Source organism: Silurus meridionalis, chromosome 16, assembly GCF_014805685.1.
Source record: "Silurus meridionalis isolate SWU-2019-XX chromosome 16, ASM1480568v1, whole genome shotgun sequence".
NCBI classification, from domain to species: domain Eukaryota; kingdom Metazoa; phylum Chordata; class Actinopteri; order Siluriformes; family Siluridae; genus Silurus; species Silurus meridionalis.
The window spans coordinates 7,236,150-7,308,238 of NC_060899.1; the positions used below are offsets into that span (position 1 = coordinate 7,236,150).

Sequence of the window (72,089 nt, forward strand, 5' to 3'; positions counted from 1 at the left end):
CGAGCTGCGTCGAAACGCTTTGGGAACGAGTGTCCAATCACGCTAGACTGACTAGTCCCTGCCCAGTGTGTATGTGACCACAGCTAGAGGAGGACCGAGGAGCCAGGAGTGGCACTGCGGTCCAGGTTATAGAACCGCACAAAGGTTTGTGGGGCGGACCAACCCGCAGCGTCACATATGTCCTGGGGGGGAACTCCAGAGGACCAAGACTTAGAGGCAGCCACGCTCCGGGTGGAGTGAGCTCTGACCCCGAAGGGAGCGGGGAGACCAGAGGACTCATAAGATGACGTGATAGCATCACCGATCCACCTGCTCAGAGTCTGCTTATTAGCAGGCAGGCCTCTCTTGGGAGGGCCATAGCAGACGAACAGCTGATGAGGCCTTCTCCAAGGACCCGTCCTGCGGACGTAAGTGTCCAGAGCACTTACCGGGCAGAGCCGGTTGAGCTTTTCCTGGTCTGGGGCCTGGAATGGTGGAGGATAGAACGCCTGTAGCCTAACGGGCCGTGAGACGACCGAGGGCACCTTGGGAATGTAACCCGTACGGGGGTAAAGGAGGGCACCAGCCATATCTGGGGTAAACTCCAGGAAGGAAGGGGCCACAGACAAGGTCTGCAGGTCCCCTAATCTTTTTATAGAGCAAATGGCCAACAAGAACGCAGTATTGATAGAAAGGTGCCTCCAAGATGCCTCGGCTAGAGGCTCGAAGGGGGGCTCAGAAAGGGCCCCCACAACGACGGCCAGGTCCCACCCAGGCACTCTTGGCCGTACTGGGGGCCTCAGCCCAGGCAGCACCCTGAGACGGCTCTAGGGGAGGCGAGACCTCCTGGACCACAGCGATGCCGGGTGGAAACCAAGGAGAAAGCTCGCTGGAGCTGGCCGTGCCCTGAAGCACCCGAGGGTGGCAGGGTTAACGGACCAGGTCCCTGAGGGGGCTGGGACAGGGCGGGCACCGGAAAAAGCGGTGTGACGCCCCTCCACAGCCAGATCCCCAGAAAGTTCCATGTCAGGATCTTTTCGCCGAAGCCTTCCTGTTAGAGATGACAGTCCTCAGATCTGTCACCTCACGAGGCTTCGACGCCGAGCGCCATGCAGGATTCCTCACAGGGGGAGAGCGAGTCGCGACACTGCGTTTCTGAACCCCCCCGATGGGACACGGAGGGCTGGGGCTGGGGCTGAGCCCGCCGAGCAGCCCCCTGTGAGCGGTGTGGGAGGTAACGCTGGAATGCCGCCACCTGTTTCTTATTTTCCTGAAACCTCGCAACCACCAAATGTACGGAATCGCCGAAAAGGCCAGACGGAGTTAGCGGAGCATCCAGCAATACCGCCCTGTCCCTATCAGACATGTCTGACAGTGTGAGCCACAGGTGCCTTTCTGTAGACACCAGGGCAGCCATAGACCGGCCAATGGCCCTAGCGGTCTCCTTAGTGGCTCTAAAAGCTAGATCCGCCGTACGGCGCAGCTCATCAAAATGGCCGTCTACGGCACCCCCCACATCCAATTCACGCAGCAGTTCAGCCTGATACACCTGCAACACCGCCATGGTGTGTAGGTAAGCAGCAGCTTGACCTGCTGAAGCATAGGCTTTACCCACGAGTGCAGAAGTGCTGCGTAGGGGCTTTGTGGGCAATGTCGCGGTCTTAAGAGAAGAGATGACTCCGGGAGAGAGATAGGTGGCAGGTGTCTCTTCAACCTGAGGCATAGCCTCATAACCATATTTTTTCCGCCCAAAAATGTGGGAATACACAGTAGAAGTGGGGTGAAGGGGCGGGCTGAGTAAGGTTTAACCCACGACCTAGACACCTCGGTGTGTAGCTCGGGAAAAAATGGAAGACCCCTACGCGGAGGTTGTGACCCGGGTGTCAGAAAGCGCTCATCTAATTTACTAGATGAAAGCACTTCCTGCTCATGAGTGAAAGGAAAAATTTATATGACTGTGGTGAGACCTACGATGTTGTACAGTTTAGAGACAGTGGCATTGAGTAAAACACAGGAGGTGGAGCTGGAGGTAGCAGAGTTGAAGATGTTGAGGTTTTCATTGGGAGTGATGAGGATAGACAGGATTAGAAATGAGTTTATTAGAGGGACAGCGCATGTAGGACGTTTCAGAAAAGTGTAGGACGTTTCGGAGGGAGGAGAGATTGAGATGGTTTGGACATGTGCAGAGGAGGGACATGGGTTATATCGGTAGGAGAATGCTGAGAATGGAGCTACCAGGAAGGAAGAAAAGAGGAAGGCCAAGGAGGAGGTTCATGCATGAGGTAAAGGAAGACATGCAGGTAGTTGGTGTCACAGAGGCAGTTGTGCTGTGGCGACCCCTAATGGGAGAAGCCGAAAGAAGAAGCAGAAGCAGAAGAACTTTGAAAAATAGACAGTAAAGCTCAAAGTGTTTTCTTTTAAAAGATTTTTAAATTGTGTATGTAGCCCACATTTATCAGGAACTGTGAACATTAAAAGTTAGGTAGGGCATTTTCAGCCGTGAGAAAACAAAAACTGTTGCGAAGGCTAATATGTTAAAGTACTCTCTCATGTGTCATGTTTTGTCAAAGCCAGGTCATTTTCTGCCGCAAAAATAGACAGTAAAGCTCAAAGTGTTTTCTTTTAAAAGATTTTTAAATTGTGTATGTAGCCCACATTTATCAGGAACTGTGAACATTAAAAGTTAGGTAGGGCATTTTCAGCCGTGAGAAAACAAAAACTGTTGCGAAGGCTAATATGTTAAAGTACTCTCTCATGTGTCATGTTTTGTCAAAGCCAGGTCATTTTCTGCCACAAAAATAGACAGTAAAGCTCAAAGTGTTTTCTTTTAAAAGATTTTTAAATTGTGTATGTAGCCCACATTTATCAGGAACTGTGAACATTAAAAGTTAGGTAGGGCATTTTCAGCCGTGAGAAAACAAAAACTGTTGCGAAGGCTAATATGTTAAAGTACTCTCTCATGTGTCATGTTTTGTCAAAGCCAGGTCATTTTCTGCCACAAAAAATAGACAGTAAATAGAAAGAGAAAAAGCTGTTCAAAGCTGTTAAAATGTACAATCTAATTCCAAAAAATGGTATTCTGGTTAAAATACCAACATAATGCAGTTCTTTGAAAAAACCCAATTTTATTCATGAAATCTTTTCATTTATTTGTTTGAACTGAGAAAATGTTCAAATTTATAAAAAAATAGAGGTATAAAATTTAGAGCTGTAGCTATCGATTATTTTAGTAATGAAGTATTCCTCCAATATATATATATATATAGAGAGAGAGAGAGAGAGTGTTGGGAAACGTTACTTTTAAAAGTAACGCATTACAATATTTATTTACTCCCCAAAAAAGTAATTACGTTACTTAGTTACTTTTTATGAAAAGTAACACGTTATATTACTTTTGCGTTACTTGTATCTCTTTCACGCCTTACAGGTGTAACAGGTGTAATATAGATAATTGCCATTAAGAAATAAGTTATATTAGGGCAAAAGACATGTGTGTGCTGCACACCGGTGATGTGGAGGGAGAACATACCTTTCGCTGTCATCTCATAAAATATCAAGCAATTCCATAAATATGTCCTCGTCCTTGTCTACATCATTCTCTGCTTCATCATCAGCTTGAAACATTCTGAATGCTTTTACAAAGTTCGCACTATTATCAGTGACCGTGGCAGTTTATCTTCCCACAAAGAGCAAATGAGCTGTGAATTTGCTCTCTAGCTCCGCTGCGATGGCATCATACATGTGTCTCCCACAGAAAACTTTTATTCTGAGCAGTCAATAGATCTGCAGTGGTGGAAAGTCGGCAAAAGTTTTCTATATTTCCATACATGCAACATTGCATAATGTTGCATATATTCAACATTATACACACACACACACACACACACACACACACACACACACACACACACACACACACACACACACACACACACACATCTGTAGTGCTGTGCTTTGCATGCAGATGGTTTTTTTTTTTAAGTGGTATTTTTTGCAGTTGACAAGAGCTTTTCACCAACACATAATCTACACTAAACCATTATTCCTTTCTCCTTTTCCTCGACTATTTCAAAATAATAAGAATACTTCCATCACAGTAATGTAATGCTCTGGTTTGCCATCTCCGCTTTTGACCAACTTCTGTTCCGGCGGCTCGCACGTGTGAGTGCGCGATTCTACGTGACTACGTTCATTTTAATTCAGTATTGATTTTTTCATGCAAAATAATTTAACTGAAATGTAACTCGCATTACAATGGAACCTCGGAGTTCGCGGCCTCAGCGCTCGCGACTTTGCATGCTCGCGACTTTCATTCCGACCGGCGACTCTCATTCAGATCAGCTCGTGAGCAACCGTGAGCTGCTCAAAACGCTAGTTTTAACATTTCTAATCAAGGTTTATCTCATTAAAATTGTCTAAAAATGCTTTCAAACTATTTTTATTATGTATTATTCATTTAAACTATAAAATATAACATATACAGTACTGTATGACAAATAAATTAGCATTGTCTTCAACAAAAAAGAACCATTTTACGTTCACATTCTTTCGACCAATCACGAACCGAATACGAATGCCTAAGCCAATAGCATCACGGCATCTTCGTTTCCCTCGGAACAAAGGCATTGAGATTCTATTCATTCGCTAGCACCCAGATGTACTGTACCTGTATCCGTTGTGATCGCATTATTCGCAAGTGAATAGTGATTGTTTTTATCAAAATCGTGTGGATTGAACAATAAATACAATGGCCCCTAAACGTCCATCATCATCACCAAGTGGTGGAGAGAAAAAAAAGCGTTCGATGTCTGTAATGAACCTTCATCAAAAAGTTGAAGTTTTGGACATGCTTCGTGGAGGAATGTCGAATAGTGCGGTTGGAAAGCGTTTTGGTGTTAATGAAAGCACAATAAGATCAATAAAAAAGAAAGAGAGTGAAATACGGCAGGCAGTTACTATGAGTTTTAAAGAAAGTGCGAAATATGCAACGAAAGTGAGAGATATAAATATTATCAAGATGGAAAGTGCTTTGTCTCTGTGGATCGACAACGCTCGGAAAAAAAATTTCATGCTCGATGGTAATATCATACGTGAGAAGGCTCTGTCTTTATTTAATAAAATCCAAAGTGAAGCAGAAGAGAGAGCAAGCACTTCAAGCCAACCCCAAGCAGGAACATCACAGCAACAGGACTTTCATGCAAGCAGAGGATGGCTACAGCGCTTCTTAGAAAGATTTCAGATGAAAAGCGTTCGATTGCACGGTGAAGCGGCATCTGCTGATATCGAAGCGGCAGAGAAATATCCAGCAACGCTTCAGAAAATTATAGAAGAAAATGGATACCACCCAGAACAAATTTTCAATATGGATGAGACAGGCTTGTTCTGGAAAAAAATGCCATCCAGAACTTATATCATGAAAGATGAGTTAAAGGTTCCAGGATTTAAAGCGCAAAAAGACAGAGTGACTTTAATCATGTGTGGCAATGCAGCTGGGCATATGATAAAACCCGGCTTCATATATAAGTCTGCTAATCCACGGGCCTTAAAAAATAAAAATAAAAATTTGTTGCCTGTCTTCTGGATGTCGCATCCAAAAGCATGGATAACGAAGACATTAATATCAAACTGGTTTCATCAGTGTTTCATTCCTGAAGCACGCACACACCTACATGATTTGGGAATGGAGTTCAAAGTCTTATTAATCATAGACAATGCTGGTGGTCACGCAGTGGACTTGAAGTACAAAGGCGTTCAAGTAGAGTTTCTGCCTCCCAACACCACCTCACTTCTGCAGCCCATAGAGAAAGGGGTTATCCGTGCCTTCAAGGCACTTTATACAAGAAATTCTCTTCAACACCTTGTTACTGCAATGGAGCAGGATGAAGATTTCTCCATCAAGGCATTTTGGAAATCTTTTTCCATTGCATCGTGCCTTAAGGTAGTTGAATCTTCGTTCAAAGATCTCAAGAAACAGACAGTAAATTCTTGCTGGAAGAATTTACTGCCTATGTTTGTGAATGATCACAAAAGCTTCTCTCCAGAAGATATTCAGTCTAATGCTGTACAAAATGCAGTGAAGCTTGGAAAATTGTTGGGAGGTGAAGGCTTCACTGACATGACAACGGAGGAACAATGCTTTGGGAACGAGAGGTCAAGGTGAACCAGCCCACAGTGTTGCAGATGTCATGGAGCAAAACTCCAGAGGACCAAGCCTTTGAGGATGCCACACTCCGGGTCCAGTGCGCTCCGACCATGAAGGGAGCAGGGTGACCAGAGGACTCATTAGAGGATGCAATTGCATAGACAACTCACCTGCTCAGCATCTGCTTGTTTGGGAGGCCTCTCCTCTGAAGCCATAGCAGTTGAACAATTGTTTAAGTCCAAGTCCCACACAGGCACTCTAGGTTGCACCGGAGGCCTCACCCTCTGGGTGCCATGAAGAAAACTTGTCACTAGCGGGTCTCTGCCCAGTGATTGCCCTGCCACAGGGCATGATGCGCCAAAATGGCGAACGCATAGACTTTGAGGGTGATGGAGCCAACCCTCTGGCTTTTGAGTTGCAATCAGGTCTACCTGAGCCCTGCCAAATTTCTCCCAGATCTGCTCCACTACATGAGGGTGGAGACGCTATTCCCCAGTTCTTAGCCCCTGTCTTGAAAGGGCATCTGCTGCTTTGTTTAGATTGTTCGGGATATACGATCCCCACAAAAAGAGCAGCTTGGGCCCACAGGACGATCTGGCATGCAAGCATGTAAAGACCTGCCTGGTGGTTGATGTGAGAGACCACAGAGGTGTTGTCCAAGTGGATCACCTCTGAGGTCCAACAGGAAATGCTTCAAAGCTGGAAACATGGCCAGCATCTCTAGGCAATTGATGTGACACAGCAGATGGGGCCCTCCCTATAGACTTTGGGCGGAGCACTCATGACTGCTTCCCAACCCTTGAGGGACGCAGCCGTCATTAGAATTATGCAACAACTGAAAACTCCCAACATGGGGCCCTGAGTTAGAAACCCAGGATCTCTCTAGACATCTAAGGCACGTAGGGCTTGCCGTGTGACCTTGATTGTAAGGAGCGGATTGCCTCTTTGAGAAAACCTTTGGGTCCCACTGAATTGGTCTCATGTGCAGGAGGCCAAGTGGAACAACATTAGACGCTGCTGCCATAAGCCTCAGCAGTCTCTGGAACTGCTTGACAGTGAGTGACTGCCCTTCTCTAATCCTCCTGATGGCCGTAAGGATGGACGCAATGCGGGCAGGAGATAGCTGCGCATGCATAAGAGTCAAATCCCATATGACGTCTAAATAAGCGGTTCTCTGTAACGAAGAAAACACACTCTTTTTGCCATTCAGCAAAAACTCATGCTCCTTTATGTGAGCGAGAACGACAGCTTAAAACCAGACCGCTAAATGCTCTGATTGAGCTAATATCAACCAATCATCGATATAATTTAAGGATATAGTTTAAGGCACAGCTCTGTCCCAATCGGAAAGATCTGATAGGGTGAGCCATAAGTGCCTTTTGGTGGAGGCTAGGGTGGCCATAGCGGTCTCTTTTGTGCTTCCTGGACCTCCTGGCCGCCCAAATGCCCCTCATGTCTAGCTCTTGCAGCAGGTCAGCCTGATACACCTGTAACATCGCCATGGTGTGTGGGCATGCAGCGGCTGGACCCGCCGAGGTGCAAGCCTTACCCGCCTCGGCAAGAGCTGGGCCAGAACCGCAAGGAGCAGGGGCCCACCGGGAGCAGAGCGTTCACATTGACATGCGAGCACAATGTGCACAGTCGGCTCACTCACCCCAGGCAAGCCACACACAGCCGAAAAGTGTGCTTTGTTTACTTGCTTGCCTTAATTTTTTCACATATATTAAACAAATATGGACAGACAATACACACAGCGCTTCATAAACAAACAGAAGCTAGCGTTGCCTTACGTCCATGCACTTTTAATAGCTTCCTGGTCGTGACGTCACCCCGTCTGTGATGCCTCACTTCGACTGATTACACACGTGATTCAGAGCGAGGACAACCGTTTCCAAACCGGAACCGTTTCCAAACCGTTGTTGACGCAGCTTGAGTTCCTGAAAGGAAACTATGTTGCTGGACTGAAGTTTGAAGCTGTTTGTATATGGCCACCTCTGCTTCATCTTGTTTCGTCTCCTCCAGAGCTGGTTGTTAGACAGAGTTTTCTCCAGGGATCAGAGACTTTTAAAGAAGACGTTTGATATTATGCAATTCTATTGAATGTAGACTATTTCATTGTCAATGTTTAAAGCTTTCTGGCACTACAGAGGGGGTAGCGCTGCCGGATTGACCGGATTAAATCAGAATTGCGTAAAAAAAAAAAAACTCTGTGAAAAACATGCCTGGAAATTGCAAAAAAATAAAATAAAATAAAAAATTGGAATTGTGAGAAACAAAGTAAAAAATGTGCTTGCATATGAATCTTTCAATAATAACTGTACGCGGGGAGTTAAATGGACTACACAAAGCACAGAGGCAAGTGATTTGCCTCAATAATTTTTTTTGTATTTGAATTACTCGAGTTACTCAATGAATTGTTTTAGCCCTTATAACATTATGACAATATAACTATGACCGGTGAGTGAATTCTAACTGATCTAATGAAAGAAGTGTTACATACAGCTGGTGAGCCTCTTTTGAATATTATTAATTCCTCACTATTATAAGTCACGTCTCTAAACCTCTCAAGTTAGCAGTTATTAAGCCCCTCATTAAGAAACACAATTTTAATCCAAACACACTATCAAATTACAGACCTATTTAAAATCTCCCACTTATGTCTAAGATTTTGGAAAAGATTGTGTCTGCCCAGTTATGTTCCCACTTACAAGAGAACAACATCTTTGAAGAGTTTCAGTTAGGATTTAGGCCCCATCATAGCACAGAAACTGCTCTAGTTAAAATCACTAATGACCTGTTTTTAGCTTCAGACCAAGACTACATCTCTCTGTTAGTTTTGCTAGATCTTAGTGCGGCATTCGACACTATAGATCATTATCTTTTCCTTGGCTTACAAAATTACATCTGCATTCAGGGACAGGAATTTAGTTGGTTTAAATCCTACCTGTCTGATCGTTACCATATTGTAGACTTAAATGGAGAGCTATCCAGGTTAATGAAAGTAAATTATGGGGAGCCACAAGGTTCAGTTCTAGGACCCCTGCTTTTCACAATATACATGCTTTCCTTGGGAAATATTATTAGGAGGCTTGGGATTACCTTCCACTGTTATATGCTGATGATACCCAACTATATATCTCATAAAAACCAGACGATACAGCTCAATTGGCTCAGGTTACGGAGTGTGTCAAAGAATTAAAAGATTTGATGACCCATAACTTTTTATTATTAAATTCTGATAATATTATCTGATAATAAGATTTTGCTTTTTCGTGCAAAACCAGTACACAGAAGCTCCAGCAATTCAATTTGCATTTAGAAGGATGTACTGTAACTACAAATTCAACAGTAAAAGACCTGGCAGTTATTTTAGACACCAACTCGTCTTTCAAAAATCATATCAACCATATTATAAAACAGCCTTCTTAGCCAACCTTAGAAATATTGTTAAGCTAAAAAACATATATCTGATATAGAGAAGATCGTCCATCCATTCATGACCTCCAGACTTTTGTTATGCATTACTAATCATTAATAAATTAATAAAGCTACAGTTAGTACAGAATGCAGCATCCAGAGATCTCACAAGGTCATGAAAATATGACCATATAACACCAATCTTATCATCCCTACACTGGCTACCTGTTAAGTTTCGAATCGACTACAAAGTACTGCTACCTACTTACAAAACACTAAATGGTTTGGCTCCCGTGTATTTATTTAGAAATGACATTTCTTATAATCTTATATTCCGGTGCTCATGTTAGTTCTCACTTTCCAGTGTTCTGTATTGTTTGAAGACTATTATTACACTCTTGATATCACCCAAATATGGATGGGTTCCCCCTTTGAGTCTGGTTCCTCTTAGGGTTTGTTCCTCATAACATCTAAGGGAGTTTTTCCTTGACACAGTCGCCATAGCTTGCTCATCAGGGATAAATACACATTGTTCACCTTAACTCTTAAATTTTGTAAAGCTGCTTTGAGACAATGTCCGTTGTAAAAAGTGCTATAAAAATAAACTTGACTTGACTTGACGACTTGAATAACACAAATTATCTCTTCATCATGGCACCTGTTAGCAGGTGGGATATATTAGACAGAAAGTGATCATTTTGTCCTCAAAGTTGATGTATAAGAAGCAGGAAAAATGGTCAAACTTAGGGATTTGAACAAGTTTGACAAGGGCCATATTGTAATGACTAGACGACTGGGTCAGAGCATCTCCAAAACTACAGATCTTGTGGGGTGTTTCTGGTCTGCATTGGTCAGTATCTATCAAAAGTTGTCTAAACGAAAGAACAGTGGTGTACCGGTGACAGGGTCATGGGTGGCCAAGTCTCATGGGTAGTGAAGATGGCCAGTGTGATCCAATCCAACAGACGAGCTACTATAGCTCAAATTGCTGAAGAAGTTAATATTGTTAATGATGGGTCAGAACTATTTTCGAAGCAAAAGAGATAAAGGAAACACAATATTAGGCTGGTGGTGTTATGGCTGATCAGTGGCCATAAAGTTATGCCTGGTCGATGTAAGATAGGTTTGAATTTGATGTCCACAACATGTCTGAAAACAGGGCCATGTTTACCACTGTGTAGCATCCCCCTTCCCACCAGTTTGTATACATTTGGAAACTCATGAGGAGACTCATTTGTAATCCATTTGTGTCTGATTCAGCATTCTAGCTGTTTGGTTGAAACATTGTATATGTTTTTATGTTCTACTGTAAATATATTTTGGGTTTAATTTTTTTGTTTTTGGAATTAGGGTTGTAAGTAATACCAGGAAATAACCTGTTTACAAATCAATAAACATAACTATCACCGATCCCCGGTCAGGGAACCTAACCCAGCCATTACTCTTGGTGCCGGTCCCAAGCCCAGATAAATGGGGAGGGTTGCGTTAGGAAGGGCATCCAGTGTAAAAACATGTGCCAAATCAAACATACAAATATGGATGATCCGCTGTGGCGTCCCCTAATGGGAGAAGCCGAAAGAAAGAAAGTTTTGCTGTGGTATACATAGAATAAAACACTACAGGTTTTGCTGTTAAAGGAAAATATTAAACATACATCAGATCAAGACTGGGGAAACATTGCTTCTGCTTGGTACTGAATGTAGGAGGTGGTGTTTTAAAGTAGTGTCTTTTATAGACAACAGTTACTGCATTTTAGGGAATAGAGTGAGCTTGAACAAAGCAATGGTCCTATGCTTAAAATAAGTCAGGTGTTCCTACCATTTTGGGGCAAATGACCCCAAATAGATATTAATAATTTTCTGTGGCCCCAAGCTTTGAGCACCCTGAAGTTTTTTAATTGTATTTGAAATATGCTACAATGGAAGTATAAGACATTAATGGGAAAAACAAAGGGCTCCCTACTATATATTGCTTTATTTATTAGGGCTTAAATAAAAATTGCATGGTCAAACATAATAATCAGGTGGAAAAAACAAGTACACACTTCCAATTCTCACATACATTAACACAGGGGTCACCAACCTTTTTGAAACTGAGAGCTACTTCTTGGGTACCGATTAATGTGAAGGGCTACCAGTTTGATACACACATTTTTCAGTTTGCTCTGAAATAACTAATTTGCCCAGTTTACTTTTTATCATGTTATTATCAATAATTAATGATATTCATCTATGTGAAGACACTGATCATGTTAATGATTTCTCATAATAATTATCAACAATGATTTAACAAAGTATCAAACAGCTATTTTTAGAAAAGTCCTGCGGGCTACTCATGTGGTCCTTGCAGGCTACCTGGTGCCCGCGGGCACCATGTTGGTGACCAATGCATTAACATAACCTAACCATAAACATGCATACAGAAAGGACAAATGCCTAACAAGATATAGGTGAGGGTTATTTCTGGTGGTAAGTTGACTAAAGACTAACCAATTATTATGGCTGCCAATAAGAAATAAAAAAATAAAAGGCTATGCATCCTTTATAACTTGTATGTCTAATATTACTAATGTATGCCCCATATAACTAAAATACACAATTACATATTCCATGCACTGGGAATAGAATAGTCTTTATTTGTCATGTACACATTACAGCACAGTGAATTTTTTTTTTTCACATATCTTGTTCAGAAGCTGGGGTCAAAGCACAGGGTCAGCCATGATCCATTTCCCCTGGAGCCTAGAGGGTTAAGGGCCTTGCCTAATGGCCCAAGAGTGGTAGCTTGGCAATAACAGGGCTTGAATTCCAAACCTTCTAATTAGTATCCCAGCACTGAGCTACCACTCCAATCTAGAGGGACATTTTTTTACATACCCTGTGCCATATATTGTAGGGTAATGCCCTTTAATAAAATGTATATTCTAGTCTCAAAGACAAACCAGCTATTATAGTTTCACAATCCAGTGCACTCTTAGTGCCTGGTCCAAGCACGGATAAACGCGAAGGGTTGCGTTAAGATGGGCATCCAGTATAAAACGTGTGTAGCATCTGGGTAGGATTATTTGTTGATTTGCTGAATCTCATGTCCCAGACACCACTTTTAACCTTTAACAACTGCATATCAATCACAGATTGGACCTCACAGCCTACACTTGTATTGGGGGTTTCATACCCCCCCACACCAAAAGGCTCAAAACAGGACAGTTTTTGTTCTCTCCACCTAGCCTTAAAGGAAATTCTAATGGGGGAGGCTTTTTATCAACCAAAGTAGCGAGTTGTTTCTTTCTTGGTCAAGGAGATAACCTTTCCTAGATTTGATAAAAGATTATACTGTCTGCTCGGTGGAAAAACAGATAAAATAATTGTACCATAATTCTATTATCTGAAACTTAATTTAAATATTTATAGTTAATTATAACCAGTAATAATTACTCATAAATTATTCGCTACATGTGCCAAATCAAATATGTGGATCACGAATCACAATTTCATATCGGATAGGTCGAGGCCCGAGTTACCAACGACCGCCACAGGTATTGTTAGCCAACAGGGTACCGAAATTGGAATTTACGCTACTGTTGGCCCAAGGAGGAGGAGGAGAAGGAGAGGAGGAAGACATTTACAGACAGCAGGGAAAGGAGATGTGTAAGAAAGTGGAGGTTAGGGTGGGTGCTTTAAACGTTGGAGGTTAGGGTGGGTGCTTTAAACGTTGGTACTATGACTGGTAAAGGGAGGTTGTTAGCTGATATGATGGTGCGGAGAAAGGTATACATGTTGTATGTTCAGTAGACCAACTCGAAAAGGAGTAAGGCCGGTAACCTTGGAGGTGGTTTTTAACATTTCTACCACTGTGTGGATGGAAAATTAAATGGTGTAGGTGTAATCCTGGGGGAGGATTTTAGTAAGAGTGTAGTGGAGGTGAAGAAGAAGAGGAGGAGAGTGAGAACTAAAAGAAGGACATGATGGTGGAAACTGAAGGTAAAATTCAGGTAAGAGGTCAGATAGGGGTTTGGTGGTGGTGAAGTGGTGCTGGATGATTGGGCAACTACTGCAGAAGTGATAAAGGGGGAACAGCTAGAAAGGTACTTGGTGTGACACCTGGAAAAGAGGAAGGAAGACAAAGAGACATGGTGGTGCAATAAAGAAGTGCAGGAAAGCATAAGGAGAAATAAAGGATGTGCTGCAAGTAAGAGCAATAAAAGATGCAGATGGAAGTGTAATAACTAGTGAAGAGAGTGTGAAGGTGAAGTGAAGAGAGTATTTTGAGCAGCTGATGAATGAGGAAAATAAAACAAAGTGAGGGTTGGATGATGTGGAGATGGTAAAGCAGGATGTGAATAGGATCAGTAAGTAGGAAGTGAGAGAGCCGATTAAAAGGGATGAAGAGTGGAAAGCCGGTTGGGCCAGATGACATACCGGTAGAAGCATGGATATGTTTAAAAGAGATGGCAGAGGGTTTTTTAACCTGATTGTTTAACAAGATTCTGGAAGGTGAGAGAATACCTAAGGAATAGAGAAGTGTGCTGGTACCTATTTTTAAGAACAATAAATATGTGCAGACCTGCAGTAGCTACAGGGGAATAAAATTGATCAGTTACACCATGAAGTTATGGGAAAAAGTAGTGGAAGCCAGGCTGAGAGAAGAGGTGACAATCTGTGAGCAACAGTATGGTCTCATGCCGAGGAAGAGCACTACTCCGCAAAATATGCTTTAAGAATGTTAAAACAGAAGTATAGAGGAGGTTAAAAAAGGAGTTGCATTTTGTGTTTGTGGATTTGGAGAATGCGTACGACTGGGTGCCAAGAGTTAAGTTGTGGTATTTTATGAGAAATTTAGGTGTGGCAGAGCAGTATGTGAGGGTGGTGCAGGACATGTATGAGGACAGTGTGACAGCAGTAAAGTGTGCAGCAGGAACAACTGCATCAAGGATCGGCTCTGAGCCCTTTCCTGTTTGCAGTGGTGACGAACAGGTTGACGGACGAGGTCAGACAGGAGTCTCCATGGACTATGATGTTTGCGAATAATATTGTGATTTGTGATGAGAATAGGTAGCAGGTTAAGAAGAGCCTAAAGAGCTTGAGGTTTGTGCTGGAGAAAAGGGGAATGAAAGTCAGTAGGAGTAAGACAAAGTACATGTGTGTGAATGAGAGAGAGAGAAGTGGAGTGGTGCGGTTGCAGGGAGAAGAGGTGGTGAAGTTGGATGAGTTTAGGTACCTGGGGTCAACAGTGCAAAGTAATGGAGAGTGTGTTAGAAAAGTAAAGAAAAGAGTGCAGGCAGGGTGGAGTGGGTGGAAAAGAGTGGCAGGAGTGATTTGTGATAGAAGAGTATCTGCAAGAGTGAAAAGGAAAGTTTATAGGACTGTGGTGAGACCTGCTTTGTTGTATGTTTAGATTTTAATTGGGAGTGCCTAGGATGGACAGGATTAGAAACTAGTTTATTAGAGGAACAGTGCATGTACGACATTTTAGGGACAAAGTGAGGAGAGGAGGGACATGGGGTATATCGGTAAAGGAATACTGAGGATGGAGCCAATAGAAAGGAGGAAATGAGGAAGGCCAAAGAGGAGGTTTATGCCTGTGGTGAAGGAAGACATGCATTTAGCTGGTTTAAATGAGGCAGATGTAGAGGACAGAGTAGTATGGAGACAGATGATCCGCTGTGGCAACCCCTAATGCGATCAGCCGAAAGAAGAAGAAGAAGAAGATTCTAGTCTCAAAGACATCACAGATTTCAGTAGTTTTAAAACTGTATTTTAATAAATTTTTATATTATATATATATATATATATATATATATATATATATATATATATATATATAAGTGAACCCTCCATATTCTCGCTTTGTCTTAGCATTTTTTAATGGTTATGTCGACTTTTTTATGTCGCCGAACCCTAATATCTCCAGCACAAGGGGGGAAAAATTTGCCATTTAACGTCAGTTATCTCGATCGGTGCTGTGCAGCCGCAGAAGAACTCGCGAAAGTGGCGGAAAAATCAAGCCTTACAGATGCTACAGGTGTTGTATTGTATACTGGTGAATCTCTGCTGTTAGTTAGTGCACATATGCCTTTTGTTGTTAAATGTTATGCGATGAACGGGAGGCGAAAGCCGCGCTTAAAAGGAGCGCAGCGCAGAACGTGGGATGAGCAGCAAAAGCATAGAATGAACAATGGCAGGATCGGGGGAAATTTTCATTTATCTCGATCATCGGTTATCTCGATGCTTTTTGGCAACCCCCTAGGACATCGACATAACCGGGTTCCACTGTATATATATATATATATATATATATATATATATATATATATATATATATATATATATTATTGAAACCTCTAGTTTTGTAACCTGAATATATAACTTTTGTGACTATAAAATGCAGTCTGTTACAGCACACCTCATCATGTTTATTACTTGTGCAATAAATAACCTTGAGTAAAAAAAGCCCATTCTATCACAAAGATTTTCCATTAAAATGTCAGTTAAATGTATGCATGTCAGTGTATTTTGAGAACCAAAAAATAACTATTTTTGTTTCACTTAAAATTTCAATTACATTTAAAAACAAGTTGTGTTGTAAATTACACAAAAAAATTGTACTCTGTTTTGCCATTATTGTTGCTAATGTTTGTCCATCCATAATCTATTATGAAGGGCTACTATTAACGATTAAAAATAAAACAAATTATATAATATAAAAAATATAAATTATATACATGTTTTGCTATTTTTATTTAATCAGATGTTTTATTAGATAGTGTCAAATTCAGGATCTGACACAAACATTGCATTTGGAAAGCACTGAGCTTGTTCAGTTTTGATTTATACATGGTCTACGTCAAAGCAGTCTCACGGTCTCAGATCAAAGCAGGATTGGCAGGATCAGAGTCTGCTTATCCAATCCTTCTGTGAGCCTCTGTGGTAAAAACCACTTTTTTTCTCATGGACCAGCAATTGATTTTTTAAACCTGTTTAATGCAGACACCACTGAAATAAATACTGGCTTGTGATACATCTGTTATTAATATCTTTGACTTCTCCAATTTGAATACTCAGGCCAACGAATGGGTGATGCGGGCAATATGACATCTGTGGCCTAAGCATTGTCATCTACAAAGACGGTAATTCAGTATTTGGCAGGTCGAGCCTTCTTTGAGACTGACCACTTTACAGGACAATGACCAATGTTGTCTTCCACGATTGCCTTCCTCACAGAGATGGCAAAAGTACACACATACTTCACTTAAGTAGAAGTACAAATATTCATGTTTTAAAATACTCAGGTAAAAGTTGAAGTACTGACTACCCTTTTGTACCCAAGTTACAGTAAAGAATTTTGGGCTCTGACACTTAATTAAGTAAAAAGTAGTATTAATACCACCTGTTTTGGTAGTGTCACGCTGGTAACTGGACGCCACATAATTTAATTATTAGGGTTGTTAATGAATTAAGATATTTGATTGCGCTGTTCTAAATGTACCTTAAATACTCTAATCAACATGGGCATGGACAAATATTGAAGCTTTATGCGAATTCCTGTTTATTATTTATGAAACCAAATGAAAATGTAAGAAGTAGAAAGTACAAATATTTGTGAAAAAATTTAATTAGTAGAAGTAAAAAGTTATAAAAAGTAAAAAAAAAAATAAATAGTGAAGTAAAATACTGATCTCAGAAAAATCTACTTGAGTACAGTGACGAAGTATTTGTACTTCATTACTTCCCAACTCTGCTTCCTCATGTGGCTAGCATTTGTTTTGTACACAAAATGTTCAGTTTGTAAAGTCAATGTAGCAGGAAATCTCTTTCAACCTTGACTGCTTTGGCTGTGATTCCATACCTGGCATGTTACCATTCTTTAAATTTCAGACTGCAGTTTGCAATACATACTGTAGATAGGTAGATCAACTTTCAAAATGTCAAACACCACCAGCTCAATGGGTGGTGAATCAACACATGGCATAAATGGTGGGTCATAGTTGTAAAGCTCCTCAAAAATGTCTTTACAGCACAGATGCTAAGTGGATAATTGCACTTAATTTTCAATCTTTCCTACCAGTTTAATAGCTACTGAATATTCATATTTTAAGGTACAGCTTCTTCCACATCAGCTGCCACTTTGCAAATGGGTGGGCATATTGGTTTGGCACAGTAATAGCAAATTTGCACATAATAGCATTTAAGGTTTGACTTAGTGTCAAATTAATATCTTATGATTAGGATAATGTGGAAAAGTGATTTAATATTGTAATCTGGAACTTCTCCTTTCTGTTTCAAAAGGTAGTCATTATCATTGATATCACTGTGACCAAAATAGCCCATTTATTTTTCACATCCTGATCAATCCAGAACCGGTATGTCATTAAAGTCACCAGCCAGCATGATCATGTTGGTTTGTGAAATGGTGTCCAGCATCTGTTGGAGCTAGCCATAGAAATTATCCTTGATCAAGACCTGGGTGGGACCTGAGCGAGACCTGGCATCAGCTGGAAGGCAGTCACACTTCTTGCTGTTCAATTGATGAACCATTTAACACCAGCTTTTTGTTTTTCTCCACAACTACTGCCAGTTAGATCGTTGTCCTTCCAGAACCAATGAGTTGTAGTTCTTATTAGAATTTAATGGAGATTTTGCAGTGTAACACTTCCATGGCAATGATTTTCTTTTGGTCAATGTAGTGACCAGTCTGCATGTTCCATGTAGCAATGCAAAGTTCCATTTTTGCTATAACTAATTTGTTATTTTGGCCAGTAGTACACTTCCTATACTAGTAGTATTGGTTTCTTGCCTAGTTTCTCTAGTAAACTGGTTCTGGAAGTCTCGGCATCCACCCTTCTATTTTTTCAGCCGGACTGGCCTTGGCAGAGTTATATAATGATTGTATAATGGTTTTAGCTCTAATCACTTTGAGATTCTTGCTGTGGATATTTTTTGTTCAAAATTAGTTAATGGTTTATCACAAATCAAGCAGACAATTTTTTAGGAAGTATAAACAATTATTTCTACTGACAAAAAAAGTTAAGGGAGTGAATGAATGATATGTTGTTGAACACTTGGCTCATAATTAGATCTTAGAAGATATTTTGAGCAAATCAGGTCAACAGAATGCAATTTCATTCTTCATCTTTTTTCTCTTGATCTTTCTCTCTCTTCCTCCCTCTCTTCCTCTCTCTCTCTCTCTCTCTCTCTCTCTCTCTCTCTCTCTCTGTATTTGTAGACTTTTGTCTAATGCTTCTATTAGATATAATTCCTGTGCAAGCATTATTATTAGTAGCAGTTAAAATTCTATTGATCTTTTTTTTACATTTTTAAACTCTGTAATGCAAGCTTCTGCAATACAATTGTAAGCCTGAGTAGAGTTTTTAGTACTAGATTTCTTGAGCTATTGGCCTGGGGTTTTTTTTGCACACACCTTGTAAGCCTGCTACAGAAATAGTAATTGAAATCCACAACAAATGTGTGTCCTAAAATACTTGATTAACAGTGAAGAAACTGAATTAGGTGCAGCAGGAAACAAACATCCAACTCTCTTTTTACATGATACTGTTATCTGGAGACATTTAGAAAACCCTGGTTATGCTGCTGACACTTGCTAATAGAAGCACTTGCTCCTCGGGGAGAGACAGATTACTGGACCCTGTTTCCCTGACTACCACTTACTGACAAATGCTTTGTGTCATCTCTCGTCTGATTTACGGTGTATTTCAGCCAGGAGCTATAAATCACATTTATCTGCTTATACCCTCAGACAACGCACTGCATGCCTGAGTGCATGCTTATCCACAGGTACACTTGTGAAGTTCAAGGCTGATGTACTTTTGTTAGTATGAAATACTGTATATTTTTTCATGTCCTTCCACCTGCTAACATGTGATTTGTGCAAGCAAAGAGTACATCTCTGTCTAGCTGGTTATATGTTGTCTCCATTCACATTCTATGCAATGTATTTTATTAGTTATGATAAAAATGCTGGACTTACTTTTTAAGATGCTTATAAGTGTTTATTGTCCATAAGGTTAATCTGATGTTTGCCAGAGGCAAGAAAATCTGATGTGATTATGACAAACCCTACAGTATTTCAGCAGTGTTGCAAAACTAAACACGTTTCTATTATTCAGTATGTTTCTTAAATAAATAAACCGAAAAGTATAATAATCAATTGAGTTATCTAAAAACAGTTGCAATTTTTCTATCAGCTTGTTTTCACCTGTTTTACCTAATGCCACAGCAAAGTCCAGAATACAATATAAAAACATTAAGAAGCCTGATGTGATTCAAATGCAGCATGCCTTAACTCAACCCAACTCAACCCAACTCAACTCAACTCAACTCAACTCAACTCAACTTAACTCAACTCAACTCAACTAATGTTCCTTATTGTGATTTTTTACAGTGAACTACTGCTACCGAATTTAAAGGCAGTACGTGATCCTGACACACTTACACTGCAATTTGTCATTACTCTCCATATCCATCCTGTAGCCAGATAATATTGATACTTGTATGCATTGGCTTGCATTCCAAATCGCATTCTTACATACTATATCGTATACAGAAGCCTATGACACTAGTTATCGGGTTCATCTAGTTGAATAGTATCTATAAAAAGAAAGAAGAAGAACAGTATGCAAATGAGATAATAAGTAAACATACAGTAAAATAACATTGGCTTACACATATTGTGGCCACCATGAAGAATACCCCTCCAGACCACCAGAGGGAATCAGTACTCAGTGGATTTAATTTCTTCTTTGTAGTCTGTCCCAATTCACCCTCCACTAGTCCACACCTGTTTCCTGCTCCCAATGAACCACCCTATTTCAATTCTGATGTCTCCTTGTTCGTGTTTGAAGTACTTATTAGTTTTCTAGGTTGTTTATTATTAATTTCATTAATGTAATTTACAAGTCAAATTGCAGATCTCAAGCCACTTCTAAATAGTTTCACAGTTATCCTGGAATAATGCAGGCTATGTTACTTTATTACTTTTTTTTACCTGCCTATTCTGGATAAGCTATGTACTGTATCTAGTGCTGTGGTAACTGTAAATGGTGGGGATGGGGTTGAGGTGATGAGTGATGATCATATTTCTGATTTTTCACAGTTCTTGATCAAGCCCAATAGGTGTTCAATAGCTCACATTTATCTGGATTCTTCCATTTTGCTGCTCAGTGGTAGGTCCAGCAGATGGACAGGTCATGACACATCTATAGGAAGAATGAGTGTAGTGCATGAGAGAGTGATTTTTGCATTCTGTAAATTAGGCAGATCGTGCTCATGTAGACAAGAGATGCATTTATAATGACCTTTTATCATGGTCTTCAATGTGTTAGTGACATCCATCTGCTGTTTTTCTTACCTGTCTGTCACTCTTTTATCATTCAGCAAGATGTCTGCAGTTTGCTACAATGTGATATGCATTTGTAATGATGCTAAACTTAATCATCATATTGCAATGTTCTAAAGTGGATTGCCAGTTGTCATTTCACAATGTCAGTTTACTGTTATAATTTATTGCATTGCACATATTTAATTTTAATTAGTTTAAGTCTGAACCACTGTTAAGCACATTAAACCCCTTTTGCTGCAGCATTAATTAAAATATGCTCTTATAAATTTGCTTATGTTTTCATCTTTACCTGCATTAACATAAAATGAATTATTTAAAAGAACTGCAGTTAGAGTACTCATTTATTACACTTGTTTTAGCATTAGAAGACCATTCTGTTTAAAATTCATGTCAAAACCATTTGCTTGTTTCATTGTAAAGCTTACTAGGTTATTACCTTCATAATATCTATGAATAATCAAATGGACTTGTAGGTTTATAAAGATATTTGTTTTTTAACGACTTGATGGTACAATACCATAAATATAAAGCGTCACATACTGGGATTAGATATTTATATATACAGTTTATTATTATTTTGAATAAATAATTATTTACATTTCTTAATTTGGCAGATGCTTTATGCTTTTCGTAAACATATGCTATATAATATGTGTATATTGTGTATACACAGCAAACCAAACTTTAATTTCATGTAGTTATGGACCAACAAATGTTACATGGCCCCACTTGTACATGTTACATGGCAGCTGTAAGGCCATTTATGTCAAGTATAAGGTAAAGCCAGCTATAAACATACAAATTATAAAGCTAAAAAAAAAAAAAAAGATGAAATTTAAAATATTGTGTGCTATTACACTTACATTGAAAAGCATTAACTCTTAGCATTACACCAATTGGTACTAAGAATTGTAAAATAATAATTAAGTACTTATATTTACTAAAATACAGAGCCTGGAGAGGTAGAGATATGCGCTGGAGAGAAGGGGAATGAAAGTCAGTAGGAGTAAGACAGAATACATATGTGTGAATGAGAGGGAGGGCAGTGGAGTGGTGCGGTTGCAGGGAGAAGAGGTGGAGAAGGTGGAGGAGTTCAGGTACCTGGGGTCAACAGTGCAAAGTAATTGAGAGTGTGTTAGAGAAGTAAAGAAAAGAGTGCAGGCAGGGTGGAGTGGTTGGAGAAGAGTGACAGGAGTGATTTGTGATAGAAGAGTATCTGCAAGAATGAAAGGGAAAGTTTATAGGACTGTGGTGAGACCTGCGATGTTGTATGGATTAGAGACAGTGGCATTGAGTAAAAGACAGGAGGTGGAGCTGGAGGTAGCAGAGCTGAAGATGTTAAGGTTTTCGTTGGGAGTGACGAGGATGGACAAGATTAGAAATGAGTTTATTAGAGGGACAGCACATGTAGGATGTTTTGGTGACAAGGTGAGGGAAGCGAGATTGAGATGGTTTGGACATGTGCAGAAAAGGGACATGAATTATATTGGTAGAAGAATGCTGAAGATGGAGCCACCAGGTAGGAGGAAAAGAGGAAGGCCAAGGAGGAGGTTCATGGATGTGGTGAGGGAAGACATTCAGGTAGTTGGTGTGAAAGAGGCAGATGTAGAGGACAGGGTGGTATGGAGACGGATGATCCGCTGTGGCGACCCCTAATGGGAGCAGCCGATTTACTAAGATTTACTAAAATACAGCTGTCATCTTTGCAATTTTGATCATTTTTGGTAGGCTGATCCATTATAATAAACCAGTGAGAATAAAAGTATTATTTTTTGGAATTAATCCTTCTTACAAAATAAATGTGTAGAAATAAGTTTGTGTGCATTTGTGTGCATTCAAAACAAATTTTAAAGCTTTGTTGCTGTATTGCTCCCTCTCTCCAGACAGAGGCATAAAGACGATAGCTCTGAGTGCCTTCCTTGTACAAAGAGAACTGTAATTATTGCTACCTTTCTTCTAGCTCTTTCCGCCTCCCCAGGGAGTGGAGTCCCCATGTGCTTTACTCTCAGCCAAAGACCTAGAAATTTACACTACATGCATTGAGCACAAATAAGTCAATGGTACTGCCCAAAATCTCAAGAAAGGACCAGTTCTAGAAATATGCTGTCAAGAAACCAGAAATCCTATTATGTGAAATTTTACATATTCTTATGCTCTCCTATCTCTGAATACTAACGGTCTGAGCATACATGAGTATACTTCTGTCTGCGGAGGTTCCTATTCACCCACTCAACTGCAAGCTGGAGAAAAGTAAAAAAAAAAAAAACAAAGCCTTACACTTTATTATGTATTTTTAACCTTTTAATTTTCGAAGCTGTTTATTTATTTTTTGTTTGTTTAATCTTCTACTCTACTGCATCTTTCAAATATTTGCTCAGGTTCATCGTTGACTCAATGACTACAAGATGCCCCATGGCTGCAAAGCAAGCCCAAATCATTACCCTTACACCTTCACTGCTTGACAGTTGGTATGAGTTATTTGTGCTGATATCCTGTGTTTGTTTTTTGCCAAATGTGGGGTTGTGCATTCTCGCCAAACATCTCCAATTTGTTTTTAATCTGGCCGAAAACCATTGTCCAAAAAGTCTTGTGGTTTATTCAGATGCAACTCTGCAAACTTAAGCCGTGTCCGCATAGCCGTTAGAGAGGAGAGACTTTATCCTGGCAACCCTTCCAAACCATCCATACTTATTCAGTGCTTTTTAATTGTACTGTCATGAATTTTCACATTGCATTATATTACATACCATGCTTACTGAGGCCTGTAGAACCTAAGATGTAACCTTTTTTTTTTTTTTTTCAATTTCTTTGAGCATTGTGTGGTCTGACCTTGGGGTGAATATAATGGGGAAGATTGCCAACTGTCTTGAATGTTTACCACTTGTAAATAATGTTCTTCACTGTGTTGAAAGGTGGACTTTAAATTGTCTGAAAATGGCCTTATAATGCCCTTCCCAGATTGATGAGCAGCAACAATTGCTTCTCTAAGATCATTGCTGATGTCTTCCCTACTTAGCATTGTGTTAAGACACAGCTGTCCAATAAAGCATGTATATATATATATATATATATATATATATATATATATATATATATATATATATATATATATATATATACACAATAGCTCTTTGTAATGATTTGCAATGTTTTATTATTTCAATAAAGTATTTATTAATTCAGTCTGGTTGTATCTACTTGTTTTTTTTTTTGTTGTTGTCGTTGTTTTTTCTTTCTTTCTTTCTTTCTTTTTTTTTTAAGCATAGAATGCTTTTTGATGATTTACAGTGCCTGACAATAGTTTGAAAAGAGTTTTTCGTTGTAATTATTCTTTGTGAGACACATGTATGTTTATTTTGTCAATATGCAACAAACTAAATAAAACTATAAAGACTTACCTTGGCAAAACAAATATTAGATGTCTATTTATGTAACTTGTAAACTTTCCATTAAAAAATTCGCCCTTAACATAAATGACATCTTAACACACTATTGGAATCTGGACAGTTTGTTTCTGTAAACATTAAACTGAAATACATGCTTCTTGTAAAACTCATCCCAGAGCAGATCAATAGGATTTAGGGTTGGGGTTAAGGTTAGAGTTGCCACTTTGTGCAAAGGCAATGGCTTGAGCAATTATTTTTATGCTCTACAGGAAATGGAAATTAAGGCACCTTTAAATACACATTTACATAAATGATTGTCTTGCTTAATCTAACATAAAATAACTCAAACAGACCACAGACTCATGGGTACCTGTGAATTCCTTTAATTATGTTTAGTCAATAATTTTGGTAACCTAATGAGTGGTACTCACATGGTATTTTATTTTAGACAGAATTAATATATATACATACACTAAGCAGCCATAACATTAAAACCACCTGCCTAATATTGTTTATGTCACACTTGTGCAACAAAATCTGCTCTGACACATTTAGGCATGAACTCTACCATATCTCTAAAAATGTGCAGTGGTATCTGGCACCAAGACATTAGCAGTTGATCCCTCAATCTAGTAAGTTGCATGTGGGGCCCTCTATGGATTTGGACTTGTTTGTCCAGCACATCCCTTAGATGTTTGATCGGCTATGCAGCCCTATTATGAGCAAGTTGTGATGCATTGTGTGTTCGGACACCTGTAGCTAGCATTAACCTTTTTGGCAATATTTGCTCCAACAGCTCTTCTGTGTGAATGGACCAGATGAGCTAGCCTTTAATAGCCATGTGCATCAATAAGCCATGACCCTCTTGACTGTTCATCAGTTTTCCTCCTTTGGACCACTTTTGGTATACATTAACCACTGCAAACTAAAAAAAAAAAACACGGACTTGTTATTTTTCAGACACTCTGGCCCATTCATCTAGCCATCACAACCTTGCTCAGTTCCTTATGCTTGCGCATTGTTTTTGCTACCAAATCATCAACTTCTGAAAATTGCTTGTTCACTTGACTTACAGTTACTTCTGTTATTATATAATCAATGTTATTCACTTTACATGTAAGTGGTTTTAATGTTATGGCTGATTGTTGTCATTCTTGACTTGTTGATTGTATGTTTGTCACCTATATCTATTACAGCTAAGCGTGCGCACTCCTGTAGCATCTCCATCAGGAATCCCAGTTTCAGGTTTATATAAATTAATGCAGCAGGTTGAGTATACTGCTAAGTATTGAAAAGAAGTGTCTCTAGATGATCTGCTTTGAATGGCTGCACATTGCAAGGTTCCCTGTGCTTGCTTTCTCTATGAGGCCGATCTGCAATGTATGCAATGTCAGGATCCCATGAAATAGGTAAATAGACTAAGAGACATTTTTGAGACATGTGGCAGGTTGTCAGCACGTTGGTTGAACGGAGGATGAGGTACTCTGTTATCAGTGCCAATGCATTTTTTTTTTTTTCAAGATTCGAGAGGCTTTTATTGTCATTTCTACTATACACAGTGGTACACAGTACACAGTAAAAACAAGACAACGTTCCTCCTGAACCCTGGTGCTACACTAAACAACAACATAGAGCTACAACACAACACAAGCTACCTAAAGTGCATTGAGTGCAACCTAGTGCAAACAGTGCAGACGAAACACAGTACAGACAGACAGTGCAGACATACAACACAAGACAACACGAGACAAGACACAAAGCCCAATGTAACTTTGAGGAACAAGTAGGTATGCGTTCTAAAATTAATCATTAAAGGCCTGACAAATTAACAAACAAATAAAACCTATGTAAAAAGAGAGAGAGAGAGAGAGAGAGAGAGAGAGAGATGCTGACTGCAGATTCGAGGTGCGACTGGAGATTCGCAAGAAGAAGCAAAAACCCATTAACGCACCTCCCCTTCCCCTTGGTACTCGTTGCCTTTCGCGAGAAAGAGGGTGAAAAACAAGCACGCACACACACACACACACACACACATACTGCTGCTCTCATCCTTGAGCCGTATTCAGTACTCTCGGAATTGCTTTCCTCTAAATTGCTCTTCGGAAAAACAGGCTGCTGAAAACCGCATGAGGTTGAGTGAATGATCTCAGCTACCTTTATCCAGTGAACCATCCCATTTTGGATTCAGATGCATCCGCATGAGCAGACGTATGTGTAGTCGTATTCGACAGATCACACGGATTTAAACATCTCTTCCTGCTTGACGGTATGTATCGTGCCATTAAAACGTCTCAGTGCAGCGACATTCCTCTAGAAAGCGATCTCAGAGGTGGTTCTTTGCATCGGTTTGGTGTGTATGTGATTGTGGTTAGTTGAGGTGTATTTGCATTTTCATGTATTGCAGTACCGTTCAGCCTATGGACGCCTTTTATAAACCACCCAATGCCTTAGCCTTCAGAACGACTGTTTACACTAAGCTAAAATGAAACCGCATGTATGGTAAGGACTATATCATCTGTTTCTTGTTGCGCTCTGAACCCACAGACGTCCCCAAATGGAGAACTTAAACGAGTCACTGGTCTTTGGGGATCCGAGGCATTTTCACCTTTATAACGAGTCGCTATTCCAAAACAACTTCAGTGAGTTCAGCGACGCGGACGACCTGTTTCCCCGCAGCGTGAGGATCACCATCGCACTGGTCTACATGATTGTGTGCATGGTGGGACTCGTAGGAAACTGCTTGGTGATGTATGTCATTATCAGGTAAGCTCATCTGGGTATCCACATAGCTAATTGTTTTGGGGAAAAATAATAATAGTTGACAAAACAATTGTTGAAACGATCCCATATGGACTTACTGAGAATTTGTGTGAAGAATTCATGTTGTTGGATTAGGAATGCAAGCCACAAATACTAACCCTACTGAGCAAAAACAAAAACATCCAGCATGGACTTACCTGCTACCAGCTTTCAAAACACAGGCCAAGCTGGTGAAACTGGCATACTATGTTTGCCAGGTGATAAGTCAGTTTGTTTTTCTCCTCAAAATTATATATATATATATATATATATATATATATATATATATATATATATATATATATATATATATATATATATATATATATATATATATATATATATATATATATATAATTTTTTAAATAACAGAAGTATGATGAGAAAACACACACGTGTGTGTATATATATATATATATATATATATATATATATATATATATATATATATACACACACATATATACCTGCTGCTTACAACCTGTCACACAGTCATAGTATTTGTGTATATGTGTGTGTGTGTGTGTGTGTGTGTATATTTATGTTTATGTACTTCTGTTATCTTAAAAAATAACAACTTGTGTTGGACTAGAGGTAGTGATCTCCTTTGTTTCCAACTAGGCCTTGTCAGATCTTTTTTATTTCTCACTATAATTTATATGCTGATTTCTAGAGAGAACACAAACTGTGTTTTTTGTGTGATGCACTTGTCCCAATTTTAGCTGTGTTTACTCTCTCTGCCTGTCTCTTCTTCTGTTACTTCTTCCTTAAGAATTATTTTTCAGTAGTTACAAACTGGACATGCCTACACACCATATTATATTTCACTGGAACATGTTTACTGCTATTTAGTGCAAAAGTAATAATAAGTTGACTCATTTTGTGTGGTTATCAATGGGATATAAATGATTCATCTGCAGACAGCCTGATTTCCCCCTACCCCCACCTACTCAACATTTGTCTGGTTGAAAGCTGTTACCTCTTTATACTGCCCTGAAATATGTGCAAATACAGGCATTGGTCCTTTTGTATGCAGTCAGTAAAGTTGTCTTAGGTGTGTATTTGTTACTTTTATTGATACTCATATAATTCAGACACTGAGAAGTGAAAATGCTATATAAGGTCACTGCATTTTCTAATATCAAAAGGACTCGTGGATTTTGCCTAGCAAACATGGACATTTGTAGGGTTCTTATGATGGATTTCAATGAGTTACAGTTAAGTCTGCTTACAATCAGGGCTGCTTACAACCTGTTACACAGTCATAGTATTTGACATGTGCAAATGCCTGAGTTGACACTTCATGTAAGGTTCTGGTTCAACTGTAAATACATATTTGCTAGTTAAAAAGAATCTACATACTTAAAAAAACTATATAAACTGTTTTTTTTAGCACCATAATGAATTAAGCTGTAGCTATTGTTAGGTTCCCTGTAATGCATGCTTACCAGACATTTATTTTTCAATACTAAATCACAATCATGCCTTTGTTTGTATACAAAGAAAAAAAAATAACCTTAAACAGTACATAATTGATCAGTATACTTTTTTACTATAGGCACATTCATGTAAACATACTTGAAGTGTGTGAGAAGACGGTACAAGTCCATTCATTGGCAAATGCAGGATGTTAACTGTGTAGTATGCTCATTACATACAAAGAAAAAGTGAAAACCACAGAAAAGGCTCCTCTTTGAAAAGTAAGGCCTTATTTATTAAACCTGAGCTGAACACATTACTAAGGTAAAGCTTCCTATAGCCGGTTTGACAAATAATTTTCACAAAAGTGTATTTCCATAATGTTAGTTGGTATTAAACAATTTTACACCTGCTGCCAATCATGTGTAAATGGTGAACAAATTGTTAAATAGTAAATAATGATCTATTTATTTGTACAAATATTTAATATCCACCTTATATAGTGATTTTGCTTGGCAGCTCTGTGCAGAGTACATCTTTTTAGAGACAGTCGAGATTTATTTGTAGAGTATGATGACTCGTTGCAAGAGGGACACAATTATTATCACCATTGGGAACTATACATAGGTTTCACCAATTATGCTGGTAATGCATTGACTGCAGAAGAGTATGCCTGACAATAGCATATCCTTCAATTTGTGCAATATTTTGATAAACAATAAAAAAAAAAAAAATATATATATATATATATATATATATATATATATATATATATATATATATATATATATATATACACACACACACACACACACACACACACACACACACACACACACATTAGGGCTGTCAAAATTAACGATTCATAACTTGTTAACGCTCATTTATTTTAATGGCACTAATTTCATTAATATGCAGTTAATGCAGCACACATTTCTGTTTAAAAAAATCACTAAAAATAAACATACATTTGCATAAAGTATCCATATTTGTCCATGCCCATGTTCATTGAAGTAATAAAATTTGATAAAAGGTGCATTTACAACAGATATGCAAGTAAGTTGCGATTAATCAGGAGTCAACTTGTGACAATCATGCAATTAATCCTGATTTAATATTTACATCAAATAAAAGCCCTAATATTATTGATATATATATATATATATATATATATATATATATATATATATATATATATATATATATATATATATATATATATATAAGGAAATGTATGTGTATATATATATATATATATATATATATATATATATATATATATATATATATATATATATATATATATATATAAATTAATTAATTAATTTAAGTTTTAATGGCTAAAGTTTACTCAAATATATAACATTATTTATAGTACGGTGGTGTATCAGGTCCCAAAAGGATTTGCAGCAAAAATATCTATATTTATATAGATATAATATATATTTATATCTATATTAATATAGATATTTTTGCTGCAAATCCTTTTGGGACCTGATACACCACCGTGTACCCTTGAAAAGAAAGTTATATTTTTGAGTAAACCTTAGCCATTAAAACTTAAATTTGCATCCAAATATTTTCCTTTTCTTGTTTTTTTTTTGTGTCAACATTTTAAAATTCTCATTCTCACCTATGTTATGACATTCTTTTTTGCTTATTATGTAATTGTGAATTGAAATTCATTTACATATACTTTTAACTAGTATTTGCTAGTCCCAAGGAGAGTTCTTGGGAAGGTCCTTTTTACATGCTATATATTTAGAATTTGCACTCATATATTTTCAAACGTTTTATCAATGAGGCCCAGTGATTATATGTGGATGACTTTTTATAATTTTTTACTTTTAAACCAATTGGAGTATTACACAACACTGGAGTGTTTAAAAATGCAAATATCATTGCTGGCTTGATGATTGGTCAATTCAGTGAACCTTGGGTGTCATTAATACTTGCATGAAACAAGTGTCAACAAATCAACAAAATTTTGGTTGATTTGTTTGATTTTAATCGTGACTTATTTAGGATATGTCTGAAAGACAGGTATTTGGTTTACTGTACTTAAGCAGTAATTCTTAATAAATTAACTGATTAATGCATATTGATTGAAATACACTATAAGTACTGTGGTACCTGACTTTTTCATCTATATGTTGTTCTTCCCCAAACCGAATTACCACGAAGTTGGAGCCACACAAATTAATCATTTTCTTCACTTGAACTAGGTTTGAACATTAACAGGTTTTCACTTAAACATGTATGTTATTGTAGCAGGTGCCCAGATTAGGTTTAGGATCCACTGTTACCCTGACAGTTACTAAAGCTAATGATGATATTCAAGATATTTTATTATGAAGTTATATATTCACTCATTTATAGCAATATTTACTTATTTAATTTCAGTAACTGCAATATATTTAAATACAAAAGCTAATGTAGAATGAAGTTTCCTAACAGTTGTTAAAATATATAATAAATATAATAGGACTGTCTTAATAGAAGAAGCTATGACTAAAACTGTGATCAGCTTGTCTTAAGGTTTTAAACTTATATACTTTAAACTATATATATATATATACTATGTGTGTGTAGCAATATTTTGAAATCAATATAGAATGTGATATGTAACTCATGATACTGCATATCCAATATCACCACAGCTTTCTGGATAAAGAGCGGCTATTCTGTAGTTTTTTTTCTTTCATAATAGAGAGGCACAGATGCTTAAATTATATGATCCGATTTAACAGTCACAGCATAAGTTATTTATGTAGTCTTGAAACTCATTTTGGTCAGGGATTTATTGTATTAAAAACCTTGGTTCATATTGGCTATGTTAAACAACAATAGTCAGTCAACAACTGAGCTAATCATTGATGGGTTATACAATAGTTTATGCAGATTTTGATTATTTGTTGGTTTATTTTGTTTACTATTAAAAAAACATTAATTAATACAACTATAAGTGTCTTTGTTAAATGTTTCATATGGTGCATTTACAATATAAGCTTATGCATACTGTCACTCATTGTAAGTATTTTCTGTACTATTACTACTGTGCTGCTAGAAACACAACCCAGTAATAATAATGATGCTGATATAATAATAATAATAATAATAATAATAATACCAATAATATAAACAACAATACTAATATAAAGCATTAACAGCAGCTGATCCAAAATGCAAGTGACATGGAAAAGCAGAGCAGCCATATGGTCCTTTAAAAAAGGGGATCACATATGTAAAGTAAAAAAAATGCACTTTATTTCAACTGTACTATACTGTAAAATATACTTTTTGTCATTATCCAAATATTATGGACCTGGCTTTGTATGCTTGTTATGATGATTAAAAACATAATGGTGTTTTTTTTACTTAGCTACTTAAAGAAAAACAAAAGAAACTATTTCTGTTGTAGCAAGAGTTATGGGAGCAGTTGCTTATTGTGACCTAGCTTTGATCGCAGTCTTGCCTCCTGTATAGATGAGGATCTGTTCTGCACATCCGGTGATCCCTCGGTTATCAAACTGCCTGCTGCCAATTAAGTGGAAGGCAGGGGTGGGGGTGGTGTCTGTAGAATGACTGTGGGGCAGGCTTAGTACCAGTGGTTACATAAGATTATTGATGGAGTATGGTGCATAAGCAGTATGGACAGGCTTTGCAATATGAGCAGTTAATAATGCTTCTACTTAGCAAGCGTTAATAGGTACATTTCATTGCTGTTTTGTAAGGAAAGACTCGTTGCATGAAACTTGAGGGTGAGCCAGAGATCATTAAGCTGGTTCTTTGTTTTCACAGTATGTCCACATTTAAAGGAATACAATTTTGTCAGTTATTCATTAAAACCAGTAAATAGAATTGTTTGTCTGTTTATTACAATGTTATTTATTTGATGAATTAAGCTAAAATATTCAATAAGGCCATAATTGCAATTTAATCAATAACATGATATTAATCTAACACTCATTTTAAAAAACAGCTGCAGATAAAACATTTTATTTCTGTTTGCATACTCAGGTCAATGTTTACTAATAGTTACTACTGTAGTTTACTTGTTTAAACCAACCAAAATATTTGCAAATATTTACTTTTGTGTAGGCCAACTTTATTGCTGTTTATGCTTAAAGGTAATAAAGAATGTACTGTAATTACACAAATTCTGATGTTTTGTTGTGTATTGCACTTCTATGAATGGACACAACAGAAAACTGTTTATGTTACAACATGTGCCAGAGCCAGATGGCAAATCTTGCACTACAAAGAAAGTAGAAGATGTGAAAACAAAACATGCCTCCTGTAAACAGCTGAAGTGGAAAATGCAAGTGGCAACAGAAACAGCTTCAGCAAACCTTAAACATGGCTAATTACTTAGCTCATGCAGGGTAGTGCATTTATTTCTTTTTAATTGACAGCTTCATGGTTTTATGTCTGAAATGATGTTTGTGGATTTATGAAGGTTTCTGCCAGAGATAATAATGGTGCATCTGTTGCATCCATAAATGGCTGATGTACAAGAGCTCATATTGCTGCTGCTCTCACCAGGATATCACAACTATTTGCACTAATGAACCCTCAGATGCCATTTTATGGGGGTTACAGATTTATTTCTGCAAGGATAATTCCCCCTTTGCCATTCACTGGACCTAGAACACAGCCCTATAATGTTCACTTCTTGCTCATAGATGGCTGTTAGCCCGTGTGTGTGAGAGAACGTGAGTCCATGCATACAGTATACTGTTTGGCATTCAAGCATTGTATTCAGTGTTCACAGCTGTTTATGTGCAGATACCAAACGACATTAGTAACAGTGGTATCTTTAGACCATGTTAACTGTCACTGTGTTTTCAAAATTTCACAGAAAGCCCTTTGATGTAATTCTAAAAATTGTATTTAAACAGTGTTAAAGGTTAGTTACACCCTACTAATGTTTCAAAATAGAAAATGCATTAGACTCTATTAACAAATCTTTGTTGAATATTTATTTAGAATATGATGTATATTTGTGCTTCTGTTACCATCATGGGGCAAAGTTTACACTCCTTTTAGTTTTATGTTTTTATTTATTTGCGCACAAATAAAAATCCTGTGATCCTCAAAAAACTGTGTAAACAAAAAACAAACAACAGTTAAGAAAAATAAATAAATAAATAAATAAATAAATAAATAAATAAATACATACATACATACATACATACATACATAATGCAGTCATGTCCCCCTTTAATGTCAAATAAGTATACCTCTTCCAAAAGCATATAGAGAGTAAATAGTCGTTGGGTGTTGAAATTCACAATATTAGTTCCCTTTCAGGAACTTGAGCTGCGCTGAAACGCTTTGTGAACGCCTCACGTTGTCCACGCTCTGAATCACGTGTGAAATCCGGCCAATAGGCAGGTCGTGACATCATCCGATGCTCAAACGGCTCTCAAGATGGCTATACACGCTCTCCACTCCCGGGGAGCACTCTTAGAGGAGAGTGATCATCCCTGCGGCTCAGGTCCCGCTTTTGCCGAGGCAAAGCAGCGCTGAAGGTCGTGGGGCTCGCAGGCCAAGCTAGCAGAAGGCATGGAGACGGATAAGTCCTTTCCTCGAGGAAAGCACTCGCTCTGGCATTTTCTTCTCCTGACGCGTGCGACGCAGAGCTCTGGGTTTCTTCCTCCGAGGAGGGAGAAATTTTGGAAGATAGCGAGCTCACGGCCTCCTCACAGCCTGTGCTGTTCAAGAAACTCCGGGAGGTAATGACACGAGCTGTGTCCAAGCCATAGTTAGCTTGGCCAGGTGAAAAGCAGCAAGCTGAGTTCCCAGCAAGTTGGATGAGCGTTTCCTGCGTCCAGCGTCACAGCCTCCACGCCAGAGTCTACCGTTTTTTCCTGACCAAGGTCTTGGGAGACCCCATATGCAGCCCGAGCCTTTTCCTCGCAAACTTTTCTGTACGCAGACATAGTTGGGTTTAAGAAGTGCAGCTATGGGGAGATGCCCAGGGTCGAAGAGACGCTAGCTGGCTATATCTCCCCAGGTGCATCGCTGAAGGCTCCGGTATTGCCTACCAGGCAGTTGAAAGCGACTTCGGCTTTACAGGAAGTGTGCACCCTCTTTAGGAAAGGGGCCATCGAGGTGGTTCCTCCCTTAGTCAGAGAGTCAGGCTACTACAGCCAGTACCATGCTGAGTCAAGGCTCATTTAACCCAGAGTATGTTATTTGTATGTTAGTTAGTTATTTGTCTTTTTTTCAAGCAAATTATCAGTTGCAGAATAAAATTATAAATTCGGTAACAGGAAACTGCTGGAGGAGTGTCATCATTCACTGGACACACACACCCATTTGTTAGCTTCACTGATCACAAAAACCTAGAGTGCTTTTGAACAGGTAAATGCCAAACTCAACCCACAAAAGCTCAGTTTCAGTTCACTAAATCATATCTCTTTCTTTAAGAATCTATAGGCAGGGTGCAGTGCCTGTCCAGCCAGAGAACTGTTTGTAGTAGAATCTCTACAGGAATACCTTGTCATTTAGGGGAAGTGGTAGCTCTATGGTTAAGAGTCTGTATTGCCAGGTTACGGATTGGAAGTTTGGGGTTCAAGCTATAAGCTTTCACTATTGACCTTGAGCAAGGCCCTCAACTCTCTCTGCTCTAAGGGTGCTGTATGATCTCTGTCTTCAGCTTCGTTACAAGCTGGGATATGTTAAAAAAGAATTTCAATGTGCCCCAGCTCTAGGTTAGCACAAGTGAAATTTAAAGACAGTGTCGCTATTCGTGCTCCCCCAGAAACTGGGAACCCTGGACGACGTTCCAGGCCAAAGCCCAAGGAACTTACGGATCTGAGGAGCGTCATCTTTAAGAAAAGGGCTTCGGCTAAGAGATCCTCAGTGCACGGTGCCCATCCTTTTCGGTGCCCGCCCTCCTCTGTGCCCTCAGGGGATCGGCTCATTAACCCTGCCACTGGTATGAGTGCTTCAGGACTGGTATGAGTGCCCAAATGACTCATTAATGTACCATCAATATAACAAAACTGTTTTAAAGGTTAGTGAAAACATAAAACAAAAATAAACTACTTAACAAAGTACTAATTCAGGTGCTTAATGAAGTTATAGGTCTTTATTCTTGTTTGCATTCATCCAATGATCCAACTACTCAGACAGACAGGGGAAATACCTTCTATCACCATATGCATGACTTCCTTTTTCACTGAACAGTGCCAGAGTCTCAGTGGGAGGTTGATGCAGAGTATGGTTTCATCAATTTTGTTTCATCAATGTTTTAAATCTCATATGAAACCAATGAATGGAGGGTTGCAGTTGGATGGAAATGATATTGTTTGTATCTGCCAGGAATGATTTCACTCTTTACAGTAATGCTGAGCAGAAAAGCATGCATAAAATTTCAGCCTACAGGAACAATAATAGAAGACCACATTGGGTTTCATTCCTCTTATCCAGGAAAAGAAATCTAAGGCCTAAGGTTATTTTGGCAATCAAATCATTAAAACTGGACAGATTTGAAGTAGGGGTGGAACCACCTGTGATCTTCTGTATTTGTAGTCAATACACTTCGGAGTTTAGTGCATGCAACCAAGATAAACTTCTGCTTATAATTGCTATAACAAGTGACTGTGACAAGTGATAAGTTATATACTTACTGTCAGCTAAAAAAAAGAAAATTCTCACTACGCTGTTGCTCACTCAATGTTTTTTATTTTTTTAAGTACAGTATATTACAGCATTCTGTGTAATCTCTAGATCTTGTTTTGTGTAAAATTCTCAGCAGTTTCTGAAATCTATAACTCTGGGGTACCAACAACCATACAATGACCAAAGTCACAGAAATAAAACTTTTTCCTTCTTCTCTTGTTTGAATAACATTAAGATGACATTTAGCATTGTATGGCTGTCACATGATCTGCTGATTAAATAACTACATGAGTTTACAGGTGTATATTTTTAATTTTATGAATTTGTAATTTTTTTAATTTATTTTTTTACAGACAAATTGGATTGAAAGACCTTTACTTAGATTGATTCCTTGTGCTTTTGTTGTTTATTTTGCAGATTAGGTTTCTCTGGGCACAGCTTGGTTCATTATTATAACCCCAGTAGCTCATTCAGATCTCATATCCTCTTTCACCAGCTTTTCCCCTCTTGTTCCCTCTTTAGCTGCAGCTAATGACCTGAGACCAGCCCACACATTCATGTATCTGTAGATACGCAAGAAGCATGGTGGGAATGTTTTATAGACAGACAGAGGGGTGTTCTGGTAATGGTTCTGTATTTGGTTCACGTTTACAAACATTGTTATTGTTTGATGAACGAATAATCAATCTGATTAAATATGTTACTGTGCAATATTCAAATGATTATATTTCATATCAGAGAATTAAAAATTCAGTTTTACATTTTAGATTGGCATTAATTAATGTAATATGATTATTTTTGTGTTGATAAAATATAGTATCTATACAGTATATGATAAGAAGTTCTATAAATCTGAATAAGTAAATACTGCAGAATAGAGCAGCCAGTAGTATGGAGAATTCTAGACAGTAACAGATTAGCATTCTACATTTTTTCCTAGTCTGTCACATTGTTTAATAAAGAAGCTTTAAATTTGCCTATACATAGCTAATGGTGTCTTTTGAAATACACTCCCATACTTCCCTAAGAAGAAAGAGTGTGAGCTAAAAAAGAAAGGCGAGAAAAAATGATGGAAACAATAAAACATGTATGAGGATATAATCAAAGAAAGCTCCTCATTATAATAATTAGGTTCCTCAGCATTCACCTGCCACAGCATAAAACAGCCCCAAACACAAAGAACTCAAAAGGACTGATGCCAAATAGAGTCAGTCCAGGAAATGACATGGAAATGAAAGCCGACTTTCCAGGCAACTGGTTTATGAAATAGAGTTAGCTTGTTAATTGTTGACTCTAATGAAATCTTGACCCTTACAATCTTTTTCAGTTACTCCTTCCTAAATGATGCTATCCTTACCATGAATTCAGAAAAATCTTAAGGCAAATTATGATGCTAAGCATTCTAATTATCCAAGGGATATATTATACTAAGCACATAATCCAGTTAATATGACATTCATTTCTAAAAAACATTTGAAACTCAAGCAATTAATGAAAGAATTTACATTTTCTGTCTCATTGGAATGGAATTTATTTTTTGCTTGTTTTACCAGAAGTAAGCTTTTGTGCCAAGTCCCAGTGATTCCGTATTCATATTTGTATGGTATAAACATTCATATTTACAATAAAAAATATATCATATACAGGGTTATTAAAAAAGAATGAACAGATTTCATTATGCAATATTTTATTAAGGAAAAGTAATACAAAACTCCAGCCAAGTCACAAGTAATATACTTTAGTATTATACTATATATATTATAATCTATATTATACTTCAATCAACTTAGATAACTTCTCTTTCAAATGGTCACTGACTCATTCCATGACAATGCTTAGAGAACTGAAGCAATGCGTCATGATTTTGGTTCATTTTTTTTTTTTAATAACCCTGTATAATATATTAAAACAAATCATTTATTGTATTGTAATATTTTTTTTCTGTATCTTTGTGTGTTTCAGTCAGTCTGGTTTTTTTTAAGGCCTGACCTTTTTGGTAATAAAGGGACACAATGGGTCTTGATGGTAACTTAAGTTGTTTTAGGAAGAAACAGTAAAGCATTGTTTAGCTAACACATTTATAGACACATTTAAAAAAAAATGTTGTGGAAAAGCTTTCCAGAAAAGTGGAAGCTGTTATAGCTGCAAAGTGTCCAACTCCATATTAAAGACTATATGATTAGTCTATGTATTTAGAATGCAATATCATTACAGTCCCTGTCGGTATAATTGTCAGGTTTTCCAATACATATAGTGTATTATATTATACAGTCCATATAGTGTACAGTATGTCAAACTAAAACACTAGCTATGCTTATAACTTGTTGTCTAATCAATCCCAGCTCTTGACAGGTACGATTGCAATGAGAATACTGATTTTATTTACAGTACAGACCAAAAGTTTGGACACACCTTCTCATTCAAAGAGTTTTCTTTATTTTCATGACTATGAAAATTGTAGAGTCACACTGAAGGCATCAAGGGCTATTTGACCAAGAAGGAGCGTGATGGGGTGCTGCGCCAGATGACCTGGCCTCCACAGTCACCGGACCTGAACCCAATCGAGATGGTTTAGGGGTGAGCTGCACCGCAGAGTGAAGGCAAAAGGGCCAACAAGTGCCAAGCATCTCTCAGGGAACTCCTTCAAGACTGTTGGAAGACCATTTCAGGTGACTACCTCTTGAAGCTCATCAAGAGAATGCCAAGAGTGTGCAAAGCAGTAATCAAAGCAAAAGGTGGCTACTTTGAAGAACCTAGAATGAGACATTTTTCAGTTGTTTCACACTTTTTTATTATGTATATAATTCCATATATAATTCCACGTGTTAATTCATAGTTTTGATGCCTTCAGTGTGAATCTACAATTTTCATAGTCATGAAAATAAAGAAAACTCTTTGAATGAGAAGGTGTGTCCAAACTTTTGGTCTGTACTGTATGTCTCTTGCCAGAGGTTTTAATGTTTAATGTCTGGTGTAATGGTTTTAATTCACATAATTTGTCTTGTCACTCAATTTTATCTCTAGATTTTTTTTTACTTTATTATTGCTATTATAATAAGAATTTTTATTGCCATAGTACAAATATTTGTTTTTTTGTCTAAATTTTCCTTTCCTTTACTGTACAGCAGCATTTTACATTTCCTATTGTGTGCTTACTGGGGTTATGTTTTGTGGGTGTCACTATATTCTGTTACCTGTGTCAGTTTAACACTTGCATTTCATGGGTGATCAGCATATTTTTGCATTTCTAACACTTTTCTAAATGTTGCTTTGAATTACACAAAAATTTCCACATACACCTTAACTAAAATAATAATAATTAAGGCCCAATATGCTAGAAAAAGTAATAATCCAAGTTAACATGAATTCTCATAATATTTTCTAAAATATTTTGAATTGAACCTGTATATTTCTTGTTCACACTTTCAATCTTAATCTTTCTCTTTTGCTATCAGGTACACCAAGATGAAGACAGCCACCAATATCTACATCTTTAACCTGGCTTTGGCTGACGCACTGGTTCTGGCCACTCTACCTTTCCAGGGCACAGATGTGTTCCTAGGTTTCTGGCCCTTTGGCAACACATTGTGCAAGGCAGTGGTTTCCATAGACTACTACAACATGTTTACTAGTGTCTTCACCCTTACTGTGATGAGCATGGACCGCTATGTGGCTGTGTGTCATCCTGTCAAAGCTCTGGATATGAGGACGCCCCACAAAGCCAAGGTGGTCAACATATGCGTGTGGCTACTGGCCTCTGCCATTGGCGTGCCGGCCATGGTGCTTGGAGATGTTGAGGATGACCATGGTAAGTGTTTGTATATGTGTGTATGGTTATATAATGTATCAGTGGTGGGCCGTGCATTTGGTACCTGGGCCTTCAGTGGGGACTTACCCGACTTAATACCACCACTATCATGTCGCATTTCGCATATGGAGGGTGAATACCATTTTACTAAAGCAAGAAACCCAGTTAAGACAACTCCAAACCTCTACACTACCACCACAACTGTGCCACGTACATCATCTGGAGAGTTCAGAATCAATATTTGTCTAATAACATGACAAAAACATTAAAAATGTAAATAAAATACAACCGACTCACCAGAGATGCATAAGTACGGCTCGTATTTACTGGTCTGGAAGTGGAGAACAAACCCTTTCCCGGACTGAGACAAGCTAGCTAGCTTCGGGGTTGGCCGACCTCTCCTCACGATGTCTAGCTTTTCTTTGAAAATATATTTTTAAGTATGTCTGAGACCAAATCAATTACTCTAACTCCGTATGTGTAAAAAAAGTCTAACTCAGATGTAATTATGTATGAAGAGCGCTATAGACGGTTTTTGCCAGTTGAACATGGCTGTAACAGTTTCCCTCTGACCAATCAATCAGAGGATGAAAAAATGCTGCACTATTCTGGGCCAGATAGCTGGCCCTGTAAGGTGAATATGAAATCTGATTGGTTAAAGAAACAAACCTATTGGTATTCTCAATGGTAAAAGGGCCAGCAGGACAGACTTTGCAAGCCCTGGGCAGATTAGATCGACATGGCAGCACATAAAGGATAAAATCTGATTGGACAAAAAAAAAAAAAAAATGTAACATCGACATACACGTACTGGAAGCAGTGCAGCCAAGAGAAACAATACAAAATGAAGAGAATAAACTGTTGGGAATAAATTGATACAATTTCATGGAACAAATATTAGAATTTAGGGTGTAAATGTAGGTCAGTGCGTCTGATATTGTTTAGGCCAGCAGCGAAGGCTTTGTTGGCCCTGACCGCCTGCCACCGTAATATATAGAGTGAGAAAAATAAGTATTTGAACACCCTGCTATTTTGCAAGTTCTCCCACTTAGAAATCATGGAGGGGTCTGAAATTGTCATCGTAGGTGCATGTCCACTGTGAGAGACATAACCCAAAAAAAAAAATCCAGAAATCACAATATATGATTTTTAAACTATTTATTTGTATGATACAGCTGCAAATAAGTATTTGAACACCTGTCTATCAGCTAGAATTCTGACCCTCAAAGACCTGTTAGTCTGCCTTTAAAATGTCTGCCTCCACTACATTTATTATCCTAAATTAGATGCACCTGTTTGAGGTCGTTAGCTGCATAAAGACACCTGTCCACCCCATACAATCAGTAAGAATTCAACTACTAACATGGCCAAGACCAAAGAGCTGTCCAAAGACACTAGAGACAAAATTGTACACCTCCACAAGGCTGGAAAGGGCTACGGGAAATTGCCAAGCAGCTTGGTGAAAAAGGTCCACTGTTGGAGCAATCATTAGAAAATGGAAGAAGCTAAACATGACTGTCAATCTCCTCGGACTGGGGCTCCATGCAAGATCTCACCTTGTGGGGTCTCAATGATCCTAAGGAAGGTGAGAAATCAGCCCAGAACTACACGGGAGGAGCTGGTCAATGACTTGAAAAGAGCTGGGACCACCGCTTCCAAGGTTACTGTTGGTAATACACTAAGACGCCATGGTTTGAAATCATGCATGGCACGGAAGGTTCCCCTGCTTAAACCAGCACATGTCCAGGCATGTCTTAAGTTTGCCAATGACCATTTGGATGATCCAGAGGAGTCATGGGAGAAAGTCATGTGGTCAGATGAGACCAAAATAGAACTTTTGGGTCATAATTCCACTAAACGTGTTTGGAGGAAGAAGAATGATGAGTACCATCCCAAGAACACCATCCCTACTGTGAAGCATGGGGGTGGCAGCATCATGCTTTGGGGGTGTTTTTCTGCACATGGGACAGGGCGACTGCACTGTATTAAGGAGAGGATGACCGGGGCCATGTATTGCGAGATTTTGGGAAACAACCTCCTTCCCTCAGTTAGAGCATTGAAGATGGGTCGGGGCTGGGTCTTCCAACATGACAATGACCCGAAGCACACAGCCAGGATAACCAAGAAGTGGCTCTGTAAGAAGAATATCAAGGTTCTGGCATGGCCTAGCCAGTCTCCAGACCCAAACCCAATAGAGAATCTTTGGAGGGAGCTCAAACGCTGTGTTTCTCAGCGACAGGCCAGAAACCTGACTGATCTAGAGAAGATCTGTGTGGAGGAGTGGGCCAAAATCCCTCCTGCAGTGTGTGCAAACCTGGTGAAAAACTACAGGAAACGTTTGACTTCTGTAATTGCAAACAAAGGCTACTGTACCAAATATTAACATTGACTTTCTCAGGTGTTCAAATACTTATTTGCAGCTGTATCATACAAACAAATACATTGTGATTTTTTTTTTTTGGTTATGTCTCTCACAGTGGACATGCACCTACAATGACAATTTCAGACCCCTCCATGATTTCTAAGTGGGAGAACTTGCAAAATAGCAGGGTGTTCAAATACTTATTTTCCTCACTGTATATATATTGAAAATATATATATATATTTACAGCATTTGGCTGACTGTCTTACTCAAAGTATTTTAACAATCAAAGTGTTCTGTTGTTTTCATTAAAATCATGTTTTTGTAAAAATGTAAAAAAGTATATAGTGGTGTTAATTAGTGCATAAGCACATCAATTTCAAAATGTCATGTTTAAGCAATTATAGTTTATGTAGTAACAGCCCAAATAGATTACAAGGCATGTGAAAACCAATTAACTATACTTGTGACAACAAATCCTAAAGAAAGTGCTAGTAAAATTCATTTTCAAATCAGATTTTCTCTTCATTAATTATTGCTAAATATAGAATTTTTTCTACAACAGTGTTTTCTGACAAATAAAAATAGATCAATACTGTGTTCACCAGCATAAGTAGTCAATAATTTCTTTTTTTTTTTAATGAATTGTCATTTAATAATTGGAAAAGTGAGGTTGATGCAAATGCAGTAAAATTTGCTGAAAAATAGTGCAAACAATTGTACCAAACACAAGCAAAAACCAACCAATTAAAAACATGAAAAACTTCTCTGAGCCCTGTATTTCTTGCAAAAGAATAAATCAGACAAATAGAATGAAACCCACATCAGCAGAACCTGAAATGCTTTTAATGCTTTGGGGAAAATAAGAAATCTATTGTGCAAAATTTGGTGGGTATTTTTAGATCAAAAATATTGCTAAATAACTCCATAGTAGTTTAACTGAAAAGTGTTTGTCTTATTGTCTTGAGATTGTAAATGTGAATCTGTGGCCAGGATCCCAATTGAACAAAACTGCCTGGGCTGTCTGGGTAGAAGGGAAGGCATACTTTCTCTCCATTTCTTGTTTGCTTTTTATAAGCACCTAGAAAGCATGCTCTGAAGTGTTTAATGCAAATCTGAATTTCTGATAGATTGATTTTTCTTTTTCCAAGAATTATTACTAGAATTTTTAACCCTAATTTTTTAAAATCATAATTTTCCTCTCAGAAAAGTATTAAAATTACATCTTCAGCTTTTGCCTACTCTTATTTCATAAAATTCAGAAGTTCCCTTAGTTTATGATGGTTTGCATATATATTTATTTATGTGATTTTATAGAATTTAAGCAACAGTGAAATTCTGAAAACAAAATACAAGTTAAACTTTTTTAACGGTATTGATAGAGTGGTATAGCACAAACTTGACTCACAAGACTGTTTGCAGTTTACTTAACAGTAGGGCAACAAAATGTCAGAGACATGATTACTACTTTACACCTCTTGGCGCATAGGTATTTGAAAGAAAGAGGACATGTACAAACAGGTGATAAATGAAAGAAAAAAATGGAAATTCTGTGGTGATGTGGGTAGCATTTTTAGCATAGTTTGCTCACATTAGATGAAAAAGTCTGCAAATCAAAGCAATGCTATTCTGACTGATATGCTTTATCCTACTGTGACAATTTATGAGTGAACCACAAATGAGGACACTGGAGGCAGTCTTGTGACAACCTTTTTTTTACTTCCTCATGTTTACTAAAACACACATATGCTCAACTACCTCTCTTGCACTAGTTTTGCCTTTATAGATTCACAAATTGGTGCTCGACCACACCCCTGCCTCCACACCTAAATTTCTATTCTGATAGGAGGGGTCTTATCCAGGATGAAAGTGATTCCATGTAAATATTATGATGATGCTTTTGGTTTTAAATGATGTTTGGCTCACAAGTAAAATCCCAGAGAATTGTGACAAGGTCCATTAAAGCTGATGAGGTGGCTTGTGATTGCTCCACACCTCATACTATGCTGGCGTTTCATTCTTAATTTCCATGCATATGTAGTTTATTGCATTTGACCACTCACGCTGATCTTTCAAATCTTATAGTGATTTTTGATTTTCCAGGGGGTCTAACTGTTGCAGAAACTTTTTTTTGTTTTTTGCCTTTTTAATTTTATATAACATATGCTGCAACACAATACCCTGAAACTGTTATACACAAAGATGCTTTTATATTGCATTAGCTGACCATGCCCACACAATTGATTGCTAAATCAGATATAATTTGTACTTTACTTCAGAAATAAAGCCCATTTTTTTCATTGTGTGGTTATTTAGTGATCAAATTAAGTACTCAGTGTGAGCTCTCTCCAATCCATACACCATTTAAGGCCCACTAAATCTTTCTTTTTTTTCTAAATTCTGTTATCAAAAGTTTTAATATGCATTTGGAAAAATCATCAATAAACAAAGATGATGTTGGTTTGGCTATGAGCAGAAGGGTAAAGTAAGAAGATGAAGATGTGTGTAAAAACAATCCTAGACAGCCCTCTAAAGAATCCAGGAATCCAGTACTATGAAGAAGTTAAAGACATATATGGACAGATATTCAGTGTTGCAAAATTGAGTCTTGTTCTTGCTCAATAATTATTTTAATTTAGTATTACATGAATGTAAGCTAGTCATATCCTGAAACACTTCATTAAATATCCTGTTATATGCTTACAGGCATTGAGTGCATCTTGGTTCTGCCAGACCCTCGCAGCTATTGGGATCCAGTGTTCGGCACGTGCGTGTTTCTGCTCTCCTTCCTGATCCCAGTGGCCATTATTAGTGTGTGTTATAGCCTGATGGTGAAGCGCCTGCGTAATGTGCGTATTTTGTCTGGTTCCAAGGAGAAGGATCGCAACCTGCGTCGCATCACACGTATGGTGCTGGTGGTGGTTGCAGCATTTGTTGTGTGTTGGACGCCCATCCAGATCATGGCGCTTGCACAGTCACTGGGTGTAAATCTGGGCAGTGTGCATACTGTGGTGCTCATGCACTTCTGCATTGCACTTGGTTATGTCAACAGCAGCCTAAACCCAGTACTCTATGCTTTTCTGGATGAGAACTTTAAGCGCTGCTTCCGTGAGTTCTGCCAACCACCGTCACCTTTCAGCCTGGATGCACAGCAGCAGTCGGGCCGCATGCACAGCGTGGCACGAGATGTTGCCTACAACTGCAAAACTACAGAGGCAAACAGTAATGCTGCATGACTAGGCGTGGAGCTGCCCCTGGTCAGCCCGGAACAGCCACCAAATCCAGGGACAGGACACTCTAATTCAGAGCTCACTCAGATCACCGTTCTCTAGCACTGTCTAGGGGTGGAGGAATGGGAGGAACAAGGACTGAGGGTGGGGTCAAAATCAGTGACACATCTACTCTTAGGGACAAAGGGGCTCACTTTTTGTCTTGTGCAGATTTGGTATTAATGTCATCTTTTAGCTGATTTTTTTTTTTTCTAAACATTCCTTTTATTTGGTGGTGACACTAAAGAGATATTTTAGAGTATTTACAGCATTTGGTATTCATTTCAATGGGACTACATTGCCTTAAATAGATTATAAACTCTGTTAAAGTTAAAGCTTGTGTGACCTGGATGGAGCATGAATCACATTATTTTTAACATATTACCTTCCAGTTAACCACATTCCATTTAAACATACAAAACAGAGACTTAACTGTTAAAGACAAATGATTATTTAAAATGCATTTTTTTTTCTGTTTGTCTTGTAACGAAAAGAGAAAAATATAAGTATTGCATTGTTTCATGGCAGTTTTATGCTCTAGCGCAATTTGTAAAGAAAGTAAAAAATATAGTGCATTCAGTGTTATATTTATCGGTGCATACAATGAAGTATTAGCATGAGTCTTAGTATTCTTGCAGTCATCTGTCAACCATACCTCTGATATTCTTGAATGTTTTAAGTGTACCCAGCATCTTGGTTCGCTACCTCGTGGTATGGTGAGTCAGAAACAAGGAGTGAGCTTTTCCATCAGTTTACATCACTGACCACTGAATGTCAAATGACTTTTTAAAGAAGCCAAAAAAAAATTACAAAATGGTAGAATGGTTTCTTTTCAGTATTATCAAAGACACTGTAAACTTAAATGCTTTATGTATGCTGTATTCAATGTTGTAATGATTTGTTCACTTGATGAAATGTATTGGTTTATTTATAGAATTATTTATTATTGTAGAGCATTGTTGGAAATACAGGTGCTGAAGCTGTCATGTAAGTTATCACTATGGAGTGTAAACTATTTCTATATTCTGAGGCTAATATTGGAAATTCTATATATTTTTTTGCTCTATGTGTGCATTAAATTACATTAAATGACACTGCAAAGATCTTTTTCTTTTTCCCAAATAAGCAGTAATCAATAAAACACAAGGAAGAAGAAATAGAGATGTGGGGTATTTACATTGAAAAAGACTTTGCATGGGCCTCACAAACAAAGCACAGAAAAACATAGCCCTGCTAAATATAAATAAGATTTTTAGACTTTAAGTGTTATTATACATGACAAATCTCTTTTTGGGCAGACACAACATTTTCACATTTTCTTTTTTCATTTTCTGTCAATTTTCCCTCTTCATTTCACTGTATGCTATTCATGACATTCTATTTTACTTAACTACCTAAATATAGCAGGTCCTTTTCCGAAATTAAATTGGGAATAAGGAATCTGGCTATGGAATTATCTAAGGATCTTTTGTGTGGCCCAATGAAATCCAAGATGTATGTAATAACTCGAGCTGCGTCGAAACGCTTTGGGAACACGCCGAGTATTTACGCTCCGAAATAATGTGTGTAATCAGTCAAAGATTTGATGCTGCCCGTCACCGGCGGGGTGACATCACGATTAGAAAGTATAAACAGCAAGCAACCAAAAGAGTGAAGCACACATTCCGGCTGTGCACTCCTCCTTGCCCCCACTATATTATAGGGGGGGTACGCACAGCTTGTGTGTCACTTGCTTAGGAGCGAAGCATGATAAATCGGTTCTCAAAGGGAGTTCGGGGCTCAACGATACCAAGGTTGAGTAGCTTACGGAGGTTGTTGCCAAGCTCATGAGCTGAAAGTGCTTTCTTCTAAGATGGTGTCCAGGTAATAGATTATGATAATAGATTTTTAGCCCGCCCCTTCACCCCTAGTTCCGCTGTGTATTCCCACATTATAGGGTGGAAAGAACACGGGTATGAGGCGATGCTGGGTCCACTACCCACGAAGCCCATACGCAATACATTGGCACTCGTTGGTAAAGCCTATGCTTCGCAGGTCAAGCCACTGTGTCCCTGCACACCATGGCGGTGTTGCAGGCATATCAAGCTGACCTGCTGCATGAGTTGGATGTGGGAGGTGCCCTGGGCGGTTATTTTAATAAGCTTCGCCATACAGCAGATCTGGTTCCCAGAGCCACTAAAGAGACCACTGCAGCATCGCGACTCGCTCTCCCCTATGAGGTTTTCTGTGCGGCGCTCGCCGTCCAAGACTCGTGAGGTGACAGATATGAGGACTGTCGTCTTCAACAGGCGAAACGGTCCTGACACGGGACCTTCTGGGGATTCAGCTGTGAAGCGGCATGCCGCACCGCTGTATCTGGTGTATCTTAGATCTACGTCATCTGAACTGCTCTTTAATGAGACTTAGGTTCAAGATGCTGACCCTCAAGCAGGTCATGCTTCAAATCACATCCGAGGACTGGTTTGTCACGGTAGATTTAAAGGATGCATACTTTCATGTATCCATGTATCCATCCTACCTTCTTACAGGAAGTTCCTTAGGTTCGCTTTCAGGGCAAAGCTTACCAATATCGGGTTCTTCCATTTGGCCTTGCCCTCTCGTGCCATACCCTCACAAAATGTGTGGATGCAGTTCTGTTTCCCCTCAGGTCTCAGGGCATCCGCATCCTCAACTACATCGACGATTGTTTGATCTTAGCTCAATCAGAGCATTTGGTGGTCCGGCATCGAGATGTCGTTCTTGCCCACATGAAGGTTATGTGGTTTTGGCTAAAAGCCGGGAAGAGTGTGTTTTCTCCATTACAGAGAACCACCTCGGTTCTCGGTGTCATATGGGATTCAACTACTTTGCATGCGCAGCTTTTCTCTGCCCGCATTGAGGCCATCCTTACGGCCATCAAGGAAGGTCACTGTCAAGCAGTTTCAGAAACTGCTAGGGCTTATGGCAGCTGCGTCCAGTGTTATTCCACTTGGCATGCTGTACATCCTCTGAGGAGGGATCTCCTTTCCCAGCTAGGGGGGTGCCATATTTCACCCCGCCAGGCTGTGGCCCCTGAGGGTCTCTCCACCGTGGTGGTAGAGAACATTCTCCACTCCAGAGTTCCCTCCACTTGGAGGTCCTATGCCGCCAGGTGCCGTCTGTTCTGCTCGTACCGTGAGCATCACCAGCTGGATCCAGTCCACTGTCCGGTTAGCTCAGTGCTGGATTTCCTCCAGTGACAGTTTGTCAAGAAGTTGACTCCGTCCACCCTGAACGTCTATGCGTCTGCCATTTTGGCTTATCATGCCCCCTTAGCCAGGCAATCTCTGGGCAGATACCCTATGGTAACGCATTTTCTTCATGGCACCCGGAGGCTAAGGCCCCCGGTATGACCTAGAGTGCCTGGGTGGGACCTGGCCATCTCCTTTGAGCCTTTAGCCGAGGCATCTTGGAGGCACCTTTCCATCAGATGGTTTTAGTTGGCCATCTGCTTTATCAACAGAGTAGGGGACTTGCAGGCCCTTTCTGTGGCCCCCTCCATCCTGGATTTTACCCTATGTATTGCTAGTGCCTTCCTGTACCCCCGTGCGAGTTACATCCTGAAGGTGCCCTCGGTCGTCCCACGACCCGTAAGATTACAGGCATTCTATCCTCCTGCGTTCCAGGCCCCACACCAGGAAAAAATGAACCGGCTCTGTCCGGTGCACACACTGGACACCTATGTCCACAAGACGAGTCATTGGAGGAAGACAGATGAGCTGCTCGCCGCCTACGGTCTGCCCAAGAGAGTCCTCGTTGCTAATAAGCAGACTCTGAGCAGGTGGATTGTTGATACCATCAAATCATCTTATAAGAACTCTGGTCTCCCTGCTCCTTTCGGGGTCACAGCTCACTTCACCCGGAAAGCGTTTCGACACAGCGTCTCGTTCCATCAGGGAAATAGGGTTACATACATAACCTAGAGACATTCATGCCTATGTGGTTGCCAGACATGTTTTGTGTACTGGTGTCTGAGATAAATTTTTTAAAATAGCATCTAGACAAGTGCATTTAAGCACAAGTGTTTGCTTTTAACCCAGAAACATTCCAGGAATAAGAAAATGTGGCCTCCCATCTGTTGATTGCACTACATTAGCAACAGTACAACTCTTTTTTTCTTGTAAATTAGTCCATTTTGTGAACACAGTCATCTGTAAACCTTATTCAAAATGATATTAGGCAACAATAGGATAGTTTTTTGTGGTGGTGTAGTTAATGTATAGTTAATAAAGCCACTCTTAACTTATCCTTTGATATTTCAGCTATTTTTATGTAAACGTTTGCCTATTATTATTGTTGGCAAAAACAATTGTAAGAGCCAAAACTCATTTATGGATACATTGGATATTCAGCTGGTTATTAAATCTACCACTAAAACATGATTAGTTATACATTGACCAGGCATAACTTAATGGCCACCAATCAGGCTTTTAATTATGATCACCTGTCTAATATTATGTTGGTCCCTATTTTGCTCCAAAACAGTTCTGACCCATTAAGCATTACAGCATTTACTTCTTTAGCAATTTGAGCTACAGTAGCTCATCTGTTGTTTTCGACCATGCAGGTCAGCCTTCATTCCCCACGTGCATCAGTAAGCCTTGACTCTGTTGCTGTTGTACCACTGTTTCCTTCTTGGGCCACTTTTTATAGATAGTGACCACTGCAGACCAGAAACACCTAGCTCTAATATTTACTTCTGCATTGCTGTTTGTGCCGTGTTCTTTGTTTTCATTCATGTCTTTGCCCTTGTCTTGTCGTTTGTCATTACCCTTAAGTGTCCCATTGTTCTCAGCTGTTTTTAATTTACCTTTGATTAGTTTGTGCTTAAATACACAAATACTGCTTGTCAGTGTTTACTTTATTAGTATTTCGCTAAGTTCCACTGTGATTACTGAACCGGTTTGTTTATAGTTTTATTGTTCATGTTTCCTGTTTTATTTTTTATATTATTTCTGTTTTTTTATTCTTTTTCATAGTTTTGCCCTCTTATTGATGATTGCTGAACACTCGGCCCACACCTGGAGTATGTTTATGTTTTTGTCAGCCCTTTTGTAATCTTTTTGCTGTTTTTATTTCTCTGCACTTCTATCCATTTTCCAATATTGTGTATTTAATGCCTTACATGACAGGTCACTTTGGAATATCATGGATTTAGCAGGTAAGCACAGAATGATAAAGCCTGAGCCTGAACTCATTTTTACTAGGTAAAGACAGCCAAGGCCCGTGCCCAGCTCTGCCCTGAGGCCAATCTCGTGGTCCCAGCTAAGCCAACTTCTGTGACTGATATGGTTGCCAACCCCACTGAAGTTGTCCTGGCGATCTCAGCAGCGGTGCTTAGTAGACCGACTAACATGTCTGTTAAGGAAGGTGTCTCCAAAGTCATGTTCCAGCCTGAGGTCAATGAGGTGGTCTCGCAGGTTATGCTCCAGCCCGGGGTGCCTTCTTAAGTCATACTCCAGCCCAAGGACAACGAAGCGGTCTCCCATGCTCCAGCCAGAGACACCTTCCTAAGTTATGCTCCAGCCTGAGCCTGACATGGCAGGCTCCCAACTCAATGAACTCACAAGATTAATCTGAGTTTGAAGTAGACAGCATATGTTCCTTCGAAGATTTGCTCATGCCCGAGGCTGACAAGGCAGTCCCCTAAGTCATATTCCAGCTCGAAACTGACAAGGCAGCCTCCCAAGTCTAAACTTGAGGAAGACAGTGTGTCCTCCCTCCAAGACCTGCTCATGCATGAGGCACCCTCACAAGATGGGATTTTGTGGATTTATGCCAGGGATACCTTTCCTTGGTTTGTTTGTGGCAGCGCAAAGTGCATGCTGGCTTATAATGCTCACTTTCGCTCCGAGGTTCCACTGTATCTAATACCAAGTTTGTGCCATGGTTATAAAATGTAATTAATACATTGAAAAAAAAAATATTGTAAAAAAAAAAAAAAAAAGAAAAATCAGTCATTATGAATCTGATGAACCAGGGAATCTCTATAAATGCTGTATGGCTTATAAATATTTAACATGGCTCCTTTCAGTGAAACAATTTTAGATTTGTTTGCACAAATCATTAATTTATTTATGAGGTCTTTTTTACACTTAGATGGGTAACAATCATTATTTTAAAAAGACATGATTCTTTCTTACATAAGTAAATCATTTACAATTCATTTGCTTACCAAGTGCTTTGGTTTTATGCCGTGAAAACTCTGCATGTCTCAAAAGCATTATTAAGTTTTGTTTTAATTTGTGTTACACGTGAAACCACAAATTGTGGAACACACCTTCATAATTTTAGATCACACAGATTTGATAAGATCTTCTTGCAAATTGCAAGACAAGAAGTGGCTAAGGAAAGAGGTTACCATAGCAACAAAAATGAAAACATAAAATATTGATAGGTGAATGCAGCAGGCCCAGATGCTTCCTTGAATTCAGCATATATCTTTTTAATACTGTTGTAGCTGAATTTACATATTTGTTTGGAGACTTTGTGTTAAAAATTCTTAGATTCACACTGACACAATAAGAGTTCTGATCTTTGAGCTCTCTTTTCAATCACAGATTGTGAGCTTTATTTAATGTTCATACCAAACATCAAAATGGGGAAAATTTTAAACTTAGCGACTTTGAAATGTTGTTGTTGTTGTTGGTTGTTTTTTTTTTTGCAGCTGTAGCACATCCTCCTAACTATCTGGTAAGATAGACACTCTTCTGCTTACCAGAGATGCAAAGAGTGGTTACTGTAGATTTCTTGCTTATTCAAACCTTAGCAACACCCTAGGAATCACCAGGAACACTATAGCAACCACCATGTAACAGCTTAAAGTTACATACCTAGAAGTTCTGTGGAAACAGTAAATCAAAAGCATACCTATCGCCTGTCAAAATAACTCAAATAGCTCTTAAAAAAAAAAAAAAAACTAATATGATAATAATATATAAAATATAATTATAATATATGAAAACCTGTGGAATTCCACTCAATTTGATTTTTGGGAACATTACTTTTAAATTGTTCCACAATATTTAGACACAGTTTTTTTGACATTTAGTAAACCTCTGCCCACCTTTACTTTTGAGAGACTCTCTCACTGTAAGATACTCTTTACCTTTAATACTTATTATACCCAATCATGTTACTGATCTGCTGCCAATTAACCAAATTAATTGAATTTTTTTCTTTAGTTTCTTTTTAGTAACAATTTACTTTTCCAGGTTTTTATCCCCCGTCCCATGTTTAAACATTTGATATGTTTCATATGTTTCGTAGAGAATGAAATATGGGAGATTTGCAAATCATTGCATTTTCTTTACATTTAACAAACCATCTCACCTTTTTCTGAAATTGAGATTGTATGTATTTGTGTTAGTGCTTTATCACTAGGTTGATGAAATAAGCAATATTTACATCTTGCGATGATAACTTTACAAATGGAGGAGGCAAATCAATGTTTGCCAGGGCATACAATTTGTAAAGGAGAAGCATCTAAAGTGGGTGCTCCTGAGGGTGGTAGTGCTGAATTAATGATGCTGTGCTAACTGAGAGTGAAGCATGGCTATTTGCTCTTTCTGTTCTCCAACTACACACCAGCCTGGATTACCTGTCTGGTCTTCGACATGCAAAAGTACCTGACCCATGTAAATAAGTTCCAGAACCCAGGGGTGGGCATTTGGTACCTGGGCCTTCAGTGAGGACTTACCCGACTTAATCCACCTTTTAATATCACCACTATCATGTCGCCATTATAGAAACCATCAATACAATACAAAACGCAATATAACAACGCATGGCATTACAGAGAGAGAGGCATGTCACATATGGAGGGTAAATACCATTTAATTAAAGCAAGCTCCAAGCCTCTACACTACAACCACAACTGTGCCTCCTACATCATCTGGAGCAGTTCAGAACCAATATTTGTCTAATAACATGACAAAACATCAAAGATGTAACTAAAATGCAACCTAATCATCAGAGATGCAGACTCATAATTTGCACCGCTCCTCAAAGGCTGTCATTTAATGGTACTGCTCGTATTCACCGATCTGGAAGAACAAACCCTTTCCCGGGCTAAGACAGTCTAGCTAGTTTCGAGGTTGGCCAACCTCTCCTCACAATGTCTAGCTTTACTTGAAAATTTATTTTTATGTCTGAGACCAAATTAAGTTCTCTTTCTCCGTAGGCATAAAAAAGTCTAACTCAGATTTATTAATGACGTTTTGAAAGTCGAACTTGGCTGTAACAGTTTCCCTCTGACCAACGAATCAGAGGATGGAAAAACGCTGATGCTATTCTGGGCCAGCTAGCTGGCCCTGTGAGGCGAATATGAAATCTGATTGGTTAAAGAAACAGACCCATTGTTAATATTATCTATGGTTAAAAAGGCCAGCAGTACAGACTTTGAAGGCCCTGGGCAGATTAGATTGACATTGCAGCATATATATATGTATATGTATATGTATATGTATATGTATATGTATATGTATATGCATACATATGCCTCTAAAAAACAATGCCAGATCTTTATGGTGACTTCCTCTATGATTTTCCAGTACAGAATAAAAACCATTGAAATTAGCACCTTCATCTTTTAGTATCTGCTTCCCCGTACTATATCAATCTTGTTGACTAATTCTCTAGCACTTTTGGAAAAGAAATTGTGGGAAGTGGGAGGTGTGGCATAGAGACACAGCATCTGTTCCCTCATAGACCTAGGGTTACAACTTAGAGATGTTCCCTTTCAGGAACACTTTGGGAAAGAGAGTCTAATGATACCACACCAACCAGTCCCTGACTAGTGTGAATGAGCACAGCTCATTCACACTGGTGTGTGGTCTTTTTTTTTTTTCATTATAATGATAGACATCCTAGATGTTTGTTCTTTTATTTTCATGTAGCACCTTTCCCACAATTCCAAGTGGTCTGAAATGTGAGTATGCAAACTTCATGCAAAAACCAGGACTATAAAAAATGTTTTGTGAAATTTTATTTATACTGTATTTATTCCTGTATTTATTTTTTATGTATACTGTATATTTTGCCACATTTTAAGAACAGGAATTAGTGACATTCTATGGTTTTATTACAGAATTACATATAAATGTGCAAAGGATACTTGACAAATATTAAAGCATAACATTATTTCTTTATTTATTTATATTGCTCCAATTTATTGTTTGCCATCTACAATTTGTTTTACCCCCTCTACAGATATGGTAACTTATAATGGGTTTAATTTAATTGTGAGTAATTACACGATTCAAACCGCTGTCAAGTCATTTCACACATTAACAGACTAAATTTACAGGATCCTCTTAAAAAACTAAAACAGTAAGGCTGTTGTTTTTGTAAAACACTAAGGACATTCGGGTATAAGATCAAAAGGTGCATATGAGATGATTGATTAAAATTTTTAGAAGCAGATTTTTAGCGTATTTCCTGCTATATACATCCAGAAGTGTTAACAACTTGGAAAATTGCATGTGCCCCAACATCCAACTTTTAAATGTAAAAAAGTGTTGGAAGAGATATTATTAAAGTAAATTCTTAATATTTAATGATACTGTTATCTTCTCTTTTTTTGGAATGTTTTCAACACTTGTATCACAGCTTCTTTTAGTTTTAGTTTGGGGGGTGTTCTCCCTTCAGTCTATTCTTCAGTAGGTGAAATGGATTCAAAAGTCTGGTGATCAATTATAGAAACTTTATTTTACTTTTTTTTCTCTTGAGTTTCTTTTGATCAGAAACAATCACTCCTCTTCATGCCCTCGTTTTTTCCATCCCATAGTGTCAATGCAAAAACCTCTACCTGGACAACACACTGTGTTATATATTTCACACATAATTGAAATTATTAGCAGTCAAATTTCATAATATAAAAGCAAATGGTCTTGAGACCATAAATATACACTGAAATCTAAGCAGCTGTTAATTAGAATTAATCACTTCACATTTAAAGCGTTCATATATGCAAACACACCACCGATAAATGTTGGTTCTAAACCTTTCAAAATGCATTATTATAGAAATCTTTCTTACATGTCATAAAAGGTTATTTTTGTTCTTATGCTGTTTTCCACAATCCCTAGTGAATGAATTTTGAATTTGGATAGCTACACATTCTGGCATTTCCTCTCATTTCTCTATGTTGATCCAGTTGTTTGGCATCTCATTTTTATAAAGATCAACAAATATTTGCCACAAAACATACATTTGGCATGAATGTATTACTGTTCGTTTGCATTAACATGGTACGTCTCTGTATCACTGCTTACAGTGATAATCCCAGAGGGAGACTATAATTACTTGCTTTGTTTATATTCAAACAGAAATATAAAATTTTTTGATGATAATAAAAACAGATCTGGGGAAGGCTACAATAAATGTTTTCTGTGGCATTGGGTATAACCTGTGAGTGGGCTAATCATGTTTTCAACAAACCTGTTAGTACTATCACTGTCTTGGCTGCATATAGCAGGAACAGTGTCCATATCAACTTTAGTGCTGGCAAACGGCTCCCTCGAGAGCCGGTATAGCGTGCTCCGCTCCCAAACAAGCCACACAAAGGCTTTGTGTATCCCCCTTGTTAAAACTGGGGCAGAGAGAAAAACATGGCCGAAAAGTGTGCTTGGTTTTTTTCGATGCCTTCATTTTTTTTTTGACATACAGACAAACAACATTAAATGTCACACAGAGTGCTTCGTGAACAAACAGAAGCTGAAGCAGGCTTTACTCCATGTGCGTTTCATACTTTCTGGTCATGGTGTCATCCCCCGGTGATAGCCTGCCTCCTATTTTGACTGATGACACATATTATTCAGCGCATGGACAACGCAGCTGCTTTCCCAAAGCATTCCAATGCAGCTTGAATTCCTGAAAGGGAACCAGAATTGATATATCAGAGACAGATCTATAAGATTAGTTCAATTTTTGTTAATTTCATGTGCAATGATTTGTTGGTAAGACCATTAAAGCCTATGACAAATACAAACAAATTAAAGTTTCTAGGAACCAAAGTCAACCTTGACACTGATTAAAGATGGCAGCCTTTTGACAGAAAATCTGCTTCTGTAAAACAAAATGTGTATGTCATCTGAATAAATGCCACATAGTATATGCTACACAACTTCCCGAATTGACTGAGATCAGTCTGCCAATTGAGATAAAAAATTACAAATCTTACATCTGTCTGCTCAACTAAGAATTCAGTGTAAAGATATATATGTATTTCTATGTAAATAAATAATGTTTCTAAGAATGTGACTACAATGAACAGCCAGCCAAACATAAGCACATTCGGAGTGACTCACACAAGTAGAACTTTAGGTTTTATTTTTTATTTCTGCATTTTATAAATATGTCCATCAATTATGCATTAATCATACAAAACCAAGCCTTACATTACTGCTTCCCACGTCTGACACTTTAGAAGATGGATTGTTGGCCTGATTCAATAATCCTTTTAAGAAGTTTCTGAACTTTGCCTCATTACATACAAGTTCACCACAAAATACCTACATTACACAAATGGCATTGTCTAATCTACAAAAAGGATTGCTTTATTTTTAGCAGGAATTTTTGGTTGTTCATTATTTTCAGTGTGGAAAAGAAAATGTTTCAAACACAAAAACAATTTAATTGGACCTTAAGTTTGTTTAATGTTTGCTTAATGTTTGCCTTTTGTTTTGAATATAAACATGGCTGAAATTATGTGCCTTTGTTTGTTTTTTTTTTGTGAGAAATGAAAGCCAAGTATCTTTAGTGTCGTTCCGTCCCATCCTGTCCCCTCCCACCACACACACACACACACACACACACACACACACACACACACACACACACACCCCTAACCCATACGAACACAACTTGTTTCTTGGACAAGGAAGGTTGCACTTTAGAGATTATATTGCTAACAAAGTGCCTTTAATGGTGTATAAATTATGAATATAAGAAGTATGAAGAAGAACAAAACCTCAGTTGGCTTGTTTTGCGAAGATAAGTGTTTATATACAGTACAGACCAAAAGTTTATATATAATATATATAAACTTTTGGTCTGTACTGTATTTATAATATATATACAGTACAGACCAAAAGTTTGGACACACCTTTTGGTCTGTACTGTATATAAACACTTATCTTATATTATATATATTATATATATATATATATATATATATATATATATATATATATATATATATATATATATATATATTTCTTTATTTTCATGACTATGAAAATTGTAGAGTCACACTGAGGCATCAAAACTGAATTAACACATGTGGAATTATATACATAACAAAAAAGTGAACTGAAAATATGTCATATTGTAGGCTCTTCAAAGTAGGCATCAAGAGAATGCCAAGAGTGTGCAAAGCAGTAATCTAAGCAAAAGGTGGCTACTTTGAAGAACCTACAATATTACATATTTTCAGTTGTTTTACACTTTTTTGTTATGTATATATTTCCACATGTGTTAATTCATAGTTTTGATGCCTTCAGTGTGACTCTACAATTTTCATAGTCATGAAAATAAAGAAAACTCTTTGAATGAGAAGGTGTGTCCAAACTTTTGGTCTGTACTGTATGTGGGTCATCATTTCCTTCTAAATTATCTCCTTTATAGCTTTTGCCAAATATGCAATATGAGCTACCAGCCAGTCTGCTTTCAACCTGGATTAGGAGTCTGGCTCAGAAGTAGTACTGTAATGCCTGTAAAGATAGGGTGAAAGCAACCACATGCAGGTGTCACAGATAGACCAGGCATCAGGAGCCGTTTATTGATCTTGAATATGTACACACAAGAGAGTAAGAAACGAAACTGCAGGAAACTTAACTTCATCAAACTTCACCTGAAGCGAAAATAGGAGCATGGGAAACTCAGGCAGTAGTAAGAAAGGTGGGTAGTCCAGATGATCTATGGTCGTGAACTGTAGATCGGACCGTGAGTGAAGGGGAAAAGGGGATCTTATAAAGGGGATGGGTAAATGGGGGACAGGTGTAGGCAATTAGTAGGAGGGAGCGGCTGAGCTAGAGTGTTGAGCGTTGGAGGGAGGCGTGACTGGTGGCTGTCTGACAGCAGGTTTATTTGTTTTTTAATAGAATAGAATAGCTTTTATTTGTCACATATACATTACAGCACAGTGAAATTTGTTCTTCACATATCCCAGCTTGCTCAGAAGCTGGGGTCAGAGTGCAGGGTCAGCCATGGTATGGCGCCCCTGGAGCAGATAGGGCTAAGTGCCTTCCTCACGGCCCAACAGTGATTGCAGTGTGTTGGTTTAATTTATTATAGCTTACATATGTTTATTATTTAAGTATATATCTATTTATGTCTGGATATTTATAACACCCTTATCCAGAGCATCTTACAATTTACTTTATTTACAATAAAGCAATTAAGACTTAAGGGCCTTGCTCAAGGGCGCAACAGTGGCAGCTTGGTGGTGCTGGGAATTAAACTGATGTAAAGCATATACTCATGGAGCTTGCTTTGTGCACAGGGACATGCTGGAACATGATGAGGCCTTCTAGTTCAAGTGACAAAAGAATTTAATGCTTCCGCATCCAAAGACATCCTATACAGTTGTGTGCCTTCAACACTGTGGTAAAAGTTTTGGAAAAAAACACATATGGCTTTAAGAGACAGGTGTCTCAATTCTTTTGTCTGTATAATGTATATACAAATGAAAGATATGCATAAAGAATATATAATTCATTTAATGTTGCTGTTGTCATTTCCTATTTATAGATGGGTTACTAGGCTTACTAGATTTTCAGTAATCACTGTATAACATTGTAAAAATATAAAGAACAGTGGCATTGATCTGCTGTGTTATAAATATGAGAGGGGAATGTGGTGTATGATGAAGAACACTACAGGGATTACTGCACTGCAACAGAATCAGCTCTGTGTGCATTGCGGCAAACACCAGCAACAACAAAAATGAGAGAGAGAGAGAGAGAGAGAGAGAGAGAGAGAGAGAGAGAGAGAGAGAGAGAGATTAATAAATAAAGAGTCAAAATGTCACAATGTTTTTGTATAAAGTCAGTGCATATAATCCTCAGTTGTGTGCTTCATCTGGCTTTACAGAAGTCACTAGCATCTCTGCTGAAAGGCTAATACAGACTGTGGGTTTTTCCCAGCTGTATAGTTATAAATTAAAAGAACAATATATCAAAGCAAAAATGCAATTATAGGTGTGTTTCAGAATAACCCAGCCATTAGGGAGGCACAAGCCAGTGCATTTTAAGTGCCGGTCCCAAGGTAAATGGGGAGGGTTACGTTATGAAGGGCATCCAGCGTAAAACATGTGCCAAATCAAATATGCGGATCAGAAATGAGAATTTCATACCGGATTGGTCAAGGCCCAGGTTAGCAACGACCGTCACAGGTATCGTTAGCCGACAGGGTACCGGTGGAAATTGGGCTACTGTTGGCCGAAGGAGGAGAAGGAGAGGAGGAAGACGTCTACAGAGACGGCAGGAAAAGGAGCAGTGTAGGAGAGTGGAGGTTCGGGTTGGTAGTTTAAATGTTGGTACTATGACGAGTAAAGGGAGAAAAATAGCTAATATGATAGAGAGGAGAAAGGTAGATATGTTGTGTGTTCAGGAGACCAAGTGGAAAGGAAGTAAGGCCAGGAACTGTTCAAACTGTTCTATCATGGTGTGGATGGAAAGAGAAATGGTGAAGGGGTGATTCTGAAGGAAGAGTACAGTAAGAGTGTAGTGGAGGTGAAGAGAGTTTCTGATAGGGTGATTAACGTGAAGCTGGAAGTTGAAGGGATGATGATAAAGAGAGGAGCTGTGGTATTGTATGAGGAAGTCAGGTGTGGCAGAGAAGTATGTGAGGGTGGTGCAGGATATGTATGAGGACAGTGTGACAGCAGTGATGTGTGCAGTAGGAACGACAGACTGGTTCAAGGTGAAGGTTGGACTGCATCAAGGATTGTCCCTGAGCCCTTTCCTGTTAGCAGTGGTGATGGACAGGTTGACGGACGAGGTCAGACAGGAGTCTCCCTGGACTATGATGTTTGTGGATAATATTGTAATTTGTGGTGAGAGTAGTGAGCAGGTTGAGAAGAGCCTGGAGAGGTGAAGGTATGCCCTGGAGAGAAGGGGAATGAAAGTCAGTAGGAGTAAGACAGAGTACATGTGTGTAAATAAGAGGGAGGGCAGTGGAGTGGTGTGGTTGCAAGGAGAAGAGGTGGAGAAGGTGGAGGAGTTCAGGTACCTGGGGTCAACAGTGCAAAGTAATGGAGAGTGTGATAGGAAAGTAAAGAAAAGAGTGCAGGCAGGGTGGGGTGGGTGGAGAAGAGTGACAGGAGTGATTTGTGATAGTAGGTTATATGCAAGAATGAAAGGGAAAGTTTATAGGACTGTGGTGAGACCTGTGATGTTGTATGGATTAGAGACAGTGGCATTGAGTATAAGACAGGAGGTGGAGCTGGAGGTAGCAGAACTGAAGTTGTTAAGGTTTTCGTTGGGAGTGACGAGGATGGACAAGATTAGGAATGAGTTTATTAGAGGGACAGCCCATGTAGAACGTTTTGGTGACAATGTGAGGGAGGCGAGATTGAGATGATTTGGACATGTGCAGAGAAGGGACATGAGTTATATTGGTAGAAGAGTGATGATCTGCTGTGGCGACCCCTAATGGGAGCAACCGAAAGAAGAAGATTTCCATCCTTTTCACATCACCTCCTCATTACCTCTGTTCCCCTTCACCAACATGGCAACTGAAGTCTACCCGATCACCAGTCTTTCTTTTCTAGGTACACTCTCCACCACTTCATCCAACTCACTCCAGAATTATTCTTCCTCCATCTCACAACCAACTTGTGGATTATAGGCATTGATTACATTTATCATCACTTTTTCAACTTCCAGCTTCAAATTCATCAACCTTTTAGAAACTCTCTTCACCTCCTCTACACTCTAACTGTACTCTTTCAGGATTAGTGAATCCCCGACACCATTTCTCTTTCCATCCACACCATGATAAAACAGTTTAAACCCACCTCAAATGTTTCTGGCCTTACTTGGTTACTTTCCACTTAACACATAACATGTCTACCTTTTTCCGCTCCATCATATCAGCTACAGTAACTCCCTCACTTTACCAGTCATTGTGCAAACATTTAAAGTATCCACCCTAACCTCCATTCTCCTACACATCTACTTTCCCTGCTGTCTCTGTAGACATCTTCCCCCTCTCCTTCTCCTCATTTTACCATCAGTAGCCCATTTTCTACCGGTACCTCGTTGTTCGTAACCGGGGCCTTGACCGATCCGGTATGAAAATTAGGTTTGTTACTCGCATATTTGATTTTGCACATGTTTTATGCTGGATGCTCTCCATATCAGAACCCTCCCTATTTATTTGGGCTTGGGACCGGCACTAAGAGTGCACTGGCTTGTGCAACCCTAATAACTGGGTTTTATTACTGTATTTTATTATATAAATAAATTACTGAGCTTTGTTGATTGTAATATTTCATACTGCATTGGTTCTTTTAATAGACCAGCAAGCAAATTTCAATACTGATGGAGGAAGGATGGTCAACAGTCAATGGCATTTTGAAAGTTCAAAGTACGAGGAGCTGAAAGAACCCCTTAACCTCACAATGAAGAAAGATGAAGATTAACAGGGTTAATAGGAACAACAACGTGTGACTAATTCAGTATATGAGCATTAAAGTGCGACTACACAGTTAAAATGTAGTTTATGTGTGCCAGTAATAGTTAGTAATGCAGATGACCTTTTTAAAAACATTAAGCATCCATGTTTAACAGAAAAGGAAAAGAATTAGAGTTTGCATGGTTTTATAACAAGGATGCATCAAGGCTTTTAACATTGTCGGTGCTACAGTTTTTGCAGAATTTTAACTTTAATGCTTGTCTGTGGTACCACTCAAGAGCCTTAACTTCCTTTTAAATAGACAGATCATATCTATAAAAAAAAAAATATGTATCATCTAATTATGTATCTGGGAATTTATATAATGAATTACACCTCAAAGTGTAAAACGTAATGACTCCAGCTGAGTTAAAAAGTTTTAACTCCTAATTACTATCTAAATTGCTATATTGAGTGCCATAGCACTGAGCATTAGATGACAAATGCCATTTATGGTTTCTCAAAGTTGCCTGCTGTGCGCTCCAGCAATAGTAGACGTCAACTGATTACCATCACATTATGGACCAAATCAGCAGCCATTCATTTGATGTTTCATTTCCACTTAAAAGACTTAAAAATGAACCATAATCATGTGACTGCCAGCTCCTACCACAAACTTCAATTTCTAGAAAGCCTGGCTACAGTATAACACTCATGCAACCCAATTCCATTTCCTAATAGCAACAGAGAATAATAAAAACAATGTCTCATAATTTACTCACACATTCTATTTCACTGTTTTTCTGATTACACAGACATGGACATTCAGAGTTATGTGTCATCCCTTTCCTAGCCAGTTACAAAGACAGTGATAAGCCATTTGTTTTGTGCACAGCCCTGACCCTGTTTTTTTTTGCTTCCTTCTTTTTTACCATGATTTTGGAATTGTATTTTGGGTTGTCAGACCGATTTTGACTAAAAAGCTTCTATCTGCCCTTATTTTCCACTGCCCCATAATAGAAGATTTCACCACTTAAAAACACAGCAGCTCTGCCTGTTCTGCATCAGGTATAGGTGGCACATTGGAATGTTGTGGGAGAACAGCAGTACTTGGCAGTGATCAAGTTCAGGTCCTGCTTTCTGCAGCTGTCTACCCTGCTATCTTCTTTTCATACTCCTTCACCTATCTCATATAAAGACATGGTAAATATGACAGTGATCCAGTTTATTGCAAAGGCTTTTTATTACAATGTGAGTGTTGAGAGAGACTTAATTCAAAGAAAGTGCATCAATTAATTATCATTTTGACAAATGGAATGCTCACATGGTTTAGAGACATCTAGCTGTTGGCAGCAGATGGTAATTCATGATTGCTTTTGGCCAAGGTCTTCACAGACAGGAGGATGTCAGAATGTCCTCACATGACTAGCATATCAAGAAGATCAGACACCTATGGACTCTGTAATGGACCTCTACAGACATCCAGACCATCTGTTCAGAACTGGAGGAAATTATTAACTTAAAAAACTTAGAAAGATGTTTCTTATCCTGTTCTTTATTCCAAACCAATAGGCACTTAAATGTAGGGAAGAGATTAGTGGCGACAGCACAATGCATATAATTGCTCAATGCTTGGCACATTCTGGGAAGGACCCTACTAATTCAAACAATAAGTAAGCCAGCTCAACATTTTACTCAAACATGATAAGTCACGATCAACTCATATCTTACCAGGCATGAACAATTCTAATTGTTTTATCTCTATTTATCCCCCAGAGCTGCAGGAAATTAACTGACCCTTAACAAACAACTCCAACTGAAACCCCAACTACAATTCCCCAACTATCCAGACTGCTCCAAATACTGCTAGACAGATGGATCACATACAGAAGTTCCACGACTGCGCTGGAGGTGAGAATCAACAGAATACAGTAACTCCAAGGTGGAAATTATTTTCATGTATTTAAGTTTCAGAAAAGCGAACTCCAGTAAGTTACTCTCAAGATTGCATCATTGACCTCCTTTTCGTCTTGTTACTTCTCCAGAATAATTTTTATCCTTTCACTATAGAAGAACATAGAGCTATGAAAGAATACATATCTAGCTTAATAAGTGAGGCCCATTTTATGGACCTCATTTTGTGCAAGTGTTATGCTGAAAAAGATTTCAGCTAGACCCCTTCATTGGTGCCAATCAATGGAAATTCTAATTCCACTGCATACAAAGCTACTTTAAACAACTCTTTCAATAGTCTGGGAATTGCTACATTGATGCGTTAATCAGGTCTTTGCATATTTGACCATACAAATCTCCCAACGTGACCTAAGAAGTTGAAATACACGGTAAAGAAATATGGCTTGGCTAACATAGTTAATTCTGTTGTTTTATTAGTTTGTTACAATTATTAGCTAGCCAACTGGCTTACATTATTTGTTTGTGTGTCTAGGTTATAAGTTAGCTATCTAGCAAAGCATCTAATATTAGGCATTTCAAACAACAGAATATCCTTCCAGGATTTTTAGATCATCAAGCACCAAAACTGATGTAGCTGTACATATTGTATTTGTACAGGCTGGATGTTGACCTGTGAAATATGTTTTGGATTTCATATTCTAAAGATCATTATCACACTCTTTTCTTTGAAAACATCTGATAATTTTTCTAGAGATGTTCATTTGTCACCCCTGTCCCAAGCAGTACTGACATGTTGAGATTCAGCAGGAAAGCAAAATATCGTTCAATATGGTTGTCAATATAGATACATTTTCTTAGACAGCATGTGTGTTTTTTCCCATAGGAAATAAATGAAAAGTTGTGAAGCTCAGTACAAGACTGAGCTTTCTGGCTTCCAAAGAGAGGGGGTATGACACAGACTTTAATTTGTGGAAAGTCAATAGCAGTTAGCTTTGGTGTTTGCTGTAGTGCATTAGGTTAAATGTTACATGTGCTGCAATGCTCTGCAGTTTTATCAATGACCTTCTGTGTAATAATGTGCCAACTGCAAGCAGTGTACCTAAATTATAAATTTAGATTAGAATATAGGATTATAGGTAAGATAACAACGATTTGACAATTAAATATATTCTGGTGGCCAGCAAAAAAGAGCTTTATTGGTGGGCCTTTGTGATTTTTATTGTCCTTGTGGCATATAGGCTTAACACATTTTTTTAATAAAAGCTAAACGTTTGGTATGCATAAACTCCTTTCTTTTTCTTAACTGCATTTAGTGATTATTGAGCGCCATCTAGTGAGTATTGTTGATACTCTTTTACATACATCATTTAAGTGGTTTAATATTCAAAGGTTTTCGTTGCTTTCCATATTTCTAGCTTAATTGACTATATATAAATTATTTTCTGTTTTACCTTTTAAGAATTTTTCCGATTTTATATTTATGATAATTTTCTATTTTATTCTGAAAATCTGTTTTTACATATGATAAAAATACAGTATTTCCCCTTTCAAACTAAATCTAACACACACCAATCCCTAATGGATCTGTTGGACCCTGCTTCATGCCAGGAACAGGCAATAAACATCATCAGAATGTTTTAAGTATGGCGTTTCTAATTCATTATTTAGCAAAATGTAAAAGAGCAAGTCCAAACAAATATTTGTTTATATCATTAAATCATAGAGTAAAATTAAAACCTAAATTTGATTTAGCAAAGTGCTCTTATTGCAGCACTGAATACTGCTAAATGGTGAATCTAGCTCAATGATTGATGCATTTTGTAAAAGGGGGCTAAACAGGGTACATAGCATATAGATATTTATAATGTATCTATGGTCAAAGCATCCATATGTGCAGTCATTGTCACAAAGGAAGTAAGCCCAGGAACATCGGATGTGGGTTTAAACTGTTCTATCATAATGTGGATGGAAAGAGAAATGGTGTAGGGGTGAAGGAAGGAAGAATACAGTAAGAGTGTAGTAGAGGTAAATGAAGAAGGACTGTGCTGGTACCGGTTTTTAAGGATAAGGGAGATGTGCAGACCTGCAGTAACTACAGGGAAATAAAGTTGATCAATCACACCATGAAGAATATGGGAAAGAGTAGTGGAAGCGAGGCTGAGAGAAGAGCTGACCATCTGTGGGCAACAGTATTATGCCCAGAAAGAGCACCACAGATGCATTATTTTAATTTAATTTAATTCAATTCATTTTTATTTGTATAGCGCCTTTAACAATGGACATTGTCTCAAAGCAGCTTTATACGGATAATGTGGTGATAAAAATGAATAAGCTGTTCTTTATAAGTGTAAGTTTGTGCCTGATCAGCAAGCTGGTGGCGACTATGGCAAGGAAAAACTCCCCAAGATGGCATAGGAAAGAGACCTTGAAAGGAACCAAACTTAAGAGGGAGCCCATCCTCATCTGGGTTGCACCTAATGTCCATTTATTACAGATAAACGATATTGCGGGGAATAGTGATGGTGATCAGAAGCAAACTGTAGTCCAGAGTCAGTGTAGCAGACTGTTGACATTAACTACAGTCCAATTCCATCCTCAAAGCTTTTACTCCGGAATTTTATGGAACCACCCAAGGCGATGATGAGAAACCGTCCCCACAGGCCTCTGTGCAGTTGGGGACTCCAGGAAGACTCACTATGGCAGCTTACCTAAAAGGGAGAACCAGAAGGTAAAACACACATGGGGGATCTCTGGGATAAGAGACGACCCACCACACCACCATCAACAAACCTGAGTGAACGTGTGAGAGTAAGGGGACGACAGCATACAAATATCCCAGTTTACCGAACACTCTATATCCATGATCGCTCCAGATCCTTTACCTAAGAAAAAACTACTGATAAAACTGTGGGGCTTTGTAAGAGAAAGATCTGCCCCCTGCTGTAGTCTTCATTATTTGAGGTACCAACAAATAACCTGCACCTTTCGATCCAAGTAGGCGTGGAGGATCAAATTGGTAATGAAGTTTACTCAGATACTGCCGCACGAGACAGTTAAGTGTTTTATACGTCCGTAGTAGTATTTTATAATGAATGCAAGATTTTATTTGGTAGCCAGTGTAGACTAATTAAAACAGGGGTGATGTGGTCATATTTTCTAGATCTAGTAAAGACCCCTTCTGCTGCATTCTGAACTAACTAAAGCTTATTTATGCACTTACTCAAACACCCAGACCGTAAAGCATTACAATAATCTAATATAAATGTAACAAAAGCATGAACTAGTTTTTCTGCATCCTGTAACAACAACATATTTCAAATTTTAGCAATATTTCTAAGGTGAAAGAAGGCGATCCTGGTAATATTATTCACGTGAGCCTCCAAAGATGCTACGTAATCGGAAAGTTTACTTCTAGCTGCATGTGGTCCTAGTAAAAGTACTTCCGTCTTATCCGCGTTGAGCAGAAGTTATCAAGCATCCACTGTCTATTGTCCTTTACACACTCCTCAACATTTTTAGGCTGATCTCTCTCATCTGGATTTGCTGAAATATACAGCTGTGTATCATTAGTATAGCAATAGAAGCGAATACCATATTTATGAATCATTTCAAGCAGAGGCAGCATATATAAAGAGAAAGCAGTGGGCCTAATCCTAGCAGAACACCAAATTTTACCTCAGAGTGTGTGGAGAACTCACCATTTACATTAACAAACGGATAGCAATCAGTCAAATAAGATCTAAGCCGGGTGAGAGCTGTTCCCTTTATCCCAAAAACATTCTCAAGTCTAGCAAGCAGGATAGTATGATCAATGGTGTCAAAAGCTGCACTTAGGTCGAGCAAAAAAAGTAAGGAGACAAAACCCTGATCAGAGACCAATAACAGGTAATTCACAACCTTAACTAGCGCCTTCTCTGTGCAATGATGAGGCCTAATTCTGACTGATACATTTCAAAAATGTTATTCCTAAGTAAATGTGTCAGAGAACCACCAGCCACGCCTCCCTCCAAAGCTCACACACTCACTCAGCCGCTCTCTGTTACTAATCGGCTACACCTGTTCTCCTCCTACTAATCACCTATACCTGTTCCCCATTTACCTGTTCCCTTTATAAGGTCCCTATTCACTCACGGTCCGATCTACCAGTTACGACCATAGATCACCTGGACTTCCTACCGCTCAGAGGGTTCAATTACCTCTGGAATTATCTATTTGAAGAAACTTGTAGGCAAGGAATCGAGAAGGCAGGTTGATGATTTTGTAAGGTCCCTATTCACTCACGGTCCGATCTACCAGTTACGACCATAGATCACCTGGACTTCCTACCGCTCAGAGGGTTCAATTACCTCTGGAATTATCTATTTGAAGAAACTTGTAGGCAAGGAATCGAGAAGGCAGGTTGATGATTTTGATAAGGAAATAAATGAAATTAATTAATTCTCTGGAATGAGGGTAAAACTTTGTAATTGTTTGTCTGTTATAATTACACTGCTGTCTACTGGGTTATTTATAAAATAGTTTGGATTATTTGCTTTGAGAATGTTGATGGAGAAGGTCAGAAGGAGTTGCATTGTGTGTTTGTGGATTTAGAGAAAGTGTACGACAGGTTGCCGAGAGAGGAGTTGTGGTATTGTATGAGGAAGTCAGGTGTGTCAGAGAAGTATGTGAGGGTGGTGCAGGACATGTATGAGGACAGTGTGACAGCAGTGAAGTGTGCAGTAGGAACGACAGACTGTTTAAGATGGAGGTTGGACTGCATCAAGGATCGGCTCTGAGCCCTTTCCTGTTTGCAGTGGTGATGAACAGGTTGACGGACGAGGTCAGACAGGAATCTCCATGGACTATGATGTTCACGGATGATATTGTGATTTGTGGTGAGAGAAGGTCAACAGTGCAAAGTAATGAAGAGTGTGTTAGGAGAAGTGAAGAAAAGAGTGCAGGCAGGGTGGAGTGCGTGGAAAAGAGTGGCAGGAGTGATTTGTGATTGAATAGTATCTGCAAGAGTGAAAGAGAAAAGTTTATAGGACTGTGGTGAGACCTGCGATGTTGTATGGTTTAGAGACAGTGGCATTGACTAAAAGACAGGAGGTGGAGCTGGAGGTAGCAGGGCTGAAGATGTTAAGATTTTAATTGGGAGTGACAAGGATGAACAGGATTAGAATCGAGTTTATTAGAGGAACAGCGCATGTAGGACGTTTTGGTGAGAAAGTGAGAAAGGCCCGAATGAGATGGTTTGGACATGTGCAGAGGAGGGACATGGAGTATATCGATAGAAGAAGGCTGAAGATGGAGCCACCAGGAAGGAGGGAAAGAGGAAGGCCAAAAAGGAGGTTCATGGATGTGGTGAAGAAAGACATTCAGGTAGTTGGTTTGAAAGAGGCAGATGTAGAAGACCGATCAGTATGGAGATGGTGATCTACTGTGGCAACCCCTAATGGGAGCAGCTGAAAGAAGATAATCTAGTTTGATCAATCATACTTGCTTTTATAACCTGTGGATGGCTAGTTGTGTGTGTTTGTTCTACTTACCTTGGCTAGTCAACAAACGTGAGTAGATTAGAAGGCAAGCCAAAGGAGTGTGATGCCCTTGGCAGTGTCCTGCTGGGAACCTCAGGTTCTGGCATTCATTTGGATGCTACTTTGACACAGACCACCTACCTAAATATTATTAACCAAGTAAACCCCTTCATGACAAGAGTATTTCTTGGTGTTACATACCACAACATACCTTTAGAGATCTTGTGAAGTCTATGCCTTCATGGATCAGAGCTGTTTCGTTGGCACGTTATATAAGGTGATTTTATTGTTATGACAGATTGCTGATCACATAAATCATCTACTAAAATAATAATATAAATATTTATGGTTGTTCACAATCCACTTGTTAAATAAAAAAAATAAAAAAATCACACACATTATAATTTTGTTTATTGTTTTTCAATTAGCACAAGCATAAAAGTTGCTATATTCTTAGTTGGCCATGAAGACACACCAATGATTGAACTATATATAAATAGACTGATTGTAACTGCACATTTCGGTCTGATCTTAAAACTATGGTTAGCATACAAATAAATATTCAAAGCATTTTAGCAAAAATATTTAAAATATTTTTTTAAATAAAAGAAATATTAATATTAATCAGTAATTAATCAGAACTAATATTTCCACATTATCCAATGTAGGCTTAAATCTTAACCTACCTATGTTGAATACACTAAATAGAATTTGTAGAACAGAGCAGTGGAATAGCCATTTGTCTTATTACAAATGAAATAAAAATTAGTATAATGTTTTTGATATACACACACACACACTCACACACACACATTATATATATATATATATATATATATATATATATATATATATATATATATATATATATATATATATATATAAAATACTAATATAATATTTTAATAATATAACATTCTGGTACATACCATATACATAACATATGCATAAAAAAAATGAAAGAGCTAATTTATATGGTGGCTTTTTAATAAAGACAAAAACCAAAATATGTATATTTTTTTCTATTACTGACCTACACAACTGCCGGCAAAGCAAACGAAACCAATGTGTTCCTTTGTATAACATTAAGGTTGAGCAACATGTACTATATGCCACCCTGTATGGAATATATACCTTTGACACTATTAGAAAACTGTCTTTCAGCGTGAATTCCAGTTGGGCACCATATCATTGCATTTATATTTTACAATTAATTATAATGATAATAGGTTACAAATAATGTTGAGGTTCAGTTCAGTATAGACACGTACACGTGTGCACTTAAAAAAATGTTTAGACAAAGATATTTTGTCATCTTAATAGTTAAACATGACTATAGCAAAGTGCGTAATGATTAAAGCTCATAGTTAAAAAAGAGATGTTCACACAATAGGCACAAGAGGGAGACAAATACTGACATTCAATGCCACATCCATTTAATGACGTTCTAGTCTACCAGTTCAGGCGAGCTGTGTGATTTTACTGTTCAGCAAGGCTATGAAGTCTTTAAAGACACCTAATTGCAGCATGTGCTCTACGTTTAACCAGCCTTACATTCTAGCATCTTCTTAAACGCTTTCCTGAAACTGTCATCCAAGAAAGCGTAGAGAAAAGGATTCAGGCAGGAGTTGGCGTAACTCAAACTGGTGATGAAATAAGAAATGCCGATGACGAGCGGCGTGGTGCCCAGATCCGTAGTAAGAGCTACGATGGTGCTGAGGTGGAATGGAGTCCAGCAGAACAAACACACGGCGAGCACGATGAACACCATGATGGTTACTTTCTTTTTAGCCTTGTCCAGCGCCTTGGCGTTAGTGTTGAGCCTCATGTTGCGCAATTTGTACAGCATCATAGTGTAAAGTATGCAGATGGTGGACACGGGAATGGCAAAGCCTAGAATGAGAGTATAAATCCGGCTGGCTTTGAACCATAAGCCTTCTGGGCTGGGAAAACTTAGCACGCAACTTTTTCTATCGGTGTCGTCCGGGCTGATGTAGACTCCTCCGAACACTGTAAATGGCACCACGATGAGAATCACCAGCATCCAAACGCACAAGCTGACTATTTTGGCTGCCCTGTAGGTGCGATACGGCATGCGCTTGGAGCGCACCGTGGCCAGAACCACCAGGTATCGATCCACGCTCATAACTGTGAGAAAATATATACTCGAGAATATATTGTAATGGTCAATGCTCAAAATGATTTTGCAGAGCACTTCGCCAAAGGGCCAGTAATGCAAGAGATGCTCCGCGATATTAATAGGCAAAACTAACGTAAAGAGATCATCAGCTATTGCCAAATTTAGAATAAACATATTAGTTACTGTCTTCATTTTAGGCGCCTTTAGTATGACATAGATAACTGCGGTGTTACCTGTTAATCCTACTGCACATATCACTGAGTAAATGACCGGGAGAACGACATACAGATCTGCGTAAAAGAAGTAGTCCGCA

General features: G+C 38.5%; 2 protein-coding genes across 2 annotated transcripts in view; one reads left to right on the top strand and one right to left on the bottom strand.

Moving 5' to 3' along the window:
- The first annotated feature begins 26,177 nt into the window (after positions 1-26,177).
- Positions 26,178-46,665, top strand: oprl1 (opiate receptor-like 1). Its single transcript, XM_046868935.1, has 4 exons — positions 26,178-26,545; positions 26,824-27,042; positions 39,585-39,937; positions 45,006-46,665. The coding sequence occupies exons 2-4, from the start codon at positions 26,834-26,836 to the stop codon at positions 45,533-45,535; spliced, it is 1,092 nt and encodes a 363-aa protein (XP_046724891.1). The 5' UTR covers positions 26,178-26,545; positions 26,824-26,833; the 3' UTR covers positions 45,536-46,665.
- A 23,903-nt stretch (positions 46,666-70,568) lies between these two features.
- Positions 70,569-72,089, bottom strand: part of npbwr2b (neuropeptides B/W receptor 2b) — a 6,972-nt gene continuing 5,451 nt past the window's right edge. Inside the window, exon 3 of the mRNA XM_046869828.1 lies at positions 70,569-72,089. This exon is cut by the window's right edge and continues 215 nt beyond it. Within this exon, the coding sequence (XP_046725784.1) occupies positions 71,177-72,089 (913 nt within the window). The 3' untranslated portion in view covers positions 70,569-71,176.

What these genes read in the sequence shown, in the direction of transcription:
- oprl1 (XM_046868935.1), top strand. Translation starts at nt 26,834, where the DNA reads ATGGAGAACTTAAACGAGTCACTGGTCTTTGGGGATCCGAGGCATTTT. An exon ending in GTGATGTATGTCATTATCAG is followed by an intron (nt 27,043 to 39,584) that starts GTAAGCTCATCT and finishes TTTTGCTATCAG; the next exon opens with GTACACCAAGATGAAGACAG. An exon ending in AGATGTTGAGGATGACCATG is followed by an intron (nt 39,938 to 45,005) that starts GTAAGTGTTTGT and finishes ATATGCTTACAG; the next exon opens with GCATTGAGTGCATCTTGGTT.